Below are 70,766 nucleotides of genomic sequence, written 5' to 3'. Positions count from 1 at the left end.
CCAGATTACAGGGCTCCTACAGAAACATGATTTTTGCCACAAACATGATTGTGGGTCTGGAAAAAAAAAAGCGTTCATAATGCTTTGTAAAAAATTCGGATTCATACGATGAATTAAAATAAAAAGAATCTCTAACATACAGTTATAAAACCAAACAGGTAAAACTGGATTTTGAAAGTTTATTTTGACCATTTCCTTGGTTTAAAACTTTTTGAACCCAGCCTGTATAATGGTGCAAAATTCAGACTTAAAACAATGTTTTAATTAAAAACATTTTCATCCATATTTACAGTCTTTGTGTAATTACTACCACTTTACTGTACAGTAACTTCCATGTATTGAGGTTGTTTATATTTACGGTAGTGTTACAGGCTGTATTGCTCTGGGTGTAATGGTAAAGCTGCTTCCATAAAGAGCAAAAAAGCACAGATACAGTGTGATAAAAAAAAAATATATTCATGGGACATTTTGTATGATTTATTTGATCTTTTTCTATATCTAGGGGTGATTTAGGAAGTGAAATGATATATATATCTGTTGTGACTTTTTAGGAAAAATATCGCATAAAAAGCAAATTATAATTTTACATTTACAAATCAAAAAAAGGATAAATACTATTAAAACAGCTCTCAAACTCTTCTATTAATATAGGAAAATAAACAAGTCCACACTAAAGTCATTACAGTGATGTTGTAATATCAGTAAACTTGCAATAACCCAGAGCCCTACCTAAATGAAAAAGCATAGAGAAGCTCCTAGGGAGGCATAACTGTGGGCTCATAATACTGAAACCTCATTGGCTGAACACCAGCCATCACTGCTGTGAGATGGCATGATATAGATCGAAGGAGTCGCTTCATTACCTGTTGCACAGAGCAGAGGTTCCCATATTATACTGAGGCACCTTAACCTCCCCACCCCACCCCCGGCTTGTTTTTTTCTCTCCCACTGAACTCAGTAAACAGCTGCACCATCCCTGTGGTTGTATACTGTCAAAGAGTATCACCTTACTGTGTCTAATAACACTAGGAGCGTCTTTTCCACATGAAAATGCGACTTCCTACTTTAAATGTAAAATCAATGATCAGCTGATCAAACACAATATTTTATATATTGAAACATAAACAAAAACTCTTAACAGAGTTCAACAAAACAGATAGTAAAATTACAAACATTTACATTTGGACAAAAATGAAGGTTACCTCTCTATTAACAACCTATCAGCTCTGGCAGAATCAGCTCAGGTGCAGATAGTAGTGTGTCCAGGTATGAATGATGAAGCAGGCCCAGACCATCACACTACCACCACCATGTTTCACTGTCAGCATAATGCTTGTTTTCTAAAATGCTGTGTCATGTTTTACACCAGATGTGATCAGGCAGAACTTTTCTACATCTTGAGAATCATTCGTTTGGGTTTTTTTTTTTTTATGTGTAAAGATGAGACTATTATAAATATGTTATCTTTAGTCAGCAGTGTTTTGTTTTGGCTCTCTCCTATGAATGCCATTTTTGCTCAAGTCCCTTTCTTGTTAAAACGTGAACTCTGATCTTGCTGAGTGAGGGGAAGCTGTAATTCTTGTGTATTCCTCTGGGACCTCCTGAATAAAATGATGGTGTCTTCATGGAGTAATCCAGGCAGGCTGAGCAGGTTCCCCACTGTTTGCTCGGTTGGTCGTTACTGACGGTGGTTGACACAATTATGCCAATTCAACAGCAGTAAAAGGGGGGGGGGGGGTTTTGGTTTTTTTTTTTTTTTTTGTTCACAGGATTTGGTAATATTAGCAGACCATCAGATAAAGGTTTTCTTACTATAGCTCCACCAGCTGAATTTTAAATTTATTTATTTAATTAAATCATGATTTAAATCAGTTTTTCGTATCTACTTAGGTTATCTTGTCTGTGTGCTGTGTGCTGGGAACCATATTTCTTGCTCCAAACCGTCTTTACTTTGCTTTGTTTAGGTTGACTGAAAAAAAAAATGGTCTCGTTCTACTAAGACCTTTTTTTTGCTTGCAAAATTTCATGAAAAAGTAAAAATGTAAAACTCTAAAGTCCAGAACTGATCGACAAGGAAAGAAGCAAAAAAGCCAGGGGACACTAGGGAAACCAAACGTATGACAAGGATCCAGCAATGAGACGGAGGTGTCTATATGGGAGACAGATGGGAGGACTAATTAGCTGATAGGGAGAAGGTGTGGACAGAAGTAACTAGAAGGGAGCTAAGGGAAAATACAACATTACTTGAATATAAAACAAAATGGAAAAGAAACCAATGACAAAACAACATCAAAGTGTTACTGAAAACTTAAGAAACTTAAAAATGGAAAAAAGGGCAGAATCATGACAGAATCTGTTTAAATGATTGGATCATGTTAATTATGAAGTAAACTAAAATTAATGAAATCATTATTTGTTAGAATCTGAACTAATCTGACTTGTTATGTGACTAGAAATGATATGAAAACCTCTTCATAAAAAATTTAATAAGTTAATATTCGAAGTAGAGCAAGATTATTACTACAGAAATTTTACTGTAAAAAAAAGTCAAAATAAATCTAATTAGAGCTCCAGATCTCTGTCAGTGGGACATAGCAGTCGGTTCCAAATTAGTAAAAGACTTAATCCTGCTGCTTCTACAGCTCAAACCTCGGGAGATTTCTAACCATTGTATAACAAAATATTTGAATTATTTAAAATAATGAAGTCATGCAATAAAGTCTTCTGAGAAAGCTTCAGTGAAAACTCTGTAAATTCATGAATAATTTAAAGAACCCTATCATTTTACTTGAGATAAGCTTCCTGGGTTGCCATGGTAGGACTGCATACATTATTTACTGGCTGCGTCAGTATGACTGCTAGGCAGCTTACTGGCTCCCACTGGTTTTTAGATCCTTTCACACAGCGAGGATTAAACCTGCTAATAATCCATGGCTAACAAAATACGTGGCTGAGCTGGATTTTCACCTGCGAATGAGAGGGAAGGAGTCGGACAGCAGTGTGCTGGACCATGTAATGTGGCAGAGGGGTTCAAATGGAGGGGACAGTCATGACAGAAGGACCGGAGAAGCCACAGAGGCGGGTGAGGTTCCGGGTGGCTTCAGGGAACAGCGGCCGGGTGCTGAAGGAGATGTTTAAGGATGAGGGTCCATCGGACTCCCTGGATTCAGACTGCACCAGCAGCTCGGACGCTGATCGGGCCAGCACCCCTTCAACCACTGGAGAGATTCACGGGAACCTTTACGGATACCTGGGCTCAGAGCTGGATGACAATGAGAGTGAGCCCGATGAGCTGCTCCTGTATGCGGGGGCCACCAAGGATTGGATGTTCACCACCAAGAGGGTCAACATTCTAAGCAAGAACGGGACGATCCGAGGGGTCAAGCACAAAGTCAGCGCAGGTCAAGCACTCTTTGAGAACCTTCCTAACGGTGTAAGTACCTGTTGGTCATAATCCTGTTACTACCTTAGTGGTTTTAAGACCTCCGAGTCCCAGATTGAAGCTACTAAGCCCTACAAAAACACATTCAGGAACTTTCCATTACTTCCTTAAAGTCCATCATATTTCATTTGATCTGAAAGACCAACTTGAAGAGTTGCAAAATTTTATAGTGAAAGGAAAATAAAGATGCCTCTTATCTTATTTTTAATCGAAAAGTTTGAGTAAGTTTTAGTATTCAGCCTGTTACTCAAACACTGCACATAAAAGTCTGATTACATTATTTTAGATATTGCCAAACTAGTTAAGAGAGTACAGCCGTGAGGACGACTCACTTAATCTCAGTCCAAATATAGCTGCTGTGTGGAGGATCTCAGAGGTTTGTTCAAAAAATTTGTGAACAAAATCCATATGTAGACACATAAGACATGAGGAAGACCATCCTCTTATAACATTACTGCTCTATTTGAAAGCTACCACTGCACATCACCCTGAGCGCACCATTCCAATGCGGAAACATGGTGGAAGCGCTGTAATGCCGTGGGGAGGGTTTTAAATATTGGTGAAAAAAAAACAAGTTTTAGAAGTTGCTGAAGGCTTGAGATCTGGGCAGATGTTCACTCACATATTGCAGATCAGACAGTCCTGCTTTCACTATGCTTCATATCAGACTGAAATTCTAGTCTACATAAGAAAAAAAACTGTAGAGATAAACCCCTAAAGACTAGCAGCTGGAAGCAGTTTTTACAAAACTTTGAACCTAAAAGGTTTAACACAACAAGTAATGCACTTTTATTAATTATTGGGGAAAAAAGAAGAAATACACAACTGTTTTACAACTACAGATCATTCTGTGTTTAAACATCACAAATGTTTCCAACGTTTTTATTAATGTTTGTGTTTGTAAACTGGCAGAACTTTGGTTATATGAATACTTCTGCAGTGGACCTTATCTGTAGCTACAGAACCAAACAAAAGATCACCACCAAAGGGTGAGGTCACCGTGTAATTAAAGATTAATGATGCATTTCATTAGGTGTTTCAGGAGAAACTAATCAGGGTAATGTGTTACTAGAAAGTAACGTTTTCTAGTATCATAGCAGCACTGCTGCATGGCCCTTCTAGATAACCCTGTGTGCAAATCACAGATTATATAGATAGTCAGAGCAAACGGTTACCTGAAGATATCAGGACCACTGATTGCCTTTTCCTTACAGGAGTTGATAAAATACATATGATGAGGTAGAGGCCTCAACTGAGCAATGTCAGAAGTTAGAAAGAAAATGAAAATATATAGCGAAAAATGTCTCTAAATCTCTATGATATATAAAATTAAACACTAATTTGGGACAAACTTGATACGTGATGCTCATTTTGAAAATACAACTATTTACTTTGTTAAACTAATCTGTATTTGTTTTTCAAGTGCAAACAGGGACAGATCTTTTTTCTCAGGAATCTCAGGAATTGAAAATACTAGATTGTACAAATTCTTTTTTTGTTCAGCGGCAAGCCACTGACTCCCCGTAAACTGTTGGAAACTCCCTGTTATGTTATTGCATTTGTTTGGGAAAGTTGAATGGAAGGAAAAGCTGTTAGAATAGGACACAAAAGTTGAAAAATTTTGCACAACTTTTTGATTGTTTTAAGATTAAACCAATACAAGAGCTCATGAGAGATTTCCAAAAATTGTGGAGTCAGCGCAGTAGGAGCCACCCCGCACACTTCAAAGGCTAAAAAGGTTACTATAGGCCTGTCCTGAACTAAAAATAAGATCATATAAGTTTTGTAAGGATGTTATTTGGTGTCTATCTGAACTGCTTAAAGTAAAAGTCCCATTAGAGGTTAAAATCTGTGTTCTAGGAATATATCCAATAGAATTTAAAGCATCACAGAGGATAACTACATTAATAGACTACGGACTTCTTCAAGCCAGAAGATCTGTTGCACTATGCTGGAGGATCATGGAAGCCACCTCCATGGAATTCTGGAGACAAGAGATTGCAAGCTCACTTGGACTGGAAAAAACTAACATACATTGCAAAGGGCAATGATTTCTAGGGACTGAAAGAGGAGCTCACTGATGGGAGTTTTGAATGGATTTCTTGACTACAGTTTTTATTCATATATTGCTACTTTTCTTTTTTATGTCTCTGCCTTAATCTAAAGGGCATTGTTTATTTTTGGAACTAGACAAATGCAGGTTTAAATGGTGAATGAATGAGTGAATGAATGTGTGTATAAATACATGTTACAAGGTTATGTTTGGATTTTTTGTTGTATTAAAAAAGAGAAAATTCAATAAAATATATTGGAGAAAAAAAAAGATCATATAAGAGTTTTACCTGGTCAAAAGTCCTTTTTAAAGATTGATTTAAATTTTACATCTGAGTTGGAAGTTCAGATCTCAGAGTCACAGTGGGTTGATTGAGGTCTGCTGTGAAGTTTGAGGGCAGTCATTTGCCAGTCAGAGCTGAACAGCTTCATGGAGATATGCTTTTATTTTTCAGTTGGACCTGATACCTTCCTAGACAAGCAAAATCCCCAAACCTAATGAAACAACCACGGTATGACTGTAAAATGACATGTGAGACACCGACCAAACAGGCTGTATGGATCCACAGGTTAATGCCTCCAAGCAGTTTGGCTTAAGCAGTAATTCTTGCAAAGGAGTCCAGAGTAATAATCCGCTGCACATACGATACAGCTCTTTCTCATTTTCAGTTGGTTAAAATTTGTTTGGAAAATATTTTTTTTTTTCTGATGTAATACTCAATTTTTTTGTGAAACTGCTTTTTGGTTATCCTTCAACTTTAAATGATGATCATCAAAACATAAATTAAAGATTGAGGTAAATGTGAGTTGTTTCTTCGAACAAGATGAGTTTCACTTCTTGAATTGGATATCTAAAATAAAAAAACAAATGTCCGGTAAGCCCTACAAGCCTGAACAAGCTGCCTCCTCAGTTCCTCCTCATTTTTTGCATTGCATGGAACATCTTTACTCGTGCATGCCAGACCGTAGAGTGGCAGGTACAAAGGAGAAGAAAAGGGGAGGAGCTCTTCAGATCTTTGGCAGGGTTTCAGGATTGCTTTATGTGTAAGCTGGGCAAACCTGGACGTCCTCGTGCTGACAGACTCGGATTAAACTAGGCTGAAATGGGAGGCGGATTTGGAATCAGGCGCTTAAACAGTGCGACATGGTGTATTACTGGAAGGGGTTTAACTGTGATCTTACACCTGAAAGTTTTTTATTTTTTTTTATTTTGCAGAATTTCACATAGGAAATAATCACTCATATAGTTGAAAACTGGAATTTAAAAGCACATTGTAAGAAGACACCCTTTCATTACTTCACTCTGAGATGCAGAGTATTTTTGAGGGACGCATAATAATGGACACACCGATTACTATTATTTAACTGTTTAGTATTTCTGTAACATAAAAAACTACTTTTATAAGGGTTTAATTTGCTCTGGTATATATATTATATATTATATCAAATGCTTCTGATATTAAAAGCATAATTTGTTTCTGTTTTAGAAAAAAAGCTTGAAGACTACTTTGAAATTAATAACACAAATAAAAACCTCCCTAATTGATATTCGCAACTAGATTAGGGGCCCTGCATCCAATGGCATGTCCTAAACAAATGGAGGGTCTTTTCTTACTTTCTCCAAAGAACAATCACTGCTTTTTGTGGGATTGTTTGACATTTAATTGCATGCATTTTAATTGGGTGGGGGGCAGCAGGAAGAAAGGAATTAGAAACACCATTGACAGGAAAATGCACCCAGGAGGTATAGTTTCAAAAAATGATGTTTTTGGTCTTTCCTCAGATACACTTACCACTGGAGTTTGGACGTATAGTGATCTACACCACCAGTTTCCGTGTGGTGAGGACTACTTTCGAGCGATGCGAGCTGGTCAGGAAGATCTTCCAGAACCACAGGGTGAAGTTTGTGGAGAAGAACATTGCTCTGGACAGCGAGTACGGGAAGGAGCTGGAGGAGCGGTGCAGACGTGTGGGGGAAGCCCCCTCACTGCCAGTAGTGTTCATTGACGGACACTTCCTTGGGGTTAGTCCCACATGCTGAGTCATAACGCTTCCATATATTTGGTTTTCTGTGATTCTGCTAATATTTGTTCTTATTAATGCACTGAAACCTGTTTTGCAGGGTGCTGAGAAAATACTTGGCATGAACGAATCAGGAGAGCTGCAAGATCTACTGACTAAAATCGAGGTGGGTTTTTTCCCCCACAGCTAGTTTAAGAAAGAACATTATCAGAGATTGTTACTGAACAGATGAATTTCCCAGGAAAGTGTTTCAGGTCGATGGACACAAATGATCCATTTTAGCTTAACTATTGCAAATGTCCCAAAGCTTTAAAGTGAATAGATTTAATGTAGGAAGAGAGGTGTCAAAAGTATTAATATTTATTACTCAAGTAGAAGTATAAAAGTTCAATTTTTAAAACTACTTAAGGTATAAAAGTAAAAGTAATGCAGGAAAAAAAATTTAAGGGCAGATGCTTTAAAGCTATAATTCTAAATGATAACTTAGCATCATCTTGAAAAAACTATTTATTTTGGTGTGCAGTGTACAACCAGTCCAACAGGCCATAACTAAAATTAGCTTAAATTAAACAAAACTAACAAGTCTATGTTTAAAATGTAACAAGTAGAAAGAATAGCAAAAAAAAATGTAAGGAGTAGAAGTAAAAAGTTGTCTAAAAAATAATTAGTTGAATAAAGTATAGAGAGCCAAAATTTCTACTTAAGTAAGATAATTAAATATTTGTACTTTTTTAATTGACACCTCTGCATAGGAAAAGCCATCTCCTCTCTCTCTTTCTCCTTAATAAAGCATGGCTTAATAAAAAACGACTTTGACATTGTTAACCAGGCATCTATCTTATTTGAATACATTAATCAAAAGCTGTCATAAGAAAGGACAGAACCGTTCAGGATAATGGAATCAGAAACACCAAGGAGCACTCACCACTGGCTAGAGAAAACAACAATAATCTGGCCCTGATAACTGGATGCAAGCACCTTAAATAGAGGCAGGAGCAGGTGGATCAAATGAGAGGTAATGAGCAACCGGGCAGAATTGGACAGGTGAATGAAATTAATAATTAAGCTCATCATCAGATCATGAAAAAAGCAGATGGATCCATGAGTTTACAGAAATCCCATAAAGAAATCATTTGTTCTCCCCTTTTTATTATAAGGTTGGTAACTGAGCCCTCCAAAAAGAGAAACTGTTTGCAAAGCTGACATTTAGTTTCTTTAGCCTCCAAGAAGGGTGCTGCCCTGAAAGGTCGTGCATACATAAATTAGCCTAAAACTCTCCCACAACATGCGTGCTTTCAAGCATAAAAACAAACTTATTCTCAGTGCTAATTTGGTCAAATAATAAGAGAGTGACATTTTAGGAAACACACTCATTTTCTGTGTTGTGGATCAGGAGAGGATCCACAGTAGGCCACTGCGTATCTGAAATGTTAAATCAATGCAAGATGAGAACTGAACAAAGTTTGAAATGCCCAGAAAACAATGATTCCCTCCTTTTGTTATGTCACACCTGTGAGTATTAAAGTATTTTGTGCAAAAAGAGGCTTCAAAATTGTGACGATGAGGAAAAGGATGCTGGTTTTAAAATTGTTCTACAAGCAGAAATCTGAAAAGTGTGATTTGATGGTATTTTACCACAAAAAAACAAAAGACTTTACTCTCTCTTCCACATCTATAGACACTGAAATATTTGTCTATTCTTCTTTGCAAAATAACTCCAGATCTGTCAGATTGGAAAGAGAGATTTAAAGGTTTTTCTTTTAGCTTTTAACAGTGTTCAAAGGGATGCTAAATGCAAGGTTTCTATAATGTAAAATCTTTTTAACCCTTTTTCTTTTATTTTACAATACAAAACCCCCTGGTGTTGGCTATGACTGTTAAATAAATTGTGTGGAAGTTTTTAATGTTATGTCACAAAATGTGGAAAACGTTTACAGGGTGTGAATACTTTTGCAAGACTAAAAATAAAACCCAGACAATGTAGTCAGAGTATAGTTCTCAACATCTGGCTGAATTTAAAAACAAAACACAAAAAAAAAAACAATTAATTAAATCACTGTGTCCTACAAGAAGCTTATCTTTTCCTTTTCTGCTGCTAAATTAAGTAAAAATCCTACTTATCACATTCACCTACCATTCTTGACTGTTTTCTATTTGTATGGGAATTTTTACATTTAAAAAAATCAATCCAGGCTTTATTTACACATGTGATGTTTTTTAATGTCCAGAAACTAAAATAACTTTTTTTTCCCCCGTATCCCAGAGGGTTCAGCTTCCCCAGACGTGCCAGACCTGCGGAGGCTTCGCCTTCATCCCCTGCTCAATGTGCCATGGCAGCAAGATGTCTGTGTTTCGCAACTGCTTCACGGACTCCTTCAAAGCCCTCAAGTGCACTTCCTGCAACGAGAACGGCCTGCAGCCCTGTGTGAGCTGCAGCCAGTGAGGATGTTGTGTGCCTGGACCTAAAAACAGGAACCTGACATGGACCAGAACAAGGACAGTGAAACACACCACAGCAGGAATCTTTCTCCACGGCCATCATCATGACAAAAATGGACATTTCTAATAAAATCTGTCAACTTTCTGATTGTCTCTGTGCCTCTCAGGTTTCTTCTGAAAAAACATCAACTGAAGTGTCACGAACTAGCCTGCCCTCTGGGAAACATAAGCTTGTTAGTCAGGAGGCGCCTTAATTAACAAATCTCTCGTCACTAATCCTGTATCAGACACGGTTGTGGGACACTCGGGACAAACGGCGAAAGTCAGGGGCTCAGTTTTCAGACAGTCAAAGGAGGCAAGCTTTGCTCACAGGGAAGCTCAGAAATCAATTGAGGCTAAACCCTGAGAGAGAACATTAAAAGGTCCTCAGAGCTCACCATGGAAAAAGCAAAGTGTGGGTCTCTTTTTATTTAGGCAAACCCTTAATCGTTTAATTTGAACCAAATCAATACAGGTACATACAGAAAATGAGGAAATCTCAGGACATTTATTTATTATTCATTAATTGCAGTAATTCAATTCAAATATGAACCTCATATATTTTATCTGGATTCATTAAACACATAGGGACATAATTCTGGTGTTATTTGGATTATTTTGATTTGAAGTAAGCTCATGAGTTGATATATGAAAAGGTAGTATAAATATATAAAATCAGATAAAAAAAAAACTACAGAAAAGTGTTTCCATGCTCTTTACATCTGTAGTTGATCTTGCAGAGTAGCACCTCTGCAGGGTTTAGGTCGGACCAAGGATTTCTGATAATGACACAGCCTTTGTTCTTGATAAGGCTCAGTGGATTGACATCTGGACCCCCCAACTTATCCTGAATCTCCAACAGCTTACAATCTGCATCGCCCAGCTTTTTAAAACTCTGTACATTTTGAATGAAAAGCCAAATTGTCATGGAAAGACTCACAGCCACTGAGCAACATTCAGTCCTTCCCCTTAAAGCCCTTCTGATATCTGCTTTTCAAAACAGGCCTAACAAGCAGTGGGAGACGATATCTGGGTTACGTCTGCCTCTGTGTTGAAGGTCTCCCTCCATCTGCAATCTACGCCTTCCAAATCTTTCCTTCCTCTTCATTGAGTTTTGTTTCCCTGTCCTTCGGGGCTGTATTTATCTAGCCCGAACAGCCAGATTGTCTTCCTCAGGCGTAGGTCAGTCTCCACTATAAAACAGATCTGACCAATTACAAGGTAGGGAGGCAGGCCCATAATGCAACACTGATTTTCTACAACCATAACAGCCAGAACTACAGCAGCAGTTGTGCAATGTTTTCATTAATACGCCCCAAGCGAGCAGGATAAATCTTTTACATTTCTTATTTAATCATTTATATTTTTTGTTAATAAATACTTTTTTGCGTCACATTCATAGTTGCCTGATTGGTTCTAACCCATTTACAATGACAGCCAGTTACCCCCGCTGCCTGCCGCCTCCCCTTTTTTTCCCCTCACGCTTTTTTCCCTCCAGTCAATTTTCCATTTATGTATTGGACACTGAATTCAGGGAAATACCCGTCTTTAGCAGCTATCCTTTATATGATATTGATGAATGACTGCAGTACAGACGGTGAACTTTGAACCAACAGGGAGGCGTTCCAAGGACTGTGGGACAGAATCACACCACTCCATGAAAATAGATAAATTAAAAGTCATTTATTTTACTAACTTTCACTTTTGGCCAGACAGATGTGTATAAGGAACAACTTCCGAATACAGACTTCTTAGATGTAGGACAATTATAAAAATAATCAGTTGTGCTTACAATTCACTTCAGTAAAATGGAAACTATTGATTGAAATCAGTGCATGAACATTTACATTATTCATAAAATAAGAGCTCTAGAGCAGAAGTTCCCAAACTTTTTAGCTTCTGACCCACAAAATGGTTCAAACATTTCTACAAAATCAGTCCATCCCTGGTGTAATATTAAAAACAGCATTAATAGCAAAGGTTTTGTCCATTTGTAAACAAATGCATTATAAATATAATTTAAGCAGGTATATTGTTTCTGATGAAGGACCTTAAGTGGGATCTACCTCTACAGAGACGATCAGCAGAAAAAAATCATGCACAACAAAAACTATGGATGTTCACAGGCATTAAAACATTGGTTTAAGTCACAAACAAATACAAGTTTATAATTTTTCAATTTGCCATCTCATCACTTTAGGCTCCAGGTCAAGTTGCTGCATATTTTAATGTATTATTTTAATAGATGAAACCATTTACAGTGTGAATTGTTTTTTAACTTAATGTTGCACTTTATCCAGTGTATTTATACATGTACACTGCAAAAGCCATCTAGAAATAAGATATTTATTAAATTAATCGCATTTGTCCTTAATTTGATTTCCCCTAGGAATTAATAGTTTTAATCTTAAAATAAGATCATTAAATATTATGCCCTTGAAATAAAACAATGAAATATATATATATTTTTTAGCTCTAAATTGTCTTGACCTATTGGCAAAGTGTCTCACTTACCTTCTCAATTAAAGAAAATGTGCACTTATTTTAAGAAAAAAATGACTTTTTTAGTTTGCAATTTTTTGCAATGTAGGTTCTGGTCCCTGTGTCAGCCAATTTTTGAAAAACGACCAGATGAAACCCCAATAAAACTTTTAGATATTAACTAAATGAAGTAATAAGTGTAATGGGGGGCATATAGCATCCTCTATCATCTTTGGGTGACACATAGATGGTTTGAGATTTGGCGCGACACATGGGCAGCTTCCCTGAGTGGAATAACATTAAAAAGGGTTGATAGAAAATATCAGTCATTTTTTCATCTAAACCAGTTTTCTATTTCTTTTGCACATGCACAGTAAAAAGAAGGGCCTCTGCAGGTTAATGGTTTGGATGGAACTGCACTTTGTCTTATCCCATCCAATAAGCAGCAGCATGCCCTGGAGGGGACGTCTCCATCCATGCAAGAACTCAATAGAATCAAAAGCCACCGAAGAATTAAATGTCTTTAAAAAAAAAAAAATGAAATAGTTACACTTTTCTGCCATGATGGAAATTCGAATTTAGTGTTAAAGTGCCAGTTTCTCATTCTTGTGAAGATAATCAGAAAAATGTATAGATTTTCTTTTCTAAGCCCTGCTTAATGTGATCACCATAACTGTATCTCTGCTCACATAGCCGAAGGAAAAAATAACATTGCTGTAAAACAGTGAATAATAATAAATGAATTCATTCCAGCTGTGAAGATCAAAGAACATCTGTCCTGAATGGACCAGTTACCAGTGCATTTAACCCCGCTATCACACAGCAAACTGTAAATAATAGAGAGAAAAAAAAAATACTGTAGTTTGTAACAGCACAATAATCTCAAAGCAGGCTAATTCTCTACAGGGAAATTAAGATTTATAATCTGTATCAGAGCTTAAGTGATCTTGGCCCCCTTCCCCCCTGATGGTTTGGGGTCTCCGGGTTTACTTATGCCTCAGGCTGGCTCTGTGGCTCAGAAAGGAGAAGCAGCACAGCTCTCTATGCTGTCATAGCCCTGTACAATGCTGCTTGAACATGATTAGACAAGGCAGCACCGTAAAGAGGCTAAAAGCGTAGAGAAGAACATGATGATGATGATGATGATCTCCTCTTCCCCCTGCGGTTCAAAACATATATTTTTAAACTATTTCATCACTGCAGGGTTGGAATCCATATAGGTGATAAAAATGGTCAGAAAAAAATAAGCTGTAATAGGATTAAGTATGATGAGATTCTGGGTTTTGTGATGACAGGCTTGGAGAAAATGGGAGCCCCTGTGAAGACTCAGTGCGCCCCCTTCTGGAGGATGATGGAGATGAGAAAACGGGAGAGGAGGAGGGGGGTGTGAAGCAGATATACAATAAAAAAAATGTCCATAAACACTATTATTTCTAAATGCATGCACAATAATAAAATCTATGCATAATGGATGATGAAAGTCTCCTTTCAGCGCCCAGCTGCTGGAGATGAAATGATGCATGTTGGTGATCTGCAGGAGCGCATTGACGCTCTTCTGATCTCTGATGATCTGATCGCTATTTTTAATTCTCCAATGTTCCTAAGCGAGCATGTGGTGTGTGAAGACGGTGTGACATGGAGGGGAAAGGAGATGGACAGCATTACAGCTGACCTGGGGATGGGAAGACGAGACATGACGCCGACGATGCGCGCAACACCCAGAAATGCTCACACAAAATGTAAAGGTTAATAAAATAAAACCTGCAGTGGTGGGATCGTCCGCAATGCGTCCGGCTCTCCAAAGATCTGCGAATAAGGAGAATGTTAAAGGTTATATCAGTGGAGTAACGGAGCGCGGTCCGGCGGCGGCGCTGTGCGTAATGTTTTTGAATGGTCGCTCAATGCGCAGACTGGTTGGAAATGACTGTTTTTATTGACGTCAGCGTTCTGGCTCTCTCTCATCTCCACAACGGCACCATCTAATGGCTTTGCTTTGCAGTTAACCTTCTGAGGTTCAGGCTGCAAACGGGGACCCCCGATCTGCAGGAAAGGAGGACATATGGGGCCCCAGATGGAAACATCTGCAGAGCAAAATATCTCCAATCACAGCAAAGGTACTCACAGTGAAGAGCCACAAATTACCAGAGAGATTAGGAACTGTCTGTAACTACATGGATATATAAGGGCCTCATGTATTGTTTTTTTTATTTTTATTTTATTTTATACAAAGTCAACCTATTTTACTCTAAGTAGAGTATTTACAACTATAATGAGTGTAAACCTGCTCAGGTGTTGGAGTCAATGGCGTAACTATCAGCCCCAGACCTCTTAGGGGCCCTGTCACTGACACTTGTTGGTTGGTCCCCTACTCAATTGGGGAATAGGACGTCTCCTTGCAGATGTAATGGTGCGAAAAATTCCTCTTAAACTCACCTGATATTTGATTGATTGACTGACCGAACCGTATTTATACCCCAACACATGGCAGATTCCAACATGGTGAGCCGTTTAAACACAACCCCAATAGCAAAGTAGACAGTAGTACTTTTAATTACTATGTTAATAACTGTGTATAGTTCATTAGACGGTTGGTGGTCGGTAAAAAAAACAACAAAAAAACACTCATACCATATGTTTCAAACTGCAATAAGGATCTTAAAAGAACAATGTATTTGAGTATTTTATTTTTTACACTGCAACTTGGATTTATGGGTAATTCAGAGAGTAGATTAAAACCATAACCATTACGTACAATGTGTTAGCGACGATGGATACCAAAATAGAGGTTCTTAAGCGGATTGCAGAAAAGAAAAAGGAAAGAAGAGCTGCTGGAAGAACGTAACAAATGTCCCAAAATAAACACACTCTTTCATAGAACCGAAGAGGGAGAGGGGGGCGTTGCTGCTACAGTGAGTGAAGATTGTGACCAGGAGATGAATGGAGAGAGCGTGGGTATTTTATATGGGGCCCACCTAGATTACGTTGCTTATGGGCCTATTGTTGTGTCGTTACGCCATTGTTTGGAACTAAAAGGTCTGAACATTTTGACAGCCATGTAGTGCAACTTGGACAAGACTTAGCTGTCCATCTACACCTTATGGACAAAGGACATTCTTCTGAGGACCAGAATGTTCACATTTTGGACAAAGAAGGCAGGTGGTTTGAAAGGGTTGTGAAGGAAGCCGCTTATGTTAAGCAAGAGAAGCCAACCTTAAATAGAGGGGGGGGGACTCGGGTTCCAGCTCTTAAAAACCTACAATGTAGCGTTGATTCCTTCCTAATATCATCTCAATCATCATCACCATGCAGTGGACCAAAACATCTCGCCTGGTCAGCCAGGCATACAGTGACCCTAACAACTGCCTTTCAGAAGCATACACCAGTATCAGGTATTGCAGGCTAACAAAGACCTAAAGGACTCCCCATTACTAAGGGGTGGAGCTGTTGTTCCGGTTTAATTTGCATGTTTTCTAAGCCATTACAAGACTTAGGGCTACCCAATAAAGCTTGGAATTCAACGCTAATCTAGACAGTTTTTAAATGAAAAAGCTTCCCTAATGGTAAGCGAAACGTCTTCAAACTTGGAAAACAAAGTCCAGTGATTTATTTCTTTTTTTTTTTACTTATTTGGAGTGACTATGTCCTGGATGACTGATAATCCTCACCAGCAGTGAGACCAAATGTTATCTGAAACAATTATATTCAACTCTGTAGGTGTTAAAGTAACTTTTTTTTTTTTTTATTGTGCAGACACATAAATCCACCTTACATCTGCAAAGGCATCCCATGGAGCCATCCACAGGGTCTGGGTTCCACAGTTGGCTTTATGTAGGGGGCTAAATGGGTTCATTCAATTCAACTGTTTAAGCAAAAACACATTCGAACTGCAGATCTAAAACCTGTAGGTTCATGTTGGTTCCAACTGAGGGTACCATTAAATCTAATCCGGTACATGTACAAAAAATAAAAATTTTACCGTGCAGAAACCATCTATGGCCCATATGGGTCACATTTAAGCAAATGTTCTTTAAATTCAGAGGCCATTTGAATTGGAACCCATCTAATTTGTCCCATAAAATGCATGACTTCATAAGAGTTCACCTTGATTTTAAGTCCAAAAAGACAAATCTTGAAATCTGACAATGACTGCATATCTAGATGCAATCGCCATGAGCATGTGGGCTCCAACTTGTTAAGTACTAAGTGGGTCTGGGGTTCTACTTGGGTTAATTACATATAATTCATATGGTTGAGCAAAGTAAAAGTAGAAAAATATCACATCGAGGTCACAAAAAGCACCCACTGTTTACAGAATTAGAATCAAAGCTAGATTTAACATTTACACAAAGCAAATAGTGAAACCTTTGGACATAAACGGCCCATGACGTAATCTGTGATTGGGTTATCACAGACAGAAAAAGAAACAACTGCACAACGGTTCAATAAATTATTCTGAATTTATTCCAAGTCCTTCAGCAGTGACAATATCAGTAAAATAACTATTGAAACCATCCAAAATATCTATAAACCCGTCATCCATGACCAGCCTTATGACTCCGGCCCACCTCCTGAAGCAGCACTGGGCCATTGCAGGTGTGTCTCAGCTGCAGCTAGCTAGGTGCTAACGCAGAGTTAAAAGAAAAGAAGAAAATCAAAGAAGTTGAACATTTTTTAGATTAATCAGTAGAAATACGGAGTTTGGTAAGGGATGTTACCTGCTACATATTTAACTGATAAAACACATGCCATTAGCAGGCATGTATTTTATCAGGGAAAAAGGTAGGAAGCCTGCATTTAGTGAAATCTGGGAAAAAAAGTTTTTGTTAAAGAAAAAAAATGTGGGGATGAAACCCTTCTATCCTTGTTCAGGAGTTTATCTTTTCAGAACTGATCACCTGCTGATAAGGTGACTGTGGGTAGCAAAAAAAAAAGCAATCTGGAGAAAAATTTCAGGGGATCATATCGCCTTAAACTTCAATTTTCTCTTCTCTATCACATTTTTCTTTTACTTTAATAAAAGACATGATAAATCAAGTTTGATTTTTCCCTCCTTTGCATTCATTTTTACACATCCACTAGAAATCAAATGATGTGCTTTACATCAATTTAATCTGAATACATCTTCAAGCAATAAAATCTCAGCATCCTTACAGAGCCATCTTCAGGAAGGTTTTATATTAAAAGAAAACACCATCTAACATGAACTAGTCTTTAAATACCTTTGAATTAAATATGTAGAGCTCCAGTTTCCTTTTACCTGTGTAGGAAACACAATCACTGTTCACACGTAAGCTTCATGTACAGGTTTGGTAGCTGACACTGATCCTGTTCTGAGTTTGGACCTTTGGAAAATCCAGACACAAACACTGAGGAATGATGGATGGAAGGATTCGTGGTTAGATTCAAACTGAGCATCTCCAACACTTTCAAGTTCAAACGCTGCCTTTGTGCTTCAGGGCTGATCTGGAGTAAGACTTCAGGTTCATTAGAGGTGGAGATGATCATGGTTGGTGGGGCTGCTTTCTCTATTCCTTCCTCTAATGTTCTTTGTGCGGCAGGACATTTCCTCAGCAGAATCTGAGGCACTATAGTATCTCCAAGTCTACGTGGCGAACCTCTGGGTTACGTTGCTGCAAAGGAAATAAACAGTTACAGATAAATCTGAATATTTCTAAAGCATAGATTTATTTTAGTGGAGGACAAGAGTTTCCTCCTTTACTACCTTGAGTTCTTTCTCTAAGCGATCCACCTCTGCCCCTAAGGTGTCTATGATGTTCTCGCCGTGCTTCAGCATGAAGTTCTCCAGCTCTTCAGGTGTTTTGACCTGCTGGATTTCCTGCAGATGGAATACAAACAATCCCATGGCTAATTCCAAACGTTCCCGTTTGTAGTAAACGGCACAAACATGGAGACATCAGGGGTGGGTGACTCAAAAAAATCATTTTGGAGACAGCAGCTACATTTGTAGAAACACTTTTTCTCCCACTTGCATGTGTCATGTGACCTGCAGCAAGTGTTGTCGTAGGATGATTGTGCAGCATATATGGATTCATGACGAGACTATTTGTTTTTTCCATTCAGTTTGCATGATGAGCATTATAGCAGTGGCTGAAATATGAATATGTAAATCTTGTGTGTTTACATCTGCTGCTGCCATGTTGTTTTCAGGATTTATTACATAAACAAATGTAATCAGGTGCAATTTTAGCTGAATATCTTAATTATTGGAAATACAGCGATTGCTAAAATTAGCATTTTCGAAATCAACAGAATATTAACTTGGTTTTGGGCACTTTCCTAATAGAAAGACAGCATTATCTGCTTTTCTTTGCCTGATGCGTCCCAGTAGTGATCCTAAACTTAAATTTATCAAAAAAAGGATAAAATTATTCAAGTTAACTAAAAAAAAAAAATGTTTTTCTACTGCATTTTTGGACCATATAGATATATGTCTTTGCAATGCTATGGACTTCCACATAATTGCATTTTGTAACATGTTTTTTTTTCTCCCAAACTGTTTGATCAATGCTCCACTTTGTGAAATGAAAATGTTAATTTCGCTGATAAGCAGCTAATTTACTGTCTGAATGCTGTACAAAACTAAATGTCATTTTGTATACACTGTGTATACAAAATGACAATAAAGTCGTCTAAGTCTAAAAACAAACTTCATGTTCTGATATGATTATTAAATAAGTCTCACCTTTATTAGGCATGATTGCTAAAATAAAGCCTGTCCCATGTGTCCCATGACCTGGTCAGCAGCACAGGTTACAGCAGCCACCAGAGCCACCACCATTCATCAAACATGATGAACCCATCAAGCTAATTATACATCATTTTATTCAAACAAATTGTTATATCTTTTTTATTTAGCAAAAATGTTTAAGTGCCAACATATTTCCTTCAAACTGTTTTTTTCATTGTGGTTCCTCTGTCTGCTTTCTGCAGATCAGCAGGGATCGACTCTAAATCTCAGTTTGGAAGGAAACTTTCAAACTGGACAGCTTGTTATTTATTTTTATTTATTTTCCAAACGTCAAAAAGAAATAAGATCTAGAAACCTTTGAAGTTTGAAAATCAAATAATTCACAGCTTAAATCAGTTAGGTTTTCCAGTTAGACCCACTTTATGAGCATGTTTTTGTTCACATAAAGATTTACAGATGAGATAATAAATAAACAAATCAGATTTTCTTTATTATTTGATTTTAGAGCGCTGAAGGAACAAATAATATTTCCTCTGTTGCTTCACAACTAAACTGAAGCCTGTTTTGTCTCTTTTTTTCACCTCAATCCTATTATTTCTGATATATCATATTTTTTATTCAGTTGTGCTTGAAAATGTACAAGAAAATGTTGAATTTAGACTTGTAATAATCAAATAATAATAGAAAATTACAAAATGATAATTTAGTAAAATAAAATAATGATTTATTTTTTTTTAGAATAAACAGACCCTTAAAATTTAAACCAAAAAAAAAAAGTTATTAAAAAGTACTATAAATGAAAGGGAAAACTCACATTGAGGATTTGGTCAATGTCTTGTTTTTCCAAATAAGACCGTGTCACCACCCGCCCATCGAAGTCAACCTCAGCCTTGAAGCGCACTTTACTCAGTCCCATATCTGTGGCCTTCACATCATGGATGGCCCTGTGTGCAATAAATACAGTTACAAAACATCACTTTGGGACAGGCAGCATTTTTGATACAATCACAAGTATCTTAGACCCAAAGAGTTTGACTAAAACCTAAAGAGGGCTGAATCGCAGAACAAAGATGGTAACAAATCCTTCAATAAGCCCAGGAACGCAGCAAAGGTTTACTCATGTGATCAATTCTATTCGCTCATGAGACAGAGGATACAGAGAGGCAAAGACTTCTCTGATCTGAGGTCAGTTCGCTGACTCAACCTTTTATAGCAAATAGCTTGGTTAAAACTGTTTTAATTTGTTTCCCAGTAAACAATATTTTTTGGATGAAACACGTTTGCTTTTACTTCTAATAAATTCATCAACTTGAGATTTGGCTCTGGTTGTTTCGTTGAGCAGAACGTTTTCTGTATCTTATAATCAAACATAGGGAGTCTATTATATTAAAAATAGTTGTGTGAAGGTTTAGCACCGAAGTCCAGCTCCACTTCGAAATCTGAGGACAGCAGTTAAGGGCAGTTGTTAGCCTGCAGCAGGGCGAAAAAATTTATTTTCATGTTACCCGAGTCAGACCGCAGTAAATAAACTGAAATCACATCAAAAGAAAACTGAATGATCACAGCATTCATCCAAAATGATTCACTAAAGGTGGCTAGATATACTTCAGAATATGTGTGTATATAAAACTGGTACAATTCAATGAAAAGATCTGGAAATAAAAAAAAGCTATTTTATACATTTTTAAATTAAATAAAGTTTTGGTCTGACTGTCTATCTTTTATTGTGTGATCTGCACATGCTAACTGATCTCCTTTGGGCTCTGCAGCGCAGCGGAGTGGAGGCAGTGTAAATAGGTGACTAAGGTTCCTGTGAGCGAGGTTATGAACTGAATGTCTGTTTTAAAGTTGAGCTGAAGGAACCTTGTGAATCCAGTCTTATAAATAAGGAATGGTTTATTCTACGTCTAAATATTCACATTAAACAGTAGTATATATGATCAGGTAGCTAATACATTAAATGTTTGATTTATTCCGATTTAAACGAAAACAGTTACATCATTGTCTCATATTCTGACCTTACAGCTGGGTCGTTTTCTAGGAACTCTGTGAGCTTCTGCAAATGCTCTGCCTGTATGGAGCGCCCCAGCAGGGCCTCGGTGTTGGTGTAGATCAGGAAGGCCGAGACCGCGCCCAGCAAGGTGCCCACGCCCAGAGAGCCCAGACTGTCATAGTACGGGTTACCTGGGACAGGTGGTAAAAAGCTTTTTGGTGAAAACAGGAAGACATACCTCATCAGGAACAAATGGCCGATGTTACTTCATCACAGACATTGTTCTTTACCTGTGAGTGAGGTGAGTCCCATACAGCTAGCAGCCATGATGACCCCCAACACGGCAGCAGCATCTTCCAGCAGCACCACATTGGTGCTGGGGTCACGACTCTGCATAACTGTACACGGCAAAACAGCCCCAAATAAGGAATGATTTAAACATCAGATTCTCTCTCATCTAAGCTCACAGAGATGTGTCCAGTGATAGAAATCTGACACAAAGAGTTTCTTTCTCCTCATAAGAAAGCTTGTAATTTTTCAGTGTACCTTCTGATAACTAAAGTCTTAAAGCTGATCTAGATTAACATAAAACTAGTATGTCTTTTTGATCCAATGAAATGGCAAATGTGCATACCATATTCATAAAAAGACATTCCATGCTGCTTGGCACTCTTCTTTATCTCGTTAATTGCAACTAGTAAGGTGGCTGAGAAAGAAAAACAAAGAAAGTTTAATTCAAAATGCAAGAATTATGTTAAAAGAAATGTATAATAAAAAAAATTAAAACTATGCAAGAAACCAACCTCCTTCAGACACCAGAGAGCCTGCCAAAATACAGTATGCCTGTAAAATGAAAAATTAAATGCTTTTTTTGTTCTCTTTATAAATTCAGACTTCCAGATGGTCGTCAAAGAGACACTCACCCAGAGCAAAGACTCCATCGGTTCTGGATGCAGTAAACCCATAATGCCGTGGTACCAAGAGAGGCCTGCTCCCATCATAAAAATGCCCACTCCACTGATGAGGGAGGCGATGTAGCGCATGTTTGAAAAGCCGTACCTGAAACAGGAAGTGGAGACATAGACCAGCAATGTTTAGTCAGGTACAAACATCTCTAGACAAAGACAATAACTAGGGGTAATACAGGTTATTTCTTTTTCTTAATGAAACCAGAGTTCTTTCTCTGCTTCTACTGTGTATTCAATTCAATTCAGTTTATTTATATAGCGCCAATTTACAGCACAAGTCATCTCAAGTCACTTTACAGTTCACCAGATCATACAGTCAAATTGATTCAAAGTTTTCTATCTAAGGAAAACCAGCTGATTGCATCGACTCATTGACTCGAATGCAATCCCTCACACCAAGCATGCTTGTAGTGACAGTGGAATATATATTTCACTCTGGTGAAAATAATTTTTTATCAGAGTGAAACTTTTTCTCTTTCAGTTAGTTTTCAGAAAATGATGAAACACTTTTTTCCTAAAAGGTAGACAGGGAAAGTTTGCATAAAGCTTCTGCAGAATATTTCACCTAAATGTAAAACCTGAGATGACTGGTTTATTTGACCATGTGGTGACAGTGACAGACCAAAAGCACTCTGTTTGGGTTTTATTTTTTCACTTTCAGGGAGGTGTGCTGCTTACGGATGAACAGCATCCGGGTTGCGGACAGACTGGCTGATTCCCAGAGCGAGCAGAGCCTGGTTACAGGTGTCGGCCAGAGAGTGGATGGCCTCTGAAAACATACTGGCTGATCCGGTGTAGACCCATGCCAGAAGCTTGAAGAAGAAGTTCAAACCATTGCTGAGGACATAAAACAAAGGCTTTTCAAGAACCCAAACAAACAGCATTTACTATTCATGTACTTTACTAAGTAAATGTCTACATGTGGGAAATGTTTTTTTTTGTTTTTTTTTAAAGTAGGGCACTTTGGAAAAGGACCTAGACATGACTTTTGATTAAATTACTACTTTACTCCTCGGGTCTCGTGCTTCATGTGACCGCTAACACAATCACCCTAATCTGAGGGGCACCAGAGGCTCATGTGACTTCAAGTTTCCAACATCCCACCCATATAGTATTAAAAAACAAAACAAGCTGACCTATTGTTATTAATGACAGACATTTATAATCATTCTTTCACTTCGCATATATTCCCTTTCTTATAGTTATATAGTTATAGTTCAAATGAAATGCATTCAACTCTTAAGTTATTAAAATGAACGATGAGGTAGAAATCAAGGGGGACAAATTAATTAATCATTATAATTATCTGGTATAAGGATGTTATTAAGAACGCCTGCTGAGGACCACAGGTGGATTAGTTGTTCATGTATACTTGTTCTTTTCAAATCCAGTTTGTTTACATCTGTCTCATCCACCCATATTCTGCCTGTAATGCTTTCTCAAGATAGTGGATGACCCTGCAGACCCCTGAGCTCTGCTGTTATTCAAAGCCTCCCACCATGTTTGCTGCAGCTCAGTAAATTCAACTTCTCCATAAAAACAAACAGAACTCAGTAAAAACTCAGTAACAAAGCAAACGAATAATAAAAAACCCTTAAAGCTTACATGCAGATGGCCACCATTACCACCTTCCCTGGACCTTGTAGAAATGTTGCCCTCTTACCGGACCGTGGCTTTAAGAAATAAAAACATTTATAATATTATTTATAATATAGATTGTTAGTTTTGGAGGACAGGGTTTTTTAAGACATTTTAGACAGTGTATAACAAAGCAGGATAGACATTTTGTCCCTATTGTTGTTCTGTGAAAAGGGGAGCAGGTTGGATGGATAGTCCAACCAAACAAGTCAGCAGAGAGTAGAAAATGCCACCACATACCAGCCAGGTGGAGTACAGTGAGTGAAATAAGGGGTAACCCCTGCTATCAGGACAAAGGTCACCATGACAACGAGGGAGAATTAACACCACCATGGCACGGGGGTAAAAATGTTAATAATTTACTCTGAAGATAAATAGTTAATAGATGTTACTATGGTTTTTATTAATACAGGGGCGTAACATTACAATATTTCACAGCTGGTTATCCACTGATCCATTTTTCTGTATACAAATACAGTTTATATACATTTACAGGTAAGAAAGGAAGGTAGAAAGAGATTGAAGTGAAGGGAGAGATGGATGAATGGATAGAAACAAAATGGACAAACGGATAAACCAATGACAGATGAACAGGCAATAGAAGGATTAATGGATAGAAGAGTAAACAAAGGGACAGATGGACAGACGGAAAGACAAATGGAGAAAAGGAAACCTGGACAGATGGAAGACGCCCTGAGAGGATAAGACAGAATAAAGTGTGGAAATATCTTTGCCTATTAAAGCTTTTCTTCCTACCTGGTTTCCAAACTTCAAAAAACATACAATAACAAAAAAATCTTATTCCCAAACTCTGCAGCCTTGAAAGCAAATAAATCATAAAATAAATAAAAATCGCTCACCTTAGTGTTTCCCCAGAAGTCTTTGTATTCCTTCAATAGCTGCTGATTGCGGAAAATATCTGTAGAAGGCAAAACAAATAGAGCAGAGATTAAGCTTTTTCCACAGCGAGGTAACAAAACAGACCAAACACGACTAACAGCTGCTGAACATCTGGTTATTCACTTCAATAGAGTAAAGAGAGAAACTTGTAGCATGAAGCTGACTCTACCATTAAAAAAAAAAAAAAAAAAACAAGCAAAGAAATCTAGACAAAATGATTGTGTTTCTTAAGTATTTTGCAGCAGATATTTGTGTAAATTTAGCTCATGTATGGAGAGTAGGGCCCAACCAGCCTGTACGGCCCGTCTGCAAAGATGCTGAAACGTTTCGAGCTGGAGCACAGAAAAAAATGTTTTCTACATTACTAAATAACATATGAGGATTTCTTTCATGCTGCTGTTGTGTACAGAAATGTTGTGCTTCTGATTGATTAACAAACAAATGTTCAACCTACTCTCTTGAAACTCTCTCTCCACCTCTTTCCTGAGATTCCTCTCTCTGGCTAAAGCTTCATGGCTTCCCCACACATCTAGAGCTCTGATGGCATAGAAACAAAACCAGATCGTAATCATAAACAAACACATTGAAAATGCTGCTGTGATAAACAGCTTGTTTTGTAGCCAACTAAAGCAGTTTCTCTGTAAATATTCTGAGGTGTAATGCAGAAAAGATCGTACTAACTTGGCCTCCACGTCTGACCGCAAAAACACAGTAAACGCCTCTGTGTCATCATGGGGGCTGCGCCTCCTGATCTTCCTGAGCTGCTCCAGATCACTGCAAGTAGAAAAAGATGATGGAAAGAAAACCTTTAAACTGACTAACAGAAAAGTCAGCAGGTCTTGTTCAAGCCAAGTGTAAAACAAATGAAGGGTTGTTGCCAGATCCTGTGATAGACACGCATTTCAATTTATATTATACTAAAAAAAACAATAGAACAGAATTACCTTGGTTTGAGACAGAACTCATTCATGGCTCTGACAGCAGTGATGAAGTTGTTTTGAGTGTATTTGGCTCCATACTCTCTTTTCTTAAGGACAGCTCGAACTGTGCGGACAAAAAAATTAATGAGAAATACATAAATAATTATTATGGAAACCCTATTTAACTATGTTTGAAAAGAATGATGCACCAATGGGACTTGTTACCTTTAACTTGAATTGTCTCAGCTTTCGTCAGCACTTGAGATGCTTTATCTATGGGAGAAACAATATTAATAAAAAAAATGAAGCTTCGATGTTCATGATTAGATCACTTTGAAGTGAACAACATGCAATCAGGTAGAAGTAAAACATTAAACTGCAAGGTTTACCTGTTGAATTAGGGGGGGCTTTTGCTGCACCAGATGCCACGGTTTCTGCTGAGGGGGCATCAGCTGATTCTGATTTTGGAGGAACATCTTTACCATCACCAGAGGTAGAGTAATACTGCACCTGGGTCGGCCCCAAAGAGGCCAAACGTGAGTCTGGAAGGCTGAACCGTAGGCTGCGTACGCCGCGACCCTGCCAACCTGGGCATAACAGAGGACCATTACAGATAAGCTCCAGCTTTTTTTTTTTTTTTTCCCCACAGAGAAACATACAATGCCAGTGAAAACAGAAATAATGAGGTTCTGATTTACACAGCAGGCTTTTACAAAAAATGTAGTTTGAAAGCCATTATTGCCAAATGTGTATTTAGAGTAATAAAATCATTCTGGAGTGTTTGAGTTGCAATAGTTTTGAGTCAGTCTATGCCTCTAACATATTAAATGACTGAAGCTCACTGTGTACAACAACAGAAATTTGCTCTTGCTCTAACAGTGGCTGAGCACAAAAAAAAAAAAAAAATGTACTTCATGAGAAACAAACAAACTCAAAGGCAGTCCCATCTACAGAAGATTATGTCTCACTTGCAAAGAAAACAAAAACTAAACTTTTTATTATTTCGTTCTTATCAATATTCCCATCTTAATAATTGCCAGATGAGGGCATATACATCATTAAGATTGACTATATTAGCATTCAAAGTATACGTCTGACAATATCTGTGTAGTATATAGTGCAGTGTAAATATTGGTATTCTAGTTTTGAAACAAAATGAGAAATACTTTAGAAGACTAAAAGTTCTCATTCATTTTTAGAATTGAATAGAAAATCCATTTATTGTCCCACACTGGGGAAATTCTGGAGTTTACAGCCGCAAAAGACACAAAAATGGTCACACAAATGTGGACCTTAGAAGAGTGTATAAAAATAACATAATAGTGAAGAGTTAAAAAAAAATAAACAAATAAAATACTGCACTATAAAGTGTTTTAACAATTTAAATACTGTGCACCTGGGGAATAAATAACCAATATACCATTTTTTACAGTAATGGATATTTGCAGCAACATCAGAGATATGTAAAATGACATCAGCATGTTATTTAACTCCGACAGAAGCTGTGCAAAAATCACATGAATTTTTAGGCAAATTACAGAAATTAAACAAAAAATGTTTCAAAGTTAAACTTTTTTTTATTTTAAGAGGTAAACAGAAGCAAGAATATGACTGAAAAACCTGAAAAGGCCAGAGGAAGATTAAAACCTTGTGTATCCAATTATTCTGATTAGCTGCCTCGTTAGAGTGTAAATCTTATACTGAGCTAATATCAAACTACTGTAATAAAGCAAATAGAGAGCCGGAAGCCTTCTAGAGATCAGAGTAAATCATAAAATGAGTTGTTTTGATTCATCAGATAAACTTGGCATGGAGATGAGTAAAGTTCACCCAATATAACCTGGTTCAAAGCAAACATCAGCTCACCTGGAGGAAACCTAGGAGCCCAGTGGTGCAGTGAGGACCTGCGCTGCAGGGACACTCTGCAAAACACATGCCATGGTCTGTGGGCCAGGCTGGGGAACATCCTCTCTGCAGCGGGGCTTGGAGCTGAAGCGCAGGAATTTGCTCTGCAGATTGTCAGATATCCCGGTCAGGGTAGAGTTAGCATAACCAACCTGCCTGCCAACTTGACCTAACCCCCTTTCAAACAGATTAACGCTCAGATACTCTCGGGATAGCAACAATTAGCAATGTTAGCGTGGCTAAAGACAAACTATCATAATTTATGAAGCTGTCAGTTATTATTAGCTTAAAAGTTGTTTCAAATTAGATGGGTCGGTTTCGTTGTGCTCTGATAAAACAACCCGGTGGAAACAGCTCCACAGCTAACTAGCATGATCAGCTAGCATCGTTAGCCTCTGGCATAACAGGTCCCTTAACGTCTAAATTAGGACAACTCAATATCAGCCGACTATCAGATACGTCTATAAACTGTTAATACAAATAGCGATACCTTTCTATGTTGAAGCTTGTTCTGCATAGTATGTTTCCATTTTACGAATAGCTCCCAACGTCGCTTTAGACACAGGGGGGGAAAAAAACTACAAATATCAGACCACGTGACCTGTTATACGGAAGTCCCGCGTGAGTTTCTATTGGTCCGTTCGGGTTCAACGTTGAATGAAAAGAATATCGCGATATCCTGTAAAATAACGTGCGACAAGGTCAAATTTATTCCTTCCTCATGTTTTATTTTAACTGGAGATAAGTCGCACATATTTGCTATCGCAAGATAATACGGAGCCCGTAAAGGGACATGGAGGAAGAAATGATTAAAAAAATTAAAATATTTAAAAACTGTTCATGTTCATAAATTGTTTTATACATTTATAATGAAAAAGACAATATTCGTACATGCTTTTTTAAAATCAAATATAGGAAAAATATGAGATGACAAGCCCGGCTTTATTGAGTTAAAATATTTAATATATCCACAGATAGTAAATACATACATTAATTCAATGGAGGATAAAGATCTAGAGGAGATGACAATCATAACTCCCAGGAGATCTCTTTTAATCAAGAGGCTAGAGTCCTATATTATATACTTTTCTTGAGCTTAACCCAAAGGTTTTTGACAGGATTCAAAGAATTAACAATGGAGAACTAATGAGGTTTACAAAACTTTTGGAGTGATCCCTTTTCCAAAACGATCAATTTCCTCTAGATTCTCAACCTCAGTTGCATCTGACAAAAGTAAAGGTTTCAGTTCAATTTCCAGTAAAAAGAAGGCAAACTTCTTCTCTTAACATATGGGATAGAAAGAGAGAAAAAGTTTTCAACTAGTTGCCATATCGATGAAAACTATAATTATTCAATTCAGTGTATTTATATAGCACCAATTCACAACAAGTCATCTCAAGGCACTTTACAGTTCACCAGATCATACAGTCAAATTGATTCAAAGTTTAAGGAAAACCATTTGATTGCATCGACTCATTGACTCAAATGCAATCCCTCACACCAAGCATGATTGTAGCGACAGTGGAGAGGAAAAACTCCCTTTTAACAGAAAGAAACCTCCAGCCAGGCAGACGAGCTCCAAGCCAACTCCCATGTCAGAGGATGAAAAGAGCACATGTAGCCAGTCACAGTCAGAGAAACAGGACTACACTGGAAAACAGGCTGATCTCCAACATCTATAGTTATGTGGATAACTGTCAGATGTCACATATTGCTGCTGTAACTTTTTTGTCACCTACCTCACCATCTTTCTCTGTGCTGGCTGAAAAAAAACTTTGCTTTCAGCACAGCCTGGTGGCCAGTATCTCAAAGAATTGTGCTGGTTTTAAAATATTCTATTAACGGTCATTCACAATTTTGTACATTTTAACAGGTTTACCACATGTACTTATTCTTTGATCAACCTCCCTAAAAGTATTAATAGAAATGCTGATTTTCACCATCCCTATTTGATGGTAACTGGCACTAAAAACCTTTCAAATCTATTATTGTTGCCAATACTTACAATCGTATTTTATTAAAACATATTAAAAATAAAACATTTTGGGCATCAATTTAATACTGAAGAACAGTACATAGACCAGCGTGACCCCCCCACCCCCCAGTGAAAGATATGCAAACTATAAATGAACCCTCACACTTATTTCTAAGAAATTGTTTGCCGACGCAAGTGCTTGCAATGACCTTTGTTAAAACTAACTTCTCCTGTGAATTAATGCCTTGATTTCTCCAAACTATTTAGTGTGAGGTAAAAAAGAAAAATCTTGCAAAACGATGTGTAAATATGTCTAGATCTCAGAAATCCATGAATGTTTTAAAGCATAAAAAAAAAAAGAAAGTAAATTAAGACTAGGCTTTAACATTTCCTTAACCGATTTTAATATCTCAGCTGAAAAACCAATATCAGGTTATATCAGCTTGCATCTAAAATCTCTGATAAAACCGAGCTGATATATAAAAACTGTGTCTGTTCAACATTTCTGTACCTTATTTTTTTTAACATTACATGGGTCGGTTGCCTCATACTTTGTTTCTTGTTGAGTATAATTTTCTCACTTGATTAAGCATTTTCTAAAATTCTAAGGTACAAAATAAGTAATCAAATCATGTATGATTCATGCTTATTGTATCAGGTCAAATTGTTATTGGTCAGTTCTCAGAGCTGCAATATTGCTTTTGTATCGGAAATGAAAAAGTTATATGGGGAAACCCCTACTTTTATTCATAGGTGTGGTTTGACACATTTTACCTAAGGTTTTCATATAGTCTTATTTAAAGTACATTTAACTAAATATCAGACTGAAATATAAATCATATGCTTCTGTAGATAATTTTCCATGTTAAATGGAAGTAAATTTCCCTCCTTAAATGTAATTTGTAAACAAAAAATAAGGTGGTTAAATATTTTAAGTGCTTGCATTAAAGATGTCTAGTTTATTTTATTTTTTTGAAACATTATGTAATATAATAACCAATTCTTAATATTTTCATCAATCTGCTCACTAGTAACAAAGCATTACAGGCCTTCTATATGCAAGGCTATTAAAATATGTAACAGAGGAAAAGAATGTGTTTGAGCAGGAACACGGCTCAATGGATTCATTGAGTCACTGCCTTACCCAATTCATTTTTAAGCACAAAAAGGGAGAGGCTCTTTACCTTGGATAACAAAGGGCGTGGTCGACAAATGACAAAATAATCCCAAGATTTAAGAAAAAAAAGGAAATATCTTCAGGTTTGTTGGATCTGTCGAACTCTACAGAGTATATCAGTTATGACTTTGCACTGAAATGGTGTGTAAAGGGCAACTGTGGTATGATAATGTATTACATAATTTGACAAGTCAAACACAAACTCTAAGAGGGAGATTATTTGATTATCCAGCCATTTTCTTGACAACAATTCTTGTACATTATTTTACATCATTTTTCATTATCATAGGTCATATCTCACAACAATTCAATAGGTGCCAAACTTAAATTTGATTACCGGTAGGTTAAGAATGACGTGAAAAGAATATTAACACTGTTTACAATTAAGGTCACTTTAATGCAAAAAAAATTATGAAAATGTATATATAAAATAGTATAAGTTGTTTCAATAAACAAAATGATCAGGCTGATGAGAGAATATGCTGATGGACTGATTGTCTGGGTTATGCTGAGAACCAACGGGTGGGGACCACGTCTGCATCAACGCATCGTCACAAACTCCTCGGACGAAGTCGGGTGGATGGCAACCGTGTTGTCAAAGTCTGCTTTGGTTGCACCCATTTTGATTGCCACAGCAAATCCCTGCAACATTTCGTCACAGCCAAGGCCCTGCATGTGCAGACCCACCACCTGCACACATAAGATGGTTCAACTTTAAGAATAAACATTAATAAATAACAGGGATATGAACCAGAGACTGCTCCTACCTTTTCCTCCTTGCCCACACACACCAGCTTCATGAGGCACTGGCTCTTCCTGCTGGTAATGGCGTGGTACATTGGAGTGAAGGAAGTCTTATAGATCTTTATATTCTCCTTTCCATGCGCTTTAATGGCCTCCTCTGAGACAAACAGAACAAGGAATTATTTAACTCTTTGGTGCTTAGTAAAGCAATGAAGGTTAGGATAAATATATACCAAGAATCTGAGATTACAGAAAGTGCCTTTAACTGTGGAGCAGACAGTGAAATCATGTTAGGAGTGCTCACCTTCTGTGAGGCCCACAGTACCGATGGGTGGATGGCTGAACACCACAGTGGGAATACTGGAGTAGTCCAATTTGGAATCCTTCTTGCCCTCAAACAGTCTATGAGCCAGCTTTCTGCCAGCAGCAATGGCGACTGCAGAACAAATGAAATAACATTAACTGCTACGTTAACCACAACAGGCCCTGAGATAAAAAAAAAAAAAAGAATGCTTCTAAAAAAACAAAGGGGCACTAACAACATTAGTAAAATACACAGAATGTTATGAGAAAAAGTTAAAAACAGGAAATCCTTATACTGATTAGGGTTAGGGTCCTCACCATTTTAATTCAGTATTGAGGGTCACTACTATGATATTGAAATGTACGATGCTGTGCTCATTGTTTAACCAGCATATCAGTAATTTGACATCTAGGCTCCCTCTCCCAGGGCTCGGGTCAGGCGCATTTTACAACAAATGTTAGACTGAATTTTCCTGAACATTTGGCCAATAGACAGACTTTTAATGAGAGCAATGGCGGCTGAAACTGCATTTTTAACCACATTTAACTCCTTATTTTCATGTATACATAAGAAAAGCACTGTGAAAATGTCACCCTAAATGCTTGGAGGCAGGTGATCACATACGCTGCCGCCCAGCCAACAGACAGAGAGTCGGCTTTGAAAGCACGGGTGAGGTGACCAGGTTTAGAAGGATTCCCTAACAGCTGATTGTCAGAGTACTTTTTTCCTTCTACCCAATGAAAGGGAGCAATGCTATGCCGGGGCGTAGCAGCCTTACCGCGGCAACGTCTCTGGGTCAATCTGCTAGGTTGCATATTAAGGGGAGATATGAACATTCCCTCCAACATCGAGAGAAGATTAAAAGAACAGACACTACCTATCTAAAGTGACTTGTGTTACTGGCGCTGCTTCCTACCAGGTGTGAGAAGAGCTCGGCCACAAACGTCCCCCACGGCGTAGATCCCTGGCCGAGAAGTGTTCTGGAATTCATCTACGATTATGTGACCTCTTTCATCGGTATCCAAACCCTGGCAGACAAAAGGTCAGACATGGATGCAATAGGTTAATCATTAACTAACATGTTAAGTAAAAGAAAAAAATAAAATAATACATTTTTAGCCCAGAGGACTTATATGTGCTAGAAAACTAGACATCAATAGGTTGGTGAAGACACAGTGATTATGTAGAAATTAAGATAATTAAGAAGCTTCCTTAACTTAACTCATGTGTTGTCGACTATAAAAACGAAACAGTAGACAATACAGTTGGGTATATAAATTAAAGTCACTTGGATTTAGAAGAATTGCTGTAGAAAACAGATGATAAACAATAATAGCCTGATTAAACGACAGATGCGTCCAGCTTGACCTCTGTGTTTGATATGAGCAGAAGGTTCACCTACTAAACCAAACATGCAGACCAACGCGAAGGCTTACTGATACACGACTGTCTTCTAGACAATTGCTGTACGATACATCTGTGGTTCTGAAACAGTTCCTTTACATTATCTGAAGGACAGATTTATGGTGGACTATGGTGACAGGCCAGTGCAACATTACTGTAGACTTTGTACCTTTACACAGCAGAACAGAAAAGCCTTGAATAACAGTGAAGGCTTTTTGGTTAAAATAATAGTTTTTGAAATTTAACACACGAGATTCCCTCAATAAGAGTGAGTCCTTAGTGAAGAGATATAACAAGGAATTTTTATTGAAGTGACATAATGTCACAGAGACATTCCAGAAAAATTACATCTTTAATTTGGGAATTTATACAGGTACTGGCGCAAATATTGACCTGCCAGCAATTCCTCTGAGATCTGCGCCTAATGTTAATCTTATATTTACTTCTCTAGTTGATTAGAGCTTCTAGTGACTTCTAATTATACCTCCCAACCAATGGTTAACAGGCAGGACAGGAACCCATATTTAGCTTGCCACCGTGCACAATAAACCATAAGGTAAGAGACGAAAAAACATCTGCAGAGACTGCTGAAGGACTGCGGCCAAGTGAGACATCTTGATGCCACCATGTATCCGTAGCAACCACTACATGCTGTCTACAACCAATTGTTTGGAGAGTACTACCAAAAGAAACACTGTATGGTCTCCTTAGGTAGGATCTAGATCTGGATCTCTTCAAAATGGAGAGAAATTAAAAGTTCCAGTTGTGCTACACCAGAAACAAGCACTCTGCTGACACATCATTTCTGCCTCAGCTTTACAACCAACCTTATATTTAAGTTTGCTGATGATGCCACTGTTGTCTGGCTGGATTCAATAAACAGCTTAAAGGACAGGGATACTCAACTCGCAGCCTGGTGCTTGAAGCTCAATCTGACCCTTAATGAAGCCAAAGGGAATAATCCTAGTCTTTAGCACGACTGGTCATCAACGCTCTATAATGTTCAGCTTACCAAAATATCTAAAGGAATGCCATAGAGATATCGGCACTTCTGTGCTGTCCGGTCGAACTGCCAAGGTAAAACATTTATGTTCTCTAGATAAACCATTCTACTAGCTGGCTTTATACACAGATATAACTGTTGTTTGGTTATCAATCTATGTACAGCACAGATACATCAGCGGTAAGCGCAGGTAATGGCTGCACGTCTCTCCTTATTCTGCTCATCTTGATCGCTTTGACAGAATTAATCCTGCGGTTGTTTTAAATCATCAACAGAACCCCATCAGACTAGTTTCCACTGCCATTTCAACTTAATTGTGGCACAGAGCATGTCTTTACTGGGAATAAACCTACTCAAATTACCTGTGGGGTTCCTCAAGAATAAGTACTTTGACCCAAACAGTTTATATATAAAACCACTCATGGTCAAATGACCATGAGTGGTTTTATATATAAACTGTTTCATCTAGGAATTTCACTTCAAAACTACGCAGATAATATTTGAAAACTACAACAGATGCTCCACTTTCACCAGCTTTTCCATCAGGACTAATAATCTATATGGATAAGATAATTTTTTCATTTTCTTTGCTTTTACGGACCTGTAGACGTTTTGAGATTTTGTATGAAATTTAAAGGGCGCGACACCTATGCCAGTACTCACCCCTAGTAGTAAATGATATGGATTATAATACAGGGGTGGAGAAGGCAGTACAGCAGTGCTGAGTTCTCATGAACAGAGAGAGGTGATACCAAGAAACAACTGCATAGCGGTGTCAAGAAAGACTGCCACATATCTGTGGCTGATATTTCCTATTTTTTTTTGTACTGCATGTATGCATCGGCCAATACATGCATGCAGTCGACAGCCATGTCTAGAGATGGTATGTAGTGCATCTATTGTCAATACCTCAAATAATTATCTATTTGTCCTTAAATTGAGACTAGTGTAGCATCTGTAATCATTTAGTCATTCTTTTCATGTACTGTATTTTTCAGACTATAGAGCACACCTCATTAGAAGCCACTGCCACTAAATTATTTGAAAAAACAGACATGCATATTTAAGCCGCATCGGGCTATAAGTCGCTAATATCCACTGAACTGTCTCCCACCAAACCTGTAGGGGGAGCTCTACATATAGCCCCTGGAGTAGGAATGAAGAAGAATGCCAACTTTGCTTTGTTGGCTCTTTATATTAGCTCTGCAGGAGTTGAGCCCAGTCTTTAACTTTAATGTGGTAAATATATGTCAGATTGTTTGAATTCGGAACATTTGTCTCCGCCATGCCTCCTGCTGGGATATTCTTGTGCTAAATGAAAATAAGCCCCTTATTCTTTAATAAGAATTCTGTACTACACCACTGTATACAACTTTTCTGAAGTTCAAATCAACCATCGTCAGTGGCGGAAAGATTACAGAAAATTGTAGGGAACATTTCGATTACACCGGGGAAATCCAATCGAGTCTGTGGAGCTTGTATATCGGAGTTGAATAGATTGGAAAGAGATCTGCCAATTTATTGGAGGTGGATTGAAAACGAGGTCGAAGCAGGCGCCCCCGCAGAACGAACAGCTGCTGAAAAGAAAGCTCGGGAGCCTACTCCCTTGAAAACACAGAAAGACTTGAAGAAGCTCCGCCACAACACAGACAAGCAAAGACTATCTGTCGCTCTTCCGCGGAATATAGCCGAGATAAGTTGAGATTATCAGTATATATCTGCTTCATTTTCTAACGCAGTCGTGCACGCTTCGCGCAGCTTGGTCGTCACGCCCTTAAAAGCCTGCCTGCTTTTGAGGCCAGAAATTCAAAACACATCTCTGCGTTGTGATTGGCTAGCCAGTTCTAAGGGCTGGGGCAATTTTTGGGGCTAAGACTACTTGCAGGCAAAAATAATTTTGCTGCTAGATTGCTAGGCTAAGTGTCAGTCTGAAAAACAAAAAACAAAACAAAACATAATTTATAGAAACTAAAAAGATATACTTTTAATACACCATTTTCAAATTCATTGTTTACCTTCTTGCATCTGGGAGACGATACAAAAGCACAGCATGGCTACATATTACTTTAGTTTTTTCGTTTTATCACACACTGATGAATAATAAGCAGTGCAAACAATCAGATTCCCCCCCCCCAGGGCCTTTTAAGACTTCTACACATCTTTAGAGCTGTGTGTGAGTGTGTTTGCGTAAATGGTTACCAGGCTCCCGATGTTCAGCCCAGAGGTGTTGGGCTGCCTTCCTATAGCCCACAGAAGACACTCCACCTCTTCAATAATACTGATCTTCTCATCGTTTTTCTCTGGGTCTTTGGTAGAGATGGTCACCTCCAGGCCTTTGTCTGTCTTACTCACAGACTTCACCTGAGAGTTCTTCCACAGGTCAATCCCGTTGTTCTGCAGCTCTTTGGTGCAGTTTGCACTTATAAATGCATCAAAGTTTCTCAGCACCTACACGGAGACAGCATACACCGGTTACGACATGATGGTACACCGTTGGAGCCTTTAGTGCGGTAAGTTTGTGTTGGTTCTTACCCCCGTCTGTCGAATAACCAGCGACGTTTTGGATCCCAGAGTGGCAAGAATACCGGCCATTTCTACAGCGATATAACCGGCGCCTACAATCACACTGCGTCTGTAAGGAGGAACGGCGCTTTTATTTACGGATACCTACTGGTGCCTGACGGATTTGTGAAAAGGACTAAAAGCTTACTTTGGGAGGGTTTCGAGTTCAAAAAAGCCATCACTGGTGATGCCAAGACTTGCCCCTAAAGTCGGATCAACAGAACAAAAACTGTTCAGATGTGAAATTCTTTATCTTCAGAAAAAGTAATTGAAGCAGTTCTTACCTGGAACCTCATCGTCACTCAGAACAGAAGGCTGCCCCCCTGTGGCGATAAGGATGTGAGGCGCTGTCAGTTTTCTGCCATTGACCTCCACAGTGGGCTCGGGGTCATCGGTAAACCTGGCATAGCCTTGAATGGTTTCGATTTTAGCCTGGAAACCATCAGATAGGACTACATCGTGAGGCCGGCCAATTAGTTTTTTATTGTTTATTTATTCTGCCCTTTTTCTTCTGTGAGCATACCAAAAACCAAACAGGTAAAACAAAGCTAACTTGTGACATGAGAGCTTCCACTCACTTTGTCCAGGTTGTTGCGATAAATTCGGTTTAGGTGAGAAACGTAAGCATCTCTTTTCGCCTTGAGAGTCCTGCAAACAAAAAAAAGATAACATAAAATCTTACTTTATAATAAATAAGTGCAATTGATGTAGTTTGTGAGCAGTTAAACTCCTGCCTGCGCTGTCATTTCCTGTTGTTGAAATCCAGTCTGTGACTTTAAGGTCTTCAATGTTTTCCAGACTGGGCGGAGCTCCCATGCTCTCAGCTAAAGGACTCTAGGAAGCTGGTTAGGAGCTTTGTTACATGTGTTGTTCCTCTTTTCAGAAGCTCTTTTTCTTTTTATATTGCCTTGTTATGTTACAGCACCTCAGAGAGAAAATAAACAAGCTTCTGGATCTCCAAAACACTCTTTGTTCACCTTCACTGCCCTGGAATTTAACCGCCAACTCCGCTTTAGCATGGTTATTTCTTTCAGCTTTGAAGTTGATCTCTTTTTACTAGACTGAAGTGCCTGTTTATCTTTCAGTCCTGAAAGTGACCAAAGGCAAACTTTGTCTACTTGAAATTCTTTAAAAGTTACAGTAACATTTTTGCTAACACTTTGTTTTCTTTTTTCTTTTTACATGTGTAGTAGAGCCTGTAAGATTTTCTTTTTTTTCTTTTCTCCTTTGAAACTATTTTCCCCACTGAGACATATTGAGGATTCAGGCAGGAATAGGAGAAACAATCCTGTACTGTATGCTTGCTGCACTGAACCACTCCCTCCAAAGACTTATCTCTAACAGTCATAATGACTCAACAAAATGAAAACAGGGGAAGTATTTTAAAGGAAGATTTGTGTCTGCAAAAGAACAGATTTCTTTCAGGAACTTCCCTCCAAGCTTTCAAAAGAGCTCATTGCAGCTGACCTCAAGACAGATCAGACAGTGAAACTTACTCCCAACTGAAGCGAGCGTTTTCAGTTGCAAAGCCGTAATCGCCGTGATCGTGAAGATATTCTGCATGAACGGCTGCATTCCACATAACCTGTGAAAGCCCAGAAAGATGGTGGGACTTTAAATTCTGCAGGGTATTAGTCCAACCATGACCTTATCACATGAGCCAGAGAAAGAAAGGTTACCTTTTTAGGAACACATCCAACGTTGACCTGGGAGGAAGAAGAAAAAAAGGTTGAATTATTTAGTGTGGTCTGATTACAACTACTGCATGCATGGAAATTCTAACAGAAAACGCCTGAGTGATCTAAATTTGTAATAAGCTTTATATTTTCATAGAATTTTAATGTTTGCTTAAAATATATGAAACGAGTTATTACACTATTAATGAAACTTTCATGCATTAAAATGGATGATCGTAAAGCAAACTACTTAAAAGTTATGAAAGAAAGTAGTGTGATAGCAACCAATTACTTTAGGCAATAGCAAAACTAGGAAATGAATGCAACTGGGCCCTCCTGTTAGGCAATCATTTTAGGCATGTGGTTAAAGAGCTTTTAAAGAAATGACAGTACTTCAAATCCAGCTTAAAAATTACACTAATAATGTAATCTACAGCAGGAATCTGATTTTAACTGTTTAATTTTCTTTCTTTTTTTTGTTGTTTACATTTTCAAGCAACGTTTTCCTAAAGATGAATGTGGATAAATTGCTGTGCAATTATCCATTCATCCATTATCTGACACGCTTTATCCCGAGCAAGGTCGCGAGGGGTGCTGGTCCCCATCTCCAGCTGTCTACAGGTGAGAGGCGGGGTACACCCTGGACAGGTCACTAGTCCATCGCAGGGCAACACAGAGACAAACACACAACTTACGCACACACTCAAACCTAAGGAGAATTTAGAGAAGCTAATTAACCTAACAATCAGTTTGGACTGTGTGAGGAAGCCGGAGTACCCGGAGAGAACCCACGCATGCTCAGGGAGAACATGCAAACTCCATGCAGAAAGACCAGGAATCGGAATCGAACCCAGAACCGCCTCGCTGCAAGGTGCACCGCAGAGCAGCCCCTGCTGTGCAATTACGAAAATATTTAATTGATTTTAGCATGAGGGGTTAGGGGCAAGATAAACTTATTTGACGAATTGCATGCAAGGAAAGGGAAAAATTTGAGTAGTTGTTGCAAATGGAAATATAGCAAAATAATAAAATAAAAGAGGAAAAAGGCCAGGAACTTCCTGCAGAACTATGCATCTTCTCACCATAATTGAAATGACAATATCTCACTTTTGTAAAGTTAATATGTGTCAGATGGTTTAGGAAGCGCACTGCATGTCAGGAGCTGGATAAAAATGTGTGTGTCTGTGACAGGGTTTTCATTTTTACTCACGCAGGTACCTCCGAGTTTGTGGCTCTCGATCACCGCTGTGTTTGCTCCGAGCTCCGCAGCTCTCCTGGCCCCGGCCAGACCTCCGGAGCCGCCGCCGACCACCAGGAAGTCGAAGCGGGTCGTCTCTGACGCCATGCTGCGGCGGATGAGCTCGTGCCTGCGAGGAGAGGAGAGGAAGAAGTTTCGGGCGGAGAACCAAGCAGGAGGTTTAGTAACAGCCAGCTGGCTCAGGAGTACTGCCATAACCAGGAAGCAGGGCAGGGGAATGATGCAGGGGGGCAGAATGGGAGGGTCAAGTGAAAGCCTCTGCTGTGTCATTGTGAGTTGCAACAATGGCGTGCAAATCCTAGAAATAAGCTGTCAACAATACTCATGGCAATAACAAGAGAGAGAATGATCTGCTGCAGCTCATCCATTAAATATAGCTCACAGCTATGATCTAAATACGCTAAAATAAGTAAAGATTCATCGATCGGGAATGTCAACTGTTGGAAACATTAAACACTCACCTTTGTATAGACACATAGAATAATCTACGGATTTTTAAAAACTGCATACCGCCATATGTTTATTCAGATCCCTGTCAACGAAGGAAAACATCAAAATCTTAACATTTGAGCTAAATAGCTAGCCGTGTTTAAAAAGTTTCCAGCTGTCACTGTGACAGATAACTGTCCAATCGTGTTTACGTTCATTGGAAGCTTCCACACCGTTTTATGTAGTAGATTTCACGACGAAAAATAGACGTGTGCGTTGTCCACTTCAAGAATCGCACTAGCGCAAGTCAGTCCGCTGTCAAGGCAACGCAGTTTGAACGGAACTTCGGTGGAGAACTGTCACAATAAAAGACTTGTCACCCAAAAAAAAAACACATTTGATGGGGTTGGTATATATTATCTATTATTCAAGTTTGTCATCAAAAATTGGTTTAAGATAAGAAAGCTGCTTCAGTTAACTCTTCTGTCAATTTCGACCCGCATAAAACACCGAGAGAGATGCGATGTTTAAAACGGCAGGATTTATTCTTATTCAAATGTAAATAAATGACGATAGACGATCCCCTCAACACTTAATTAGTTAGTAAGTTTTATGTCTTTTTACTTACGTAATGTCATTATCGATTTAAACGCCACGATGTTATATTTTTAAAAGGAGGAAACTTGTAAAAGTGAAACCAGACGTTGATCAGAAAAATACAGCTTTATTCAAATTCCATGCTCTTATTTTGAAAGAAGTAGCCATTTCCGTAACTGCATCCTACCGTTAGCCTCTAACGGCTAAAGCAAAGCTAACTCAGGGGGGATCCATTTGCTGCGGCGTTAAGCGTTAAAATCACCTCGACTACAGGTATTATTTTTCCTCTTTCCCCGCCTCTGAAACGACGTTAAAGCTCATAAGCTGTTGAACTAAAGTAAAATCAGTTGCATTTTAGAGACTTGACTGGTTTGAAAACATAAACATTGGCAAAGCGAAGCGTCGTCCGGGAGAAGCTCCTGTTTGTTAGGGAGGGCCTTTTCCTTACATTCAAAGGAGGAGAGCTCCTGGCTGCAGCTAGCTGTTGCTAGTAGGTATGCATGTTTTGAGACCGATTAACAGGATGGTTTCTGTGAGGATGGGGGAAAAAAAAATCTGTATTTTTGAAAACAAGTGTGCAGAAAAGGGTGCATTAGCTGAATGTGAATGTGAGGGGGAGGGGCTTTATTTTGGCCTCCTCTTCATGGATGCACTGTGCTCTGTAAGGTGGCCTGGATGCTTCAGGTGTTACAGCTCTCTGTTCTGATCTCCTCCATGCAGGCAGAGGGACCCTTCCTGTGGACCGAACCCTGGTTGTCAGGTGAACATTCCTCAGCTTCATGGAATGAAAGACTTTGATGACCTGTGAGACCAGATGAGCAGCAGAATCCGACATGAAACCTGTGACCTATCAAAGCTTACCGTCCTCTGTGAACGGCGTCCATCTGAACGCGCCGCTCGAGCGTCTCTTGGTCACCTCTAAGGTGATGAACTGTGAGAAATGTGGATTTGCATCTACAGACCCTGTGGCGCTCCAGAAGCACATGATCGAACACGGCACTAGGTTTTACTGTTTTTATTGCAACGCTGTGTCCTTCAGCGAGGCGGAGCTGAACGAGCACTTGAAACAGCACACGGCTAAGTACCCGTTCAAATGCCCCCACTGTGGACAGGGCTACATGAGGAGGTTGTGTCTGGTGAAGCACATTGACCGTTTGCATAGTAACGGTACAAATCATGCACCTGTGAAGCCCGGCGCCACCAAAGCTCCTCCGGTCACGGTCTCCAGTGCCTTAACAAGTGCGCCTACTGCTGATCCACTGCTGTCACCGCCTCCTCGGCCTGTTATACGTGTTGCTGTGCCCAGCCAAACTGCACCCCCTGCCAGACTGGGGAAAACACTTGATGTAAACGTAGCCAACACCACTAATGGGAACACTGAACGCGTCTCTCACTTGAACGGACTCTTTCAGCCCAATAGGGCCCTCACAGTGTCTCTACCGGAGGAGGTGAACATTCCTGCCGGTTGCTTGGTTGAGCTTGTCGAGGTCAAAACTGTTAACGGGACGAAGGAGCTAAAACTGCGGTTTGTCTCGCAACAAGAAAACGAATCGGTGATCAAGAACACAAAACCAACGGCAAATCTGAACTCCGGCCCGGAGAAGTCCCTGTCGTCTACGCTACTTCATCCGAATACAGCAAGGTCGGTGAGCGCTGGCATGTGCCCAGGCAGCAGGAAACCGAATGAGGCAAAGGCAAAGATGAACGTCGCTGTAAGGATTCCCAACAGCTCAACCAACGTGTCAAATAAAGAGAAGGTCACGGTAAAGAGGCCTTCCACAGAAATAATCAACCTGGATTGTGACGCAGTCGTCCCAAACAAAGTTCCCAAAACTATCGTCACTCCTGTGCGGGAAGCAAATAGCGGGATTCGAGTTACGCAAGCGGCACCTGCGAACATTGTCTCTTCGTCTTCAAGCGTCATATCAGGCAGAGTCCCTATCAGGTTGAGTGTCCCTCTGCATCCAGGCAGCGTGGGTGCAAAGGTTCCCCAGAGGGCTGTAGATGAGAGGAACAATATGACCGTGGACCTCTCTAAGTGTGTTCCACCCAGGAGACTGTCTGACACCAACAATGTCCAGAAAGGGTCAAATGTCCAGAAAGGGACAGCGTCTGCCAAACTAGGAGCCAAAGAAGTTTGCATCAGGAGCAACGCTGCTTCTAAAGAAGACAAAGATGTGGTGTGTTTGGATCAGCAAAGCACACCAGCTTCTAAGTCCTTAAGGTCTATCGTTCCTCAAGCCGTCCAAGTCAGACCTCCTGCCGTCTCAGTCAGTAATGACAACCTTGCAAATCAGAAGTTTCCAATATCGAAAAGTCTGATGAAACCGTTATCAGTAAAACCCTCCGTCCTATCCAGTCACACAAACACTAAAATATCCCCCTGTATCCAGGAGGTCAGATGTAAAAGTGTAGCAAAAAATGGAGGGGTCTCAGAGCCTCGGAGCTTTCCAGTCATCTCCTCTGTCTTTTCATTAAGCGAGCAGCCAGAAGGGGGCAAAGGTCCGATTCAGCCGCTGGTGATGGCTCTTAGAGGGATAGTGATGGATAAAAAACACAGCACCAGTCAAGATCAGAGTAGAAATGGCAAAGAGGAGACACGTAAGGAACCAGCATCAGGCCAGAGCGTTCAGCCGGTCGCTAAAAATGAGGCCTTCACCTGTGAAGCGTCGCTTACACAGAAGGCCTCCCAGTGCTTAAAAGTGGAAGAGCAAGATTACCAGCAGGTACCACCCGTCGCACAAATCGACATTCACATCAAGAAGGAAGAAGGTGGAACCAAAACAGACATTAAGAAATGCAGCTTTAGTCCTGCTTTAAAGTCTTCCACATGTGAACGCTCTGCACCTGCTTCACCTGCAGAGACGCCCAACGCTGTAGACCCCCTACGGCAGACGGACAAAAGCAAGGAGGACCATTCCTCCAGGTTCTTGACCATCTCTCTGAAAAGGGTTCAGGTCGGCGTGTGGAAAAAAAGCAAGAAAGGACTCAAGCTTGGAACATCCAGGTGCAAGCCCCAGCATCCCCCGGGCGGCCTTGACGACTGCACGGTCATTTACCCCATGCCTCTGAAGGAGGACCAGCCGGTAAAGCGGCCTGGTCCAAACCAGCCTGTGGTGGTTCTTAATCACCCCAAGCCCCGGACTTGTGTTCAGAGAACAAGGGCAGACTCTATTTCAGACGCGGGAGCCTCCGAGGCGACTCCAAAGTGCCAAATTTTAAAAATGCGGCTAAGCAAAGGGATCGGACAGAGCTACGAAGTGATGGGATGCACTGTCAGAGACTTCCCCTGAATGTAGAGCTCCATCTGTGGACAGGACATTTATCATACAAGTAGTGTTATCTTTAAAGTTATAAGGCAGTTATTTTCATAATGCAAAAACAAAATCAATGTTGTATATGTATTACTCTGAATATTTAAGTGCAATGCTGGTTGATGCTTTCATGCCCAGGAGTTGGACTGTGTGCCACTGCAGAACCCATGAAATTCCACAAAGTTTAAGTGCTGTTTAAGAAACCAGAAGGTCAGTTTAAAGTGTTATTGCTTGTATTTTATTTTAAACTGTCGTTTCCGTCAAACGGTCATGCAGCTGCATGAAAACTGTTACATTACAGGTGTTCATGTTGCCTTTTACACATAAACCTTTTAGGCTACAAGTATGAAATTCAGCGGCAATTAAACACTTTAAATGTTGATTGCAAATATTCCGATACAGAGTCAAGTTATTTGTCTTAAACATATTTTTCATTCACATTGTGCGAAGATGACGTGTTCAGGCATTCCTTGAAAACCTTTTGTTTGTCAGAAGCTCTTCAGTCACTGCTGAGTTTGTCAAATGAAAAGCATCAACGTCCGTACGGTGTGAGATGGGAAATTTAACCTTCGGCTCTCCTGTGTGTTTGCTTTAATGCGTGTTTGGTTTCTTTCATCATCGCTGTGTACTTGAACTTGTCTGAAGAGTGATCGGAAATGGTAAAAGTTGGGTTTTATGAGTCAAGAGTTTACCTCTGGGTCTGAACGTAGCCAGAAAGTGGATGAAAGCTTCATGACTGGAGGGAGAAAAGTTAAACTGAACAGTAAGGTCAGAGAAAGGTGTCAACGGAAATAAACCGAACAGCTGATTTATTTAAGTCTAGTTTCATGCTCTAAAACAGCAGCTCAAAAGTCTCAGTCACAGTGCATTATTTATCTGACAATGTGTGAAGTACTGTACAGTAAAAGCGCTTTATTTTGGAAAGAAACTTAACATGTACTCAACACTTTTTAAAAAAAAGTTTTTTCAATTTCCCTCCTAAGTTGAACCTCTGCTTTTAGATTTCACATTTAACCTAATTGAAAAAGCAGATTAACTGTATGAAAACAAAAATAAACCCACAGATTCATTTTTAAACATTTTTTCCTGTGTTGATGATGCTAAATGTTATTCTTGAACACCCCTAAGCTGTTGTATATATTTTAGGTTTGTGCTTGCATAATATTTTGACCCGATTTCTTCTTCTGTTTCTCTTCTTATGGCAGCATCATCACATCTGTGTATATCTGTTTATTATTGTATAATCCTTTCTAATAAGGTGCTAGACCTATGATTACATTCATAGCTTTTAGTTGCCTACATACATTACAATTAATATACATTTTCTATTCCATTTGTTTTGGATGACATTTTGTAAATATACCTAAATATACATGTCATATAAATATATATATATACATATATATAAATACATATATATGTATAAAAGAAAACATGGTGTTCATACTTGACAGAGAATGGCTGCCAACTCCTATTGTTTTTTTTACGCTGCAGTATCTGAAGCTGCTGTGCAGTCACGGTCATAAATTATTTCAAAGGGTCGGATCATTTTACCCTGCCTTTTACGTTGGTCCTCATTTGTGCTAGAATTGGTCGTCTTGTAGTCCAAACGTGTTTTTTGTTTTTAACACATGCTCATCGTTCATTGTCATGGTGATTCCATGCTTTTATAAAAATTGTGTAATTCCACTTTTTTTCTAATAAAACCTGGGGAAATATGTCGAATGTGTTTTGTGGTGTTTCGCTTTCTTTTAAGAGGTGATTACCTCTACTACCCTTATTCTCAGAAATGACATATATTATTTACCTAATGCAAAAAAATGTAAAAGGACCTTTTTAGGGTGTGGCACTATTTTGGCCCTTCCTTCTCACAATTCTTTCTTCAAATACCAGACACAACCTCTTGAAATCTGAGAGTAAAACCTGTTTGAGGAGCTCCTGCAGTAAATGTTCATACAAGACCCCATCCGGTGGAACTCGCCTTAAAACAAAGTAAACAGAAAAAACTGAAAACTTACTGCAGCAGCTGTGCCAAACTCTTCTAACCGCCAAACTAGATCAATTAAAAAAATCTAAAATAGGCATCAGAATACATTCTGAAATGGTTTGAGAAATTTGAAAAATAAATCTCACATAATGCTGATTTGAGAAGTAATATGTGCTATTTGAAAAATGTATTAGTCATACAGGGAGTGGTTAGAGCAGTGCACTTACACTCCAAGAAGGTTGCAAGTACCTGGTTCGATGCTCACAGCCTCCGCTCTGGGTCCCTCAGCAAGAATTTCTCCATTGTGAGATTATCATTAAACACTTTTAAGTTACACATCCTGTAGGACTCTGCTGTTTAGATGGTTCCACTTTCCTTTAGATCTTTTTGTACACATTTAGAAAGAGGTCGGTACTGTAGCCTCGTCTAGACATTTACCCTATTTTTTTGAATTCCTTTAAATCTAGTCTGATATTGTCAGCTGATAAAAACAACTATAAAAGATGCTTTGGGAAACTTTTATTCATACTTTCTCCATTGATATTTACTCCATTTACAAAAGAGAAATATTTGTGCTTTTATAAATATGCATAAATGGAATAAGAAAGGCCTCCTGTTGAATATCAAGCCTTCTACAACAAATGGAGACCCAGGCTGGAACCCCTTTCTGCTATCTTTCACAAAGCTTCCTCAATAAAGGCAACTTCTGAATAGCAACTTTGTTCTCATGCAATTCTTTTCAAAATGCAAAAAAAAAAATCACAATGATTATGACTTCATTTAGACCAGCAGATAGTCCCCCCCTCTATAACTTGTTTATACAGGAGGGTTTATGAAATGTATTAATCTTAAACTGTATTTATAATAATTTTGCATAAATCAGTTATGCGTGATTGTGATCTAGAGATGGAAAAATGCATCCAGACTGATAAAAATCACCCTTTAATTCAACATAAAATCATACATACTTTAAGGTCATCGTATTAGTAGAGTCATAAATGCTGCAACAGAAGCTAATCCCTGCTTTTATTTATCATTATTATTTATACCCCACCTTAAATAATGTGTGCAATAATCTTTTTAGCATTTTCAAATGATGATGGGTCTCTTTCTTCTTTGCTGAGAGGGGCAGACTTTACTTTAGGAGCTGGACAACATCCCTTTTGGTAACTGGACATGTCAGCACACAGTTCTCTGGGTATTTACTTCCTGTCATGTTTCTCCCACTGATGAGTGTTATTGGAAAAATGGAGTGGAACTTGATGATGTCTGCTACAGAGTCAAACATCTGAGGAAAAACAGGGTGTGAGGAGCAGTAACTATGAAGCTTTGACCTGTACGTCTATAAATGTTCTTTATTTGCATAACTAGACTTACATCATTTGAACGCTGACCTGTTCCCAGTGCGTACTTCCTGGTGGCTTCAATAAAACGGATTTTTACATTATAGACTTTCTTCTCGTGATACACAACCAATACCAGCGGTTCGATGTTGGTGTTAATGGAGCAGTCTCGGACTAGGAATGCCCCATCCTGTTGTCAGAGATAAGAAAATACAAGTTTCATTAAATACAAAGATAGAGCTGTTCCTTTGCAACCTGTGGGTTACCTGTGTGCTGCTGAAATTTGAGAAAAATGATGCATGATTTAATTTACACCACCTCTATATGACATATGATAGATTTTAGACTTGAAAAGGCAATCAATATGACACTCTTTATGATATGCCATGCCTCACATTTAGTCTTTAATGTTATTCATTGAGATTTTATTTAATAGACCAGTACATACAGGATTTTCTAAGTAGTTCACAAATGATAAACTGAAAAGTGTGATTTTATTAGCTCCATTGTAGTGGATTTTACTTCATAAAATCTAGTACAAACATTCCTCTTCAGAAATCACCAATTTTGCAAATAACTGATTTATTGCAAGCAGAAATCCAACTTTCCAATGAAGCCCTACAGCACAAACCTGCTTTAATTCAGGCCTAGTTGTATGCATAGTGCTTTTCTGTGGGTTGTCCTGCAGGTGGTTTAAAATACAACACACATAAATTATGTAAATAAAAAAAAAAACAACCTGCTTTAGTGGTTTGAAGCAGCCATGTCTCCAACGACTTTACACTTTGCTTTAACGCCTTTTTTACCAGCAGATGGCGCCTCAGAATCAAATGTAAAACCTAAAACCTGAAACCTTATAACCTGTGCAAAAACACAATAGCATTTTAAACATAATGCCAACAAACTTGAGGATTGCAGGCATAATTTTTTTGCCTCTGTAAAGCCTTTATTACATAAAAAATTAGGTAAAAGTTTACCTGCCAGATTTAGATTAAGGCTTTTTTATGTATTAGGACAGTAATACTGATAATAATAGAAAGTCTCAGCATTAATTTGGCAAAAATGTTAGCTTGTCGATGTGAAAAGTTGGTATACTATATATATAGAGCATAAAACCTGCGTCTGTAGCTGCAACACAACACCAAAAATGTTTTTGGGGGTTTGTGGTTGTGACGCAACAAAATGCATTAATTAAAGAGCCATGATATTGTTGTAGCTTGTTTCATGATGAGGTACCTTGTTCACCAGGTGTAAGGCGTGCTCAGCGTCTGTGCGATTACAAGGCCCAATATACCAGTCCTCCTCGCAGTATGTCTGCAGTATTTAGAGATAATTTAATACTTATGTTATCAGCTGTTATTTACTGGAGGACACAATCCATACAATCTATACGGACAGGCTTACATTAGGTCTGCTCATTGGAACAAAATCATTTTGATCGATGTCTTCTTTAGTTTGAGGCCACTCGTGATGGCGTCTCGATGGCACCCTTTCTTTAAATAGATATAAAGTGTTATTTATTTAAACTGATTGTACTCATGATGATTAAGGTTTTTTACATACTCACCTAAATGTTGATGTAACCTAATAAAGACAGAAAACTATTTAGATGTAAGGATTCAGAATAAGATAATTGTACTAATGAGCCTGAGAATCATTTCACACCTGTTCTCCAAGTCATGAGTCTCCAAATCCAAGGAATGCCTCAGCATGGCAGGCTGTGGGCCTAAGGAGTTTTTCAGCAGAATTAAAGTCAGGATATTATTATTATCAACTTATTAATTACACTCATGACTTCTTTATGTTTTTTTTCAAGCCTTACTGTTTGCATGTGAGCTGAATTCTGCCTGGGAACATAAAAAAAGACAAGTTATGCATGGAAAAAAACTGAAATCTAAGTAGGTCAAATTTTCTTAAAATAAGTGCATTTCTCTTTTGCATTGAGAAGTGAGACTCGTATCCAATTGAATAAGACAAGTTACATTTAAAATAAGAAAAAAGCAAGTAAACCTTCATGTGCACAATATCTATTTATGTTATTTTAAGGCAATACATCCATTTTAAGAAATTTGTACTCATTTTTAGATAATTTTTGCAGTTTGGTATATTCTTGAGCTACAGTAGATTTCTGCTGTGGGAGTCAAAGGCAACTCATTCATTTAGTCTATTCATTTCTTTGAATGTTGGAAGATTTTGACGTTTTTGTTAGCAGTTTTAACTTTAACTGAACAAATGTTATTATTAAAACCCCTGATATGCGTGTGAATGTATTTGAGGTAAAAGTAACTATTGGTCAAAGATAATAAATGAATGAATGAATAAATAAATAAATAGCTAAATGAAAAAAAAATAGATAAATAAATGAATAAATGAATGAATAAATAAAGGCTGCATTATCCTCCCCTCCAAAAAACAAAAGTCAACAGGAATAATAACATTGGGATAATATTAATTGGCTTTAACCTTTTATAGGGCAAGTTACTGTTTTTGTTCACTTGCCTTACAAATGGAGTCCCCCGTCCCTCAGTGAGGTCTAGAAGCAAAAGATCTATATCCAGCCATTCAGCAAAGATCCTGCTACATGGCTGTACATCTTTTTTGGCATTTGAACAATTAGATGAGCCCTTGAATGATATATTACTCGCTGTAAATTAAGTTGAAAAAAAAAAAGCCATAAAAATTTGAAAAGTTAATTGAAAATTTAAAAAATAAAGTTAAAAAGTTAATAAGCCTAGTTAACAATTATATTTTGGTTTATAAACAAATGTAAGTGCCAGTATCAGCATTAATGCCTCTAGGGATATGTTATAACAAAAAGAAAAAATGTTTGTTTCACTTTTAGAATGTTTTTCATGAATTTCTTATAGAAGCTCTTTTGTTTTTTCTTTTCTTAATATATTTGGGCAAGTTGGCTTTTAAATTTATTACATTGACTTAATTATTAATATTATTAATTATTTCCATCAAAATATCCATATTTTTTTTAATGTTACAAAGGTAATAAGGTCTTGTCCTGGATTCCAATAACACTATTGGCTGGAAATTTTGATTTTCAAAGTATTTCACTAAGTTCCCTATAAAAGGTTAAAAATGCCCTAAAAGCCTGACGAGGGAGTTTGGCTACTTCTGCCCAATGCATTACAATGCTAGTTGTACAAATATGACTGACTTACCTTTTCAGTGTTTCTCACTTGTCTACTGAAACCAAACAGCAGAGGACATGGGGAAGAGTTACTCTACAGCCCAAGGTGGGATTTCACCAACCAACAGATGGCGACACTTTCCAATCATCAGAAAATGTGACTGACAGAAGCAGAGACTGATCACATAAGGTGTTGATCATGTAGAGAAACTTTACTCACTCAGTCCTGCTGGGCCCATTTAAAACCAGCACAGCCAGGTTGTTGGATACATCCAAGGTAGAAGGTGGATGTGGAGAAGTTCTGCAGAAAACAGTCTTAGTGTGTAAATCTGCTCGGTTGAAATAAAGGATACAGATTAGAAGTAAATGGACCTAATTACCTGCGAGGGTGCTGTCAATTTAGAAAAAGAAGGAAAGGAATCAAATATTTAGCAAGTCATAATGAAGGCAATATTCATACATAAAAACAGGCATTTACTTGCTCTACTGGCTCCTTTGGTGGGGGCTTCTTATCTGTAACAGCAGCACATGTATATTTGAGGCTCCAGAGGGAACAGAGAAACAATCATGTTGTCAGCTGTTGAATTGTGTTACCTAATTTCATTTTTCGCCAGCCTGGCTTCAGGTCTCTATTTACAGCCGGCCCTGAGGTTCAAAAACAGACAGCAGATAGAATATGTCAGACATCAGAGCACTGTGAGACTCTGCAATATGAAAAAAAAAATTGCAACAGTAATGTTACAAATAAAAGAAATATACATAATTACCATTAAATATATTTTTAGCTGGTAAAGTTTTCTTTTTAAGAACTAGATTGCACTAAATGATTTATCTGGCCACTAGACAAGGACAGAGCCTTTTAAATGCACCACTGAATTTATTTGATTAGCCACAACAACTTCATTGTATTAATTTATTTATTTTTATTAGCTGAACTTGTTCATTTTGGAAGTAAAATGATGCAGTTTTCAAACCTTTCAGAAAAAAACATCAACAAAAGGATTGGTCAGATGAGACAAAAGGAAACCTTTTTGGCCACTTGTGGGAAAACTAACATTGCCCATCACTGTAAAACCACTATTCCCACAGTGAAACACGGTGGTGACAGCGTCATGATGTGGGGAAACTTTTCTTTTTTAGCAATAACACTAAAGAGAGGAGATCGACACAGATAAATATAAAACAACGTGAGACTTTTCCACCTACTGTGGATCATCAATCGGCAAACATTTCCAACTTTAGAGGACGAATCGGGTCCTATCATTTCTGAGAAGATTTGCTGCTGTGATAAAAATGAAAAGTAGGTTTACCAAGTGTTGGTTAAGGAAGGCTAAATACAAATGAAGGGCACAATTCTCAGCTTGTTTTATTTCTTTTTTTTTAACAGTGTGTGGTTTTTCTCCTGAAAATTCTGCATCATGTATTTTTTTCAGTGATACAGTAATACATAGAATTTTGTGGATATAACACGATAAAGCATTAAAAAGCGCTCTGCATATCAATGTTTGAAACATTTATGGTATGTACCAGACATGTGCTAGTCTAGTTTACCTTTAATGGGGGGGATCTCTCTGGGTGGACATCTAGGAAGGGGTCGGCGCTGATTGATTGGAGGGCAGAATAAAAAATAGAGTAAAGGCTGTACAGTGGTGCTGCTGAACATTAAAAAAAGCAATGAAAAGAAGGCTTACTTTAGTGATTGATGGATGGCTCTGAGCAGATGATGGCCTTGGAAGAGTCCTGTCTTGAAAGCAAATCAAAATGTTATTTCCAGATTTATATCAGTAATGGCAGACATCATATTTGAGTTGTAGCTGTTATTAAAACTCTCTGAGTCCGCATCATTCCTGGGACTCAGTCTGTCCCAGTCCCAGTTGTGCACAAAAATAAAAGATCACACTCATTACCCACGGAGAGTGCTGCAAGTGTAAACATTTAAGAGACACATTGTGTATATGGTGGGAGACATGCAGCTGCGAAGCCTCTGGCTGCGATCCACGCAGGAGAGAAAAGTCTGTCTGTTTCTATTACACTCTCCTCCTCCTCGGCTCCTGGATAATTGTAATCTCCTGCAGTCTGACTCAGCCAACAGATGGCCCTGGAGACCCACTAGCAGATCATGCTCGCTCAGCATGAGCTCTCACTCTATTTAGCCTTGCTGTTTTTACTTTCTCCTTTTTCCAAAGCTTCATTTAGACTCGTTCTAATTATACGCACCAACTCAGCCACAGACTATGGGCTAAAAGCTGCTTTCAGTGGCTCTCTTGCCATGTATATCAGTGTTTTAAAAATGCACATGTGTACCACGGTGAGAGAATAAAGGAGGTTTAAAAAATAAATCAAATCATGTCTTTGAAGCGGTTCTGATGCTCTTGATGTGCTTTTTGTATCTTCTGGGATCAGTTGTGTTGAATTCATAGTATTTTGTTAAACCATGACCACATATATCACTGTACGGCAGCAGCAATGTGTCAAATGTACCTAACTGCTCCAATAATTATCAGCCAAATTCATCAAACAGTAATTGATGTCAGATTAAGGCAGCGGTTCCCAAACTTTTTTAGCTGTGCACCCTCTTCTCTGTCCCAACCAGGTTGACTCACCCCCAATTTCCCACACTTTAAAAAATAAAGTTTTTAAACAAATAAAACTTTTTTTTTTTATAGCCAACATGTTTCATCGCTCAAATATAAAAAAAAAATAATCATCATAACAGGTTTTGGAAATAAAATAACAAAATTTGAATAAAATTCAATAAAGTTACACACACCATCCCCAACAAGATCCCGTTCAACAGAAGTTTCTCTGCCCTTAAAATAATAAAAACTCACATTAAATCAACAACAGTAACAGATGATAGATTAATTCACCTGGGAATACTCAGTGTTGAGTTGAGGAGGCCATATTCCCTAAATATGGAAGACTTTGCAAAACATTTTGCTTCATCTCACTTGAACTGAAGAATTTTGCCTTTCTAATTGTTTCTGTAAACTTGGTGTTGTCAAATCACTGGGCAGGGGGTAAACTATAGTCAGTTTTAAAGGGCTGTATTCTTCTTCTTTTTGTGGTACACATTTAAATCTGCAGAACTGCTTGTCCTGCCTTGTTTTGATGGGTCCAAATTTACCTTCAGTTTTTTTTTTTTTACTACTAGATTAGATTAGTCCAAGGAGCACTTTGAGTACTTCTTCATTTCTATTTTTTCTGCATACTTCATTTGTAATCCATTTTACAGTACATAATTGTATGCATTTTGGAAAATAAACAACCTTAATATAATCAATATAGATTTTGTGGAAAATAGCTATTTTTTATGGTCTAATTAAACTCTAATATATTCACCTCCCACCCCCAAATAATACAGTGTCACCCTGTTTTAAAAGTTTCTGCTTCACTGTCCTGTGGATTTCAAGGTGCAGCAAGAGAAAGGAGAATACACTAAATCAGTCAAACCTCCACAGAAAACCTTAAATGTCTCTAAAGGTAGATTCATGATAATCTATCACCGTGTTTTCTCTCCTTGTTTATTTCCTGTACCTGCTTCTCGATCTAAATCTGACTCACAATTTACACCACAAATAGAAATTCTAAGTAGTTTAGTTCCATGAAGGAGAGCTGCTGACTACTACAATGCATGGAAGCATAACTTTCTCTATAATGCATCTTAAAATTAAGCATAGAAAAGCACCCTTCTAATTAAATACATTTCCTGTGAACAAAATTGTATTTGTTTTTTAAAGTTTGAATATGAACGTTTGCAAAGGAAATTTTTATTCACGCTTCTTTATTGTTTTAAAATTTTTCATCTGATGCATCCAGTAGTGGCACCACACTTTGGGAAACCCTGGTCTAAGGTGATGATTTGTAAGCTGTGGCAGGTTTACACAACATCCGCGTTAAATGAAGTCGTAACTTTGGATAAATTTTATAGCATCACCAAAATAGAACCCACATCAATTGTATGACATCATCAGAAAATCAAAAGAAATCAACCAGCTATTTAAATTTCAACTATAGAGCTATACAAGTGCTCATTAGACAGGAGAGATGTTCTGTGTCCCAGAGATCAGTGTATCTAACAACAGACTGTGCTTTAATCCATAAGCAACATAAAAAGCTGAATTACTCTAAAGTCAGAGAAAGGCTTTACTTGTCTGAAATATGCCCTGTGGTCTGAAAAAGTAAAATAAAATAAAAAGATTGACACATTTGTGAGACAGAGGAGAAGTTTGCAGCCCTGAGAAAACTATCCCAATATTTAGCATCATGTTGTGTGGCTGCTTTCTTGCAATAGGGACACATAACGTTTACCACAGAGATGGCATCATGAAGAAAAACATCCTCAAACAACATTTCAAAGGACAGGCCGTTTAGGTACTAATGGTTTACTAAAATGACATAGACCTGAAACATACTTCCAAAATTTCTATAGAGTTTATAATATTGGTTTGATAGAAGTTCTGTCAGGATGATTAGGTCAAAGATCTAGCAGACTATTGTGGAAACTCAATGAAGAAAAAACAGCTGAAGCCATGCAGTTTAAAAAGCATAAATTCTAAGGAACTGTATCTAAATCTGAATAATTTCGATAATACGGAATAACCATATTTAATGTGTGACATAGTTGCATCATTCTAGATTTGTTCTTTCAGCTGTATGTCTGCTCTTATTCATTTAGTTTGACACTCAATAATTCGTCACAGATTAGATTAGATGAGTTTTCCTTCTTCTACATTTACTAAATGTTTGTTCCTTCAATACATGTAAGCTGAAATAATGAAAAAAACATTATCTCTTCTATTCCATTTCAGAATAATATAAATATTTAAATATGCTTTTCTGCTATACTTAAAATCAGTTTAGCAGGAGGAATAAGATGCATGATTAGATCTGCCTGCAAACTATGAGTCCATTTTATTACCTGCATACATTCTGTCATCATTTATAGGCCTTGCAGGAAGTATGCACACGTTGTGCACCTCTTCATGGTCGTCCACCACATCATACTCTGGCTCCTTCATGGTGTTAAAGTCCCCACATGTCTGAGTTCTGTTCCTGCTTTCTTTGAAGCGGTCCTGCAAACAGAGAAATTCACCTTCGTTATTAAAAAGCATAGCAACCTGCTTTTTTAGTACGCTTGTATTGTTTTTTATATTTATGTCAAGGAATGAACAGCAAAGATATTCTGAGCTGTTTTTTTTTTTTTAGTCTAAATCTGCACTTGCTGAAAAGCACAGGAAGTTGTGAAGTGTTGCAACATAACATGCTCTTCCTCGAGGGATTTTTCTTTTTTAAGGTTTTGAGTCAGAGTGTATAATTTTAACATTGTGCAGTATTCTGCATCCCAACATTAAAAAATGAGCTTGCCCCTTCAGTGAGGAAAGCGATCATGTGTCCGAGTGTCGGATAACGGACAGCGATGGTATAGCTGGACAAATGGGTTTGATGTTCGCGACTACAACAGGCTGCAGAAACCACAAAGTTCTTCATCTCTATTCAGACTCACATGAAGAAACTGCAGAGACATCATAGAAAATTAGGTATTTTAAATCATGATGAGCCCAGCCTCCAAAATCATTTGAATAAACTGTTATTTTTTTGTTTAGGAACATTAATTTATGTATAAGAACATACAATTTTTTTTTATCACAGCTGCACTTGATTTTCAAATCATCTAGCAAATGACCTACAGTTGTAATAAGAGATTAATTACACTAAATAGGTTTAAACCTAAGATTTGATCCCTTTAACCAAAAAGCTGGTGTTTGATAGGTGAGATAAATATGAATAAAAAAACAGAATTCATCAATCCTTTTTTAATCCTTGTTCCCTTACAACCATTTATATCCTTCTTGATTATCATAATCAATATTTACATTGACATTAAAGCAGACAAATTATCTTATAAATGCTGATAAGCTTTATACATGTTTCCACAGAAAGCTTGACCATTTATCTTTAGTGACGAGCTTCACATTTTAAAACTTGGAAGGCCTCCGTACCAGCACCTTAATTTTTCCCTTTCTCAATTAATTCAATCTAGTTTAATTCATTTCAATTCATTTATAATCCCCAAAGGAAAATTCAGCTTCTGTAGAGCCCGTCTGGGGGATGCGTTGTCTTACTGCTGTAAAAGGCGCAGATTAGTTTAAAATATACAGCTTTAAACCAATTTTCAATTGTTAAGATTAACTTAGATGCGAAAATTCTTTCAATCTAGATCAGCCTGGACTATGAATAATTTCAGGTCTAAGTACAAAATGTATTTAAACATCATTGTATATAAAGTCTGAAATGATAAAATTCTGTAACTGCTGATATTAAAAGTCGGTTTACATACTACAAAAGGACTGAAAATGTAAATTAAAAGTAGAACCTTTCGGAAGAAAGAAAATAACTCACAATAATCTCACAAAGCTGCCAGAAATATAATCTAGTTAAATAATGTATATTAATAAACCTAAAATAATTTTTATCGCTATTAGGTTCCTATCAGAGACTAGCCTATATGGTCTTTTCCAAAAAAAACATTTGAGTATGTTATGTACTTAAATCATCAAATATCACTTTATTTTCCTTTTCTCCATGTAAATGTTTTTTCTTCTGAAGTTTTCCTCTGAATCCTGGAGAAAAATAGTTACCCAAATATTTTATACGTTCTAATTCTGGTTTTTTCCAGTTTACGTTGGATTGATACCCTGTTTAAGCAAAGAGATTATGATGTTTCTTCTTCTAGTCTAAACATGACATTTGTTTAGACTGGAGCTGCCAGTTTATTGCATAAAAAAACTCCACAGAGATTTTAGTTTGCAGTGTAAATGTCAAAAGGTTTCAACATTTCAATAGTTTCCCTTTATGGTGTTTTGTGCTGACGTCAGCGATCTCAGTGTTAAACTGTACAGTTTTCAACATTTTTTAACTGTTTGAAAAGTTGGAGGTTTGGGCAAGGTCAACTTTGAATCCCTTCTGACTGTAAAACAACATCAGCAGCTACATGAGGCTACATTATGGTATATAATGTGAACTGTAGCGTAATTAGCCTATATTGCAAGAGGTGTTTATTGTGGTTAAACTATTTCCTAGTTTAAATATGGTTAGGTCATTAAAAGACCCAGGTGTTGACCACTGAGGCACATTATAAATACTGTTTAGATACAGTAATTCCCTAAAGGTTTAAGTTGTACACCTCAGAACCAAGAGATTTGTTTGCTTGTATTTGGTTAATTAAGAAGCAGAAAAAAAAAAAAAAGATGAGCCTGATCCATACATTTTCTACCTTACAAGAAACAAAATGAGAGAAGATCAAGACCATATATACATGTGAGGAAAATAAGATTTTGTAATTTTGCATGTGTTTCATCAAGACAGATCTCTCTTGTAAAAGAGATTGTGGATCACAGCGAGACAAGCTGTATAATGTGGCATTGCTTTTTTGGTTGCTTTATAATACATGCAGAATCTTTGCTCTGTTTGTCTCAAAGTAACACACTTTAAACCGTAATAAACTTTTTGCATTTCATTTCTTAAAAAAAGTTAATGTTAACAAAACTAAACTAAACTGTGCACAAAAAACCCTTTTATTTCAGAGAAAAAAAATAGGGTAGAGCAAAGAGTCAGTGCCAGCTAATTGAACACTATATGTCCCTGGGACTGGGAATGTGAAGTTGATCATCTATCAAATACAAATTGGATGCAAAATAAGACAAAAATAATCTGAACCGACCATTTAAAGTGTCTGCTTTCAGCTTTTTAATAAACTAGTTTAGAGCAGAGACGTCCCTGTTCGGTGAGTCAGTCCTTATTTAAATGAATCTATATTTTTATATTCTCGATGTTGATCAGTGGAGTTTTACCACATTATGCTATTAACAGGTTTCACTGTTTTAGTCAAAATACATTGTAATATTTAGCAGCCTGAGCTAAACTGTCATGCTAATGCTACTCTTAGCCTTCTAATGCTGCATGCACAGTTATTCATGCATGCCATTTAAATTCAGACATTTGAATTTTTGAATTTTAAACCTCTCTGTCTCTCACTAACAAAACCTCAAAAATTCAACATGCCTGCCATGCCTGTTAATGGATGAAATATTTATACATATTTTAGAATGGATTTTTTATGGTTTTTTAATGACCTGCAAACAGGGATTTGAACATAATAAAACCCATCAGTTTATTTGTATCAGTAAAAATAAAGCTCATCATTGTTGGTAATGATCCCAATCTGGTCCATTTGTTTTCAGAACAATTATTTTTTTAAAGGTTTTGAGCTGGAAGAATTAGCTGGAATTCCAATTGTTTGAGAAGTCGGAGGTTCCTCGCCATGATTAGTTTAAAATGTGTTACGGCTGAAAAGCATATGAGCAGCAACAGGAAGCTGCAATAATGTATAAAATGGGAGCCAAAATGTAATTAGCCTTTACTTCTATAAAATTACACGTTAACCTTTTTTTTTTCAATTATGGAAAACTTCCAAATTAGCTCTAATGTTTTGTTAATAGCAAACACTGGTCTCTATACATTTAATGATCTCATGCCTATTTAAAATTTCTCATTGTGGGTTTTGGACACAAGATCAAACCAAAGAAAAAACTCTGACAAGATGATGTGGAAAAAAAAAGACCAAACTGTGAGGACTCTCAAACAGGGTGCAAAAAAAAAGAAGAAGAAAAAAAAAGATTCTGTCATTCTTTTCTTGCAGACTTGTCAGAACACATTTCTCAGCTCTTGAGAACTACAGGCTGGTCTGCAGGGGAAACCTGGGAGGCAGCTCGTCTCTCACTCAACCTGAGGTTTAAATTCTAGCCTAGAGTCTTTCTGCATGGAGTGTGTGTTCTCCATTCGTACTCCAGCTTCCTCCTACGGTCCCAATAATGCTAGTCAGACTAAACTGTCTCTCTAATTTATAATTAGCAGTGTGTACGGTTGGCCTTAGCAGAGTTTACCCCGTCACTTCCAATGGTTAAAGCCACATCTAAAGAGATTGCTGGGTTCTGCAGGGTATGAAGTAATACTAAAAAATACATGATAATGACTCATGGTGCAAAAAAAAAAATGCTTGACAGATAGAATCAAGATTAATATCTGTGTTATTACATATAATGTTCTTCTAAGACCAAATCAAGCTACCGCTATTTACATTTAATTTTTATTTCAGGTGCTTATTTAAGCAGCACATAACTACGAGAAATTCAAGCTTAATTGGAAGGAACTGCAACCCTATGTCCTCTAGGTATTGCAATACTTACTTTGAAGAATTGAATATAGTTTACACAACTACAAGCCAACCAAAACAACAGAATCTATAAATATACCACAGGAATGCAACACACAAACCAATCAGTCAACAATTTTAACAATGATCTGTTGTGGATTAGAATAATGGCTGTAATTTACAGTCAATGCGCTGAAAACAATGCCTATGGTTTCTGTGTTTTATATGCAGCTGATCTATAATTGTTAAAAGTTTCCATTGACTCTGAAAGTTCCTTGTAGGAACACTCATGTGGAACCAGTGTGTATTGGAGCACCATAATTCACCATTATAAGAGCAAACTCATGGCTGTTCTTTCTCTCGGTGGCTAACGAGGGAGAGAAACAGAAATGAAAAACATCATTAGTTGGGTGTTCTGCTAAAGAATGTGTCCTTCCAACTCGGTTTGTTCTTGGATTTGTCTTCCTCAGCAGTCAGACATGCAGAGGAATGAGGTCTTTAGAAGCGACACGCTGAGCTGTTTGTGGTTCCCTGCTGCTTTTGTCGGCGGTGCAGTCTATTGCGTTTCACATCTGGAGGACTCTGAATTAAATTCTTTAATTTGATGTTTTGACATTATCTACAGATTCAAACATCTATCATGTTCTGTTATCTACTCGTCCTAACTCGATTTCAATTCCTATAATATGTTGCAAAATAGGTTATTTTTCTGGTTGAATATATACATATTATATCTCTGAAACTATTAAAAGTAAAGATATATCCGTGAATATTTAACTATTGTCACAAGGTAGAAATTATAACAGAAATGTCTCGAGACAAAGCATACAAAGAGATCTTGTAAGCTTTGAAGGATGAAGCAATACCAGCATTTTTATTTCAGTTCAGTCTACTTTAGGTCTTTTTATGGCAAAGCTTTATCAGATAAAAACAGTTTCTCATGTCTTATATTCAGAAATGCATTACCTTTTTAAAGCTTCTTTTCAGTCTTGTGCATTTTTTTTTTTTTTACACAGGCTTTTCATCAAAAAAGAGCTAATTCCAAATCAGGTTTGAGTAAATTTGCATCTAGGATCCAATTAAACATTTCTTAAAATATCACAGTTTAGTTTAGTAACTAATCTTAATAAGAGTTGACATTATTTTCACATTTAGAAAACAACCTGGTAGTAATGTGAATGTTGATCTATTAAACTGCACATTAACCAGTTTTATGCTATGTTTACAGTTAAGCGGTCAATATAAATTGTTTTAAAACAGACCTTGGAGTCAAGCTGCATCTTGCAAATTCATAGAGATATTAATTTGTGCATAAAAAAAGTGATAAATATCATAACTTAAGTTATCTATACATGCCCCCTTTTACAGTAGGATATCCAATAATTTAATCCTGGGGTTAAAAAAGAATTCTGCCCATAAGGGAATACATCACATGTTTGTACTTTAAGACAGGGAATAATAAGGCCTTGTAGAACTGTCAGAGAAACAAGCAAACAAAGGTTTGGACCACAGTATCATTTAACAAATTAAAATAAGCGCACCGCTATCAAATATAAAAACATCCAAGTTAGCCAAAGCTTGAATTATCACATTAGTTTTAACCTGTTCCTAGGTATACTAAGATTATATAGATGTATGACTTTAAACCATAAATATCTTCCATCATACTTAAGGTTCTTATGGTTTAAAGGTGGACAGTTTAATATCGATGCAATACTGCCATTAATGCTGCCCCTACTTCTCTGCTGCTGTGCACTGCAGGCTGAAAGAGCAGTTCCCACATTTAAATCACAAATCTGGCTGTTTGGAAGTATTTCTGGCTCAGAATGTTGGAATTCACACCTGTGCAAACTAAAACAGGAATTGTATTATATACAAAAAAAAAAAAAAAAAATAGACCTACTTTTAATACTCAAACTTTTTAACTGTCATTCATTTTAATCCATTATTTATCCTTTTAATAATTCTATATAATTTCATACACTGGAACTGATGTACATAGTTTTCTTTCTTTATTTACCATATATAAAATAGCTGTTTGTTATTGATTTTGAATTATGTTTCACTGATTAAGGGTCTTAATGAAAATGCTTTTTTTGCAGCATTTTGCATTAAACATTTATTTATGCAATGCTGTCTAAATAAAGGCTAACTTACTGATGTCTGTAAGGCAGCAGGCTGGATATTAAAGCCCGTAGCTTGACTCACCAACCACCTACCTAATATCAGTTTATAACACCTATGTTAGTCTATAAATACTGGGATAGCAAATGTGAATAGGCAGATGTGAAAGTTAAAAATAACATCAAAGAAGTGCTAAAAATATATTTTTTTAATAACTGCATTGACACTACCTTAGCAGCAGAATGAATTATTTCCTTTTCTGGGTTAAATTAAAGCTATGGAGTTATTTTATATTTTAAACAAAGTTTTTTGGGATATTTTTAGTTTATCATACAGGCAGAAGGTTAAAGTTGAAAAATGCAAATGGGAATGCTGTAAATTAATTCTTGTCAGATGGCTTTGATCAGATGGCTTTGACTAGAAGTAGTTTTTTTGGTCAAACATTTTAAATTTCTTGTCCTTTTAAAGCTGTTATCATGACATAAAAGAAGTACAGTAGGTGCCAGCTTTTAAATTTACTTAGCTGTGTTTGCTTCAAACATTAAGAAGAAAAGGAAAGCAACCGTGAGAATGGATGCTAGGACAAGTTACAAAAAATAAAAAATTAAATAAATACCAGCATTTAAAGGCCACAAGCTCATATCTCTAAAGGAAAACTCTTTCTCAGTAGTGTTGGTATGGGATTTGGCAGTCAGTTACAGCACTCAGTGGGGCTGCCTGGCTTCTTTACAGAGCTTACTCAGACATGGAGAGCGGGGTGATAGGAGGTGTATGGAAAAAAAGGAGGGATTATATGAAAGGAGTTAGCATCTAAGGCTGAGCAGTTACTCTGGTAAAATGAACTCTGACCTCATGGAAAATGGTGCAGAGGATTTTGCAGGATCTCAACCACCTGACCTCCTAGGGATTCACGACCTAGCTTTGCTTTATGCACCAAGAAATCATTCACTGAAGAGAGGCAGTAAAGGTTTAGTCTGTGGAGAATTTATATTAACAAGACTGAATGAGGATGCACTGTGGGTAGAAGGCGTATTGATTATGCTCTGCTGGTGTTACACACATGTTTATATATTAGAAATCCACCGTGAGGCCCAGATTTATTCAAACCTATGGCAGATTTAAGGTTTAATGCAACCTTTTAAAATGGATGAACTTCTTTTATTGTGACTGGATGATATAATTACATTTTGGAGTGTCCTGACTTAAATCTGATGGAGGATCTCTTTAGGGAGCTAAAGGTTACGGTGATGGCAAGAAACAGGATTAAAGAACAGCATGATAACTACTTTAACATCCATACATTGCTTTATTATTTCTTTTTAAATGTCCATTTCATTTGTGATGAAAAAGCTTCTTGGTTCATAAAAAGTCTTTAAAAATACAAATCTATGTATGACTGACTATAAAATAAACTACTTTAGCCAAGCTGCAAAGAAATATTCATTAATAATGGAAATGATTTTAATAAATACATTTGAACAAACCATATTTTCCCCTTTTTGTATAACTGTATGTCCATTTGAAATAAAAACTTACTGTCAGTTCGTCTTTTTAAATCTCTAATTCTTTTAGAGATCCAAACTCAAATTAATTATAAATAAAATCCAGTGTGCCTACCCTTTCTGAAGGCTTGAACAAACAGCACACCTGTGTCAGCGGGTATCCAGTAAACTCTGCGTCTCTGGTTTGTATTCGGTTACAGAAATAAAAAGTCTGCAGTTTTTCTTCCTCTCCTGTACAACGAACAGCAACACTCGAGTGGCTTCAAGTGTTTCTGAGAGCCGAGCAGCCCACTGCAACCTAAAATGACTTCCTGTGTGGTGGCTTACTGCCCTATAACTAAAGGTCTGTTTAAAACAATGTAGGAGGCTTTGTCCTCTGCGTATGTGATCTGATGGTGATGATCTTAATAAGAAAAAATAATGTCTTTGAACAGAATGAACAAAATATTTTTCAGAAAACTTCAGTCTGCCTTGTAAAGAGTCAGTAATGCTTCCTTGCTTTGGTTTTTGACATCTGCCTTCTTTATGCCAGGCAGTATTTTTACCTTACAAAGAAAAATCTATTATTAATCTGAACATGGCTTCTTTTAATCAGAGTTGCAGCTGTCTGTCACAGCATCAGGTGTTTCTGTTGAGGTGACATTTCAGCTTCTGCTCTATCGGATAGAAAAAGGATGCAGCGTGACATTTACTCTTCCAGTTGCCATCTGCTTTTATTTCTGCATCAAACAAAAAGCTGAACCCCAATTTGAATGTGTGACGACTTTTAATTAAAGCTTAACCTTTCAAAACTCTGTTGGTCTTTAGTGCGATCATTTCATTTCCAAGAAGAAACACCAAGAGATGTTGTAAACGGCTCCAAAGAGGTTTCACCTAAGAGCACATTGACAGATTTATCATAAATAAACATTACACTGTAACACCTCTGAAAAGGCATCATATAGAGATGTCTTTTTACCCCAAAAGGGAACTGGCTGTTAAGTAGAGCTCAAAAACAGACAAATCATTTAGAGTTGTTTTCTGAGGATTTCCTTGACAGCTGTGAAACTGTTTTATCTGGCTATCTGCAAAAAAAAAAAAAAAAGGCCAACAGTAGTGATGAAGGGGCAAACATTAAATCCTTACTTTAAGGTAAAACCGGGTGAAAAATATAGCTGTTTAAAAGATATAATTTTTTTTAACTGTATCCACTATTTGTCCATACCTTCTCCCACTTGCAGCGTCAAATGGGGGGTAGCGCCCCGGTTTGTTAACATTTCCTGGTCATTTCACAGAGACAAACAGGACAACAACAGCCATGTAAACACATGTAGACAAAACCTCTTTGGGGATAAAGGACAAACTTCTTGGTCCAATAACGGGTCCAGTCCAGACAAAGTGGCCATGAAACCAATTACATTTGAAGCTTTCTCTTAACTTAAAGGACTCTTTTACTGCTTGCACTGATCCTGAGTCACCCATTTAAATAAAATAAAATTTAGTTTGTCAATGAAGCATTGTTACATTTTCAAAGCATTTTCCCTGAAAACTTCATTACAGATAGATTTAGTTCATAATGCCAGCTAACAAAGCACTCAGCATCTAAGGAAACCACTTTAGCGGCATTGCATTGCTGATACCAAACAGGAAATACTACCCAAACTAAGAAAGTAGAGCACATCCCCCCAGTCCTAATCCACTGGCTCCCCATATCTAAGAGAATAGACTTAAATAAAATACTTCAGTTAGGCTATACTGGGCAGTCTTTCCAAAGTGTAACCTTGTGATACTACAGTCTTGTGCTGGGTTGGAATCCTAAAGTCCTTTTGTGTGGTGTTTGTGTGTTATCCCAGTGCAGGCGTGAGTTCTCTCTAGGTACCCTGCCTTAAATTAAATTCAATTCAATTGAGTTTATTTATATAGCGCCAATTCACAACACATGTCAACTTAAGGCATTTTACAGTTCACCAAATCATACAGTCAAATTGATTAAGTTTTCTATCTAAGGAAAACCTTTTGATTGCATCGTTTCATTGCCTCGAATGCAATCCCTCACACTAAGCATGCTTGTAGCGACAGTGGAGAGGAAAATCTCCCTTTTAACAGATAGAAACCTCCAGCAGAACCAGGTCCAGTGTGAGCGGCCATCTGCTGAGGCCGACTGGGGTTCAAGGAGACAGAAGCAGAGATACAAAAAGCAGCTGTAAAAGGCGGCCCGTCCAGGAAACACACAGCCAGGCAGACGAGCTCCGAGCCACCTCCCATGTCGGAGGATGAAGAGAGCACATCCAGGCAGTCTCGGTCAGAAAAGCAGGACTACACTGGAAAACAGGCTGATCTCGAACATCTATAGTCAAAGGTGTTGAAGGCAGCAGCACAGTTGATATTTCTCTCCAGGAACAGACGAGGTGAAGTTACTATGAGAAAATAAATAATAATAAATAAATAAAACAGAGTGCGAGTAGCTTTGTTATAGACTTCATCTAGACCAGAGATCAACAAAATCTATAGAATTATTTCTGCTGTATTGATTTTCTTTACACCTCCCAACCGGGCAGAGCTTATCACTTTATTGTAAATACCACAGAAAAAAGATCTTTTTCTATGATTCAATAAAGTAACAGAAATTTTATTTCTAATTTCAGATTTTAGAATAAAGAAAGAAATGTAACTTTTACAGAAATAGAGTAAATGCATTTTCCTTAATTTGTTATGTATGGAAGATAAAAAAACAAAACTGAGGCTGATTTATTTTCTCTAGCCTCGTTCTGTCATTGAATTATGATCCAAAGTTTGCTTAAGGATACATGAAAACTGCAAGAATGTCCTATTTTTATCAGCTTTATATTAAAAAAACATATGATAATATTTAAAGGCTTGTTAAAAACCCCTTTCAAGACTCTTTAGAACCAACAAAATTTGAAGAGATTATGGACCCTCAAATTTTAAAGGGGTCATAGAACGCAAAACCGAGTTCCATTGTCATAGATGAATAATGATAGTTCAGTGGGTGAAATGGACATAGAGAGAAGTTAAACCTCATCAACACATCCTTTCCCTGCAAATCTCACAATTCTAAACTTTCACCATAAAATGGGCAAATTCAAACGAAGTCCCAAATTGACATCAATTCGGGGATGTTGCCTAATTTGGTTCTGGCCTGTACTTTTGTCACGCCCTGAAATTGACAGACAGAACAGCCCAACAGACATAGAACATAGATATAGGTAGACACCAGTTTAGCCGTTTAGCCTACAATTGGGGTTTCGTTTAGAAGAATTAAAAAGCAGAAAGTTTCTCTATTGCAGAAAGTTTCTCTATTGAAAATGAGCCAGAACCATAGGCGTAAATGCAGTGTTCAAGGATGCATGGAGAAAGGGGACATTTTTCATATTCTTCCCAAGGATCTGAAGACTCGACAAGCATGGATTATTTTTGTCCATCAGAGGATCCCTGCAAAATTTTATCCTCAGATGTTCATGTGCTCTAAGCATTTTACCAAAGACAGCTTTCAGAATCTTAGACATTTCAAAGCAGGGTTTGCTAAACTTCTTTTACTGAAACGAGGGGCTGTTCCGACCGTAAGTCCATCACAAACGCAAGCTGTACTGTAAGTATAATTCTGTCACTAAGCTGTTGATAGCAACGTTGGCATATATATGGTGACCAGATTTGGGTTTCTGAAAATTAGGCTGCTGGGTCGCTGACTGGAATGGACCGGGCATCCGAACTGAGCCATCAGCTCCGGGGCTTGTCCGAACCTGACCTGGTGACGGTATGCTGTCACGGGGGCTGTCATTGTCCAAGCTACCGTAGCCCCAGAGCTTACCGCCCGGTTATGCTGAATTCGATTAAAAAATATCGAAACATATTTTTAGGTATGAAAAGTAGGACATGTCTGGGAAAAAGAGGATGTCTGGTCACCCTACCATATCAACAGTTTGATGTTTCAGTGAGTGAGTGCTTGTTGCTATGATGCTTCTTTGCTCAGCAGCTTCGCTCTTTGTAAACCAACCAATCAGTGCACAGCTAGTCTAAATATTCATGAGCATAGCATAAAATTAAGAAAACCTGTCGTTTCATTCTGGGGCTTTTAACCATGCTTGCATTAGGGCTCATAGAACAGCAAATGCCATTTTCAGCCCAACTAATGTTACACACTCTATTCAGAGACCTTGAGGACCAGCACCAAATACCCTATAGAATCATTCTATGACCCCTTTAAAAAAGGATTTAGAAGGAGGTTGTAGACCTAATGACCTGCATGACATAGTTTCTGAGCTTTGATTTTTTGAGTTTGAATTACAACTGCTACTTTAGGGCCCTTTAAACATGCTGTAGTTAATTTCCTCTTGACAATACATTGATAAGTTTAGAACATATAAATGTATTTAAATTATTTGTGAAAAATATGTTTTTGATTTTTCTGTATTTTTGCCTCCTTTCTTTTCTCTATATGTGGATATGTTGTTGCAAAAACTAGATGGATTTTATTCTGACTTCTGGTAAAGCAAACCCCAGCACTGCAAGGCCTAATGATACCAATGAAACTAATGATACTAATGAAAACAACCATACAGTAAAAGGGTAGAATTTAGTTGGATGCTGCTACACTTATAGTTAAAACTGGCAAGTAAACAAAGTTATTTTGGGTTTACTTGACAATTTTAGAACTATTTTAGACCACTTCTTGCCAGCAACAATTTTATTGCCTGTCTGCTTTTACTAGACTAATTGTATGCAGAATCATCTTCCTGTCTGCAGTGGGTGTGAGGCTGGGGCCCCTTTCCAAAAAGCGATACAGCACTAGCGCACAAGGTCAGCCTCTCTCCTGTGGTTTCATCTGCAATGGTATAGCCTGACTTCCTGTGAAAGATTATAATCGCACATCTCATATTCTCACTGATGCTTATCTTTTGAGCTGCTAACGCCAACTCCCCAAACATCTTCACATCTCGGCCCCTGGTGACAGCTCCATCGGCTAGCCAATCTGGCAGGTCATTCTGTGTCCTCAACCTCCCACCACCCCCCTCAGGCTCATCCTCATCCCAACAGCCAAAAAAAATGAGCCTGCAGTGTCCTGGACCTGTCAGGAAGAAATAGGATCCAGAGTCTCACTTTGGGGGATTAGCAACACCGAAATGTAAAGTGGGTGAAATGAACTTGCCGTTGATTTCTTTGAGCATCAGTTCAAAGAAATTGGGTTAAATGAAAAGATTTCAGACCCCAGCTCGGCTGGAAACATACATCCAATGGCGGTGGTAAACCACAGAGGTACACTGTATTACAAGCAGGAATTACCAGAAATTGACAGTAACTGTCAGCTGATATTGCTGTTAAGACATATAACAACACCTTTTGCAAGTCGATAAGGATATTTATTTATGGTTTGATTTTCAATTTAATATTTATCTCTGCTTCAAAGGAACATAAACTGATGGATCATGTAGCCTTTTTATAGTGTGTCTCAAACAAACTGCACTTTAAAGCATTTCATTTGTCTTGCCAGGTCAAAGTATCTGCAGTCATCTAAGCAGGTCTGTGAAGTTAATGATTTGAAATGTTCATGTCATCATGCTAAAGCGTCAACGTCTAGCTGGGACTTTGAAATCTGGGAAGAGTTTGCCATTCGTCCTTCAACTTTCAACAACGTGTCACCATTACAGAAGGAGATCAAGGTTGGATTTTAGGGGAATGAAATTCGGCAGGATAAAAATCAGGAAACTGTGGAGAACTTTTCTGTGGGGCTTGATATGAAACTTCCATAGAAATATATCAGACTAATTTAACCAGACATTTGGGCGAGCTCAAGCAATCATTTCCCACTAAACAATAAATAAAAAAACCCCAGCTGACATTAAGTCAAGCTGTCAGATAGATAAGCAAGCAGGGGGGAGGAATGAATGACATCCTCCCTGATGAGCAAGTGATTCAAGCAGTGTGAATAATTAAAGCCCGGAGCTGTGATAGGAATCTGTAGACGCTTGCCACGTATACGGGAAGGATATCAGAGGCCTCTGGTGCGAGAAGGTGGCGGCTGAAACGACATTAGTCACCCTCTCTGTGCCCCGGGCAGCCATCAGGACACTGTGCTGAAGGTCAGGAAATGATGGATGAGCAAAGATGGGTGCTGTCTCACCCACTGAAGATGGCTAGAAAATGAATGTCCTGTACATGAAATATTATCCTGAAGAAGGAAGATACCTGGTCGGATACTGCAGTAATGTGTCTTACCTATATGAACTTTGCCAAAGGACGTGGTTCGACAACATTATAGAAAGCCATTGAGATGGAAAGACATTACAGGATATCTGTTTAGCCAAATAACTCATCTGTCATTCAATCTACTATTTTCTCTTAATCACAGGACGTTATCTTTAAGTCATAAGTCCGACAGATCTCCATAGGACATCCATAAACACTGTATTAACCAGGTGGATAAAAAACTGGAAACACAAACAGGTGATAAACTTGAATTGAGTATTTATCTAGATTATGTGTGAACCCACTTCTGACAGATGCTGTATATCCTCTGCAGGCTGAAGGTCTATTTTGTCAGTTAAAAGGTTTTGCTGATCTTTCACCTTGTTGTGATACGGAGAATCACAAGGCAGAGCAACTAATCAGAGTTCTGTAACCTATTTGTCCAAATGAACTCCCAGATCCCCCGGCTCCTGTAAAGAGCTATCAAGTTGATGGGAGTCAAGCAGCATCCTTTATGATTAAGAATTCAATAAGCAGATGAGTCTATTAAACAATCTCATACTTCGCTTGCATTCTATTTTTAATTTAGTCTTCTTCACTCTGATTAGTGCCTCAGTGTTCCTGCATGTACAACTTATTGTTCCATTATCCATCAAAGCAACAGACAAGCTAAAATGTGGTTGCAGAGTGTACATGTAATGGTCAACAGAATGTTGTGGGAAGTGTCTGAATAACAGAATGTGCTTTTATGAAATCTCACTTTAATTGTTTGAGTTAAGGTTATGAGCTGCTCTATATTTAAGTAACGTTAGGATGTTACTATAATGAAGAAAGTAATTACTTAGCTTGTACCATTACTGAAAATAGGCCTGTATTGTGTTATTATATTGTTACTTCAAACACTGGCCTTAAAGGTGGCATTACAGAGTTTTTTTTTTTTTTAACAATACTGCCACCTGTGGCCAAAACAAAGAACTGCAGGGCTCTCCTGCTAGTTCTCGTAACTGGTGCTTGTACTTTAAATGTAAAAAAAAAAAAAAAACTTTTTTAACCATATGTGGAGTTTGCAATGGTTCCATCTTTCCATCTATCTTTAATATAACCCTTCAATTGTTGTTTGCTAGGTCAGACCCATTCCACATGGAGGTGCTTGACGTCACATTCGCAGAGCAGCAGGGGAACTTCTGACCTGAAGTAAATTCAGGTGAAAATGGATTACAGGGTTATAGATTAGAGACTGACAACTATGCAACAACTATAACTTATGTTTACCCTGCAAGGAAGGAGATGAAGGTTTTAAGGTTCATCAGCCTCATTGTG

At 37.9% G+C, this 70,766-nt stretch overlaps 5 protein-coding genes across 10 annotated transcripts; 2 read left to right on the top strand and 3 right to left on the bottom strand.

Moving 5' to 3' along the window:
* The first annotated feature begins 2,898 nt into the window (after positions 1-2,898).
* Positions 2,899-10,157, top strand: grxcr1 (glutaredoxin, cysteine rich 1). The gene is made up of 4 exons (XM_015387645.1): positions 2,899-3,433; positions 7,278-7,517; positions 7,617-7,682; positions 9,780-10,157. Exons 1-4 carry the CDS (start codon positions 3,035-3,037, stop codon positions 9,957-9,959), a joined length of 885 nt encoding a protein of 294 aa, XP_015243131.1. The 5' UTR covers positions 2,899-3,034; the 3' UTR covers positions 9,960-10,157.
* A 6,759-nt stretch (positions 10,158-16,916) lies between these two features.
* On the bottom strand, positions 16,917-28,123 carry slc30a9 (solute carrier family 30 (zinc transporter), member 9). Its single transcript, XM_015387658.1, has 18 exons — positions 27,999-28,123; positions 27,470-27,612; positions 25,993-26,190; positions 25,829-25,876; positions 25,628-25,727; positions 25,365-25,457; positions 25,138-25,220; positions 24,644-24,702; positions 23,751-23,818; positions 22,824-22,982; positions 22,101-22,236; positions 21,981-22,020; positions 21,812-21,883; positions 21,468-21,575; positions 21,203-21,368; positions 19,999-20,128; positions 18,198-18,311; positions 16,917-18,105 (listed from the first exon to the last, which is right to left on the bottom strand). The coding sequence occupies exons 2-18, from the start codon at positions 27,567-27,569 to the stop codon at positions 18,061-18,063; spliced, it is 1,719 nt and encodes a 572-aa protein (XP_015243144.1). The 5' UTR covers positions 27,570-27,612; positions 27,999-28,123; the 3' UTR covers positions 16,917-18,060.
* Positions 28,124-30,488: 2,365 nt separating this feature from the next.
* Positions 30,489-40,292, bottom strand: gsr (glutathione reductase). 4 transcript variants are annotated; one of them, XM_015387628.1, is made up of 14 exons: positions 40,274-40,291; positions 40,073-40,143; positions 39,564-39,720; positions 38,357-38,383; positions 38,174-38,262; positions 37,256-37,325; positions 36,962-37,109; positions 36,826-36,880; positions 36,648-36,747; positions 36,315-36,563; positions 32,625-32,736; positions 31,709-31,840; positions 31,428-31,561; positions 30,489-31,350 (listed from the first exon to the last, which is right to left on the bottom strand). In XM_015387628.1, exons 2-14 carry the CDS (start codon positions 40,117-40,119, stop codon positions 31,201-31,203), a joined length of 1,470 nt encoding a protein of 489 aa, XP_015243114.1. In that variant the 5' UTR covers positions 40,120-40,143; positions 40,274-40,291; the 3' UTR covers positions 30,489-31,200. The 4 variants fall into 4 exon arrangements, with proteins under 4 accessions (XP_015243114.1, XP_015243113.1, XP_015243115.1 ...); XM_015387629.1 differs by lacking the exon at positions 40,073-40,143 and having other exon boundaries at positions 30,490-31,350; positions 40,274-40,292; XM_015387627.1 differs by lacking the exons at positions 40,073-40,143; positions 40,274-40,291 and having other exon boundaries at positions 39,564-39,896.
* A 537-nt stretch (positions 40,293-40,829) lies between these two features.
* Positions 40,830-45,674, top strand: znf518b (zinc finger protein 518B). 3 transcript variants are annotated; one of them, XM_015387646.1, is made up of 2 exons: positions 40,830-40,910; positions 41,358-45,674. In XM_015387646.1, exon 2 carries the CDS (start codon positions 41,471-41,473, stop codon positions 43,928-43,930), a length of 2,460 nt encoding a protein of 819 aa, XP_015243132.1. In that variant the 5' UTR covers positions 40,830-40,910; positions 41,358-41,470; the 3' UTR covers positions 43,931-45,674. The 3 variants fall into 3 exon arrangements, with proteins under 3 accessions (XP_015243132.1, XP_015243134.1, XP_015243133.1); XM_015387648.1 differs by lacking the exon at positions 40,830-40,910 and adding an exon at positions 40,917-41,127; XM_015387647.1 differs by lacking the exon at positions 40,830-40,910 and adding an exon at positions 40,917-41,131.
* An 801-nt stretch (positions 45,675-46,475) lies between these two features.
* Positions 46,476-63,504, bottom strand: clnk (cytokine-dependent hematopoietic cell linker). Its single transcript, XM_015387640.1, has 16 exons — positions 63,379-63,504; positions 55,345-55,498; positions 52,115-52,167; positions 51,975-52,023; positions 51,018-51,068; positions 50,902-50,936; positions 50,804-50,814; positions 50,644-50,724; positions 50,455-50,476; positions 49,104-49,128; positions 48,947-49,007; positions 48,849-48,865; positions 48,686-48,774; positions 48,518-48,595; positions 47,316-47,471; positions 46,476-47,226 (listed from the first exon to the last, which is right to left on the bottom strand). Exons 2-16 carry the CDS (start codon positions 55,442-55,444, stop codon positions 47,074-47,076), a joined length of 981 nt encoding a protein of 326 aa, XP_015243126.1. The 5' UTR covers positions 55,445-55,498; positions 63,379-63,504; the 3' UTR covers positions 46,476-47,073.
* Positions 63,505-70,766: the final 7,262 nt, after the last annotated feature.

Source organism: Cyprinodon variegatus, unplaced genomic scaffold (assembly GCF_000732505.1).
Source record: "Cyprinodon variegatus isolate N-32 unplaced genomic scaffold, C_variegatus-1.0 Scaffold400, whole genome shotgun sequence".
Taxonomy (NCBI): domain Eukaryota; kingdom Metazoa; phylum Chordata; class Actinopteri; order Cyprinodontiformes; family Cyprinodontidae; genus Cyprinodon; species Cyprinodon variegatus.
The sequence above is the reverse complement of the archived record's forward strand: the minus strand, read 5'-3'. Positions and strand labels throughout refer to the sequence as shown.

Bases quoted from the DNA above. Each gene is read 5' to 3' on its own strand.
- grxcr1 (XM_015387645.1), top strand. From the start codon at position 3,035: ATGGAGGGGACAGTCATGACAGAAGGACCGGAGAAGCCACAGAGGCGG. The intron at 7,518-7,616 runs GTTAGTCCCACA...CCTGTTTTGCAG, and splicing joins TTGACGGACACTTCCTTGGG to GGTGCTGAGAAAATACTTGG. The intron at 7,683-9,779 runs GTGGGTTTTTTC...CCCGTATCCCAG, and splicing joins ATCTACTGACTAAAATCGAG to AGGGTTCAGCTTCCCCAGAC.
- slc30a9 (XM_015387658.1), bottom strand. From the start codon at position 27,569: ATGTTCCCCAGCCTGGCCCACAGACCATGGCATGTGTTTTGCAGAGTG. The intron at 18,312-19,998 runs GTGAGTTTTCCC...TTCCATCTGCAG, and splicing joins ACATTGACCAAATCCTCAAT to GAAATCCAGCAGGTCAAAAC. The intron at 18,106-18,197 runs GTAGTAAAGGAG...TTTCCTTTGCAG, and splicing joins GCTTAGAGAAAGAACTCAAG to CAACGTAACCCAGAGGTTCG.
- gsr (XM_015387627.1), bottom strand. From the start codon at position 39,881: ATGACACAGCAGAGGCTTTCACTTGACCCTCCCATTCTGCCCCCCTGC. The intron at 32,737-36,314 runs GTAACCATTTAC...TTTGTCTGCCAG, and splicing joins GGCTGAACATCGGGAGCCTG to GGTTTGGATACCGATGAAAG. The intron at 31,351-31,427 runs GTAGGAGCAGTC...TTATGTGTGCAG, and splicing joins GTGTGGGCAAGGAGGAAAAG to GTGGTGGGTCTGCACATGCA.
- znf518b (XM_015387646.1), top strand. From the start codon at position 41,471: ATGAAACCTGTGACCTATCAAAGCTTACCGTCCTCTGTGAACGGCGTC.
- clnk (XM_015387640.1), bottom strand. From the start codon at position 55,444: ATGAAGGAGCCAGAGTATGATGTGGTGGACGACCATGAAGAGGTGCAC. The intron at 48,596-48,685 runs GTAAGCCTGTCC...TAAATACTGCAG, and splicing joins TTCCAATGAGCAGACCTAAT to ACATACTGCGAGGAGGACTG. The intron at 47,472-48,517 runs GTACCTCATCAT...CTCTGACAACAG, and splicing joins CCTTACACCTGGTGAACAAG to GATGGGGCATTCCTAGTCCG.